This window comes from Halichoerus grypus, chromosome 3, assembly GCF_964656455.1.
Source record: "Halichoerus grypus chromosome 3, mHalGry1.hap1.1, whole genome shotgun sequence".
Classification (NCBI taxonomy): domain Eukaryota; kingdom Metazoa; phylum Chordata; class Mammalia; order Carnivora; family Phocidae; genus Halichoerus; species Halichoerus grypus.
In genome coordinates this window covers 127,047,988-127,120,076 of record NC_135714.1, presented here as the reverse complement: position 1 = coordinate 127,120,076, position 72,089 = coordinate 127,047,988, and positions in this window count along the sequence as shown.

Sequence of the window (72,089 nt, the reverse complement as noted above, 5' to 3'; positions counted from 1 at the left end):
GACCCACAAAAGTGATGCTTGATAAATGATTTTGGAATTTGCTCCATCTTTTGACTTTTCCTTTGAAAAAAAAATGGACAGTCTTTAGTCTATCTCATAGACTAATTTAAAATTTCATTGAAATGTCCTTTAAGTGTTAGTTAATTAAGATTCGCAATTAAAAGTTTGCATCGTTAAGTGCAAGTAAAACTGTACTGTGGGTGTTCTTATATGAACTTACCCCCAAAATGACAACTAAAATATTCATTTAAAAGCATTTATTTTAGAGAGCAACTTGCTTGAACACAAACCCAGGAGGTGGGGGGAAGAACTGACTTAGCATAGGCAGAGTGAGGAATACAGTTTTACTTAGAGAACATCACAAAACAGCCCAAAATTATGCACAAAAATTATTTTGAAGAAACTTCACATAAACTTTTTTTCAGTTTTGAGAGCAGATGAAAGACATTTGTGATACTAAAAGCAACAATAGCTGTCACCTGATCTGTGAACTCTGCCAATTCTAAGGATCCAGGTAAAACTAGTGTTGTGAGAACTGGTTCCTGGACAGCAGGAGAAATAAAGCTTTTGAAAAGCTATTAGAAAGTTAATACAAACAATGATCACCACAGACAGGCGAATAGACAGAAAATAAAGAGGGAAGGTACAGGCGGGAGGGGGGCATGAGGGGAAGGGGGGAAGAACAGTGACATTTGGTGATGAACCATATGTGCGTGGTTTGAAAGACATGACTGAATTGTTTTTGGTGCAGTATTATTCTGACATTTAGAATGAGGCAATTTTCCATTTCCATTAATGTACTGCCAAATAGAAGGGGAACTGTCGCGAATTAAAGACTAAAGAAAGCTGTTCCTCAGAGTTGTATTAAATCATTGCTGATGAACTCATTAAGAACAAATTAACGAGGTAAATTGTACTAGGATTAACCAGCAAGAAAACCCAAGTAAATTATACAACCCACTAGTTTCTAAATGGTCCGACATTAAGCACTGACAGCACATGCCATGAAAGTGAGAGGTCTTCTTTGGTTTCTACAAATCCCTCAGCATCCTCAGAAAAGGACTCAGATTCACTTCAGAGATGAGGGCAAATTTGTTGTAGTATCTCAGCAGACTTTATAACAACCAGAAGATGTTAAGGGAAATTACTTTCCCCTCACACACACCACATTTTTCATGAAGAAAAACAAGCTAAAATTTGCCTACTTTGTGTGAAGAACAAAGATAGTCCCTCTTCCTAACATCAGCATAGAGAATTAGTCTAACTGTACAGGTAAGTCTCCTAAGTTTACTTGAAATCAAGTAGACATGACACTAACCTTCTTCAGTAGAGTTGAGAGTGGAAAATCCTATCTGTGGTTTTCAGACCCCTCTAATGAGAAATTATCTTTAAGGAACTCCTGGTCCCAAGATTCCAGGATGCCAAATTCTCCAAGGTGATCAGTGCCTTATCTATCTGGTTACAGAGCAACTGAGACTTGCCATTTCTATATTATTCTTGGCACTGAAGCTTTAGGGTTGTAAACAAACTAGGGAAAACAAAACAAAACAAAAAGGAAGCAGCAGAACATGTATTGCAACATGCTTCTTAATTTGTCCAATGGTCATGTTCTATATTTTATCTTGAATTCATATATTAGAACTAAGCAAAAGTCTGGAAACCTTTTATAGGATCATGTTCTGCCCTCTCATATCGTGTTCTTTGTTGGTATGTTGAATAGTCTTCTTTTTATCATGGAAAATGGAGACTCAAGTCAGATCTCCATGATGGCCTGAGTCCAGCTCCTGGACCATCATCTCCTTTTCCCTTTTCCTGGTATTCCAAGGCTTAGCATGTTGCTTTGAACACAGGAGGCACATTATAAGTGTTCTTTTTTTCCATTTTAATGGAAGAATTAATAATAATGTTGTGTGCTTAAATTACAGCTCAAATTCAGAATTCTTCCCACATGTCAACAGTCATTTGAAACTCCTGAAAATACTGGTTCTAACTTGAAATAAAGGCAATAACAGAGTCATGTCTTAAATATTAATTAATCTGTTGTCTTTTCTCTGATTTTTTCATAATCATTAAAGCTCAGCCCAGCTTCTCAAAAATAATTCCTTCAGAGGACATTGCTATTTGGTTTTTCAATTTTCAATTGATTCAATTCATTTATAAAAACTCTTTTTAAAAGTGCAATTTCAATTGGGTTCATTTTAAACTACTTGGAATCATTCACATTTATATAGTATTTTAAATCTCATGATCTCAAAGCCCATTTAATGTTATTTATTTTTAATGTAGGGCAGGATGGAATTATTATTCCCATTTTACAGACACTGAAGTAAATATCTGTAAACATAAGGCCTTCAGTGTCTCACTCAGCCATGAGAAATTTGACACTCAGAAATCAAATCCATTATTCCTCTAAGAAATACCAACATTTTCACCCCTTTGCTTCTCAAACATTTATTTTTTTCATTATAATTTAGTCTCCCTCATGAAACTTCTAACTTCTGCTAACTAAACTTCAAATATCATTTGCTGTGCATATCAATTGCTCTACCTACTCCCACAATTAATTTCCAAGGTCTCTGGATATGACCAATTGCTATTTATCCAGGGCTAAACCAAGTTCTGCTGAAATCAACAGGAACCAGAGACAGGCATTTGATAAAAATTTGATGTCTGTATAGGTATCTAATACCAAAAGTTGTACCCTTTAAAATAACTAAAAAGACTATTGAATGCTGACAAGGACATACTGCCTAGTCATTTCCATATTGAAAGCTTGTAACTTGAAAAACAATTATATCTGGACATGTTACTCCAACCTTATTTGTAAACACTAAATTCAATATATCATAATCAAAATGTATGAAACCAAGATAAACCACATTTTCCTTTTAAATCAGACAATTCTGTTTGCTTTTGCTATGGTTATGATTACATCTTACTGACCTGATAATTATATGCCCAGAAAAAGTGACCTTAGCAAAGGAGAAGTTTCTAGAGAAAAAACACAAAAAGTCCCTTTTGTTTTTTCTTTGTCATTTTTCAAAAACAAATTTTTAATAATTTGTCCTATAGATGAACCAAAAAATGTTTTGGTGAAACCAAAAGCATTTGAATAAAAGAACCTAAGTCAACTTGTTTGAGAATGTTCTGCCCTAAGGGTACATTTTCCAGCTTCATTTCTTGGCTGCACAAGGTCAGGTCTATAGAATGTTGGTTCCTGAAATTAGGATGCTTCATTTGTAATCTAAGTCACTAAGGACCATAAATAGTCTCCTGACCTCATTGGGGCTGAGCTCCATGCTCTGTTAGTTGGCTAAGTAGAACATAGTGAAGATTCAGCTAACCCTGAATGTGTACATTTCCATGATTACTGTCCACATTCATGCTTACGAGGAGACACAGGCACATGGAAGGAGGATCTCTTTTTCGTCCCCTGACTTTATAAACACCATTTTCATCCATGAAATACTAAAATTAGAGCCTTTCTAATGATCCCTTTATTCTTTCCTCCCTGATTACATTTACTTTGCTTACTTTACCACAGTAACATTCACAATGTTAAGAAAACAAAGATATTAGAATTACTGTTATTAAAAATACATGTAGGGGCACCTGACTGGCTCAGTCAGAAGAGCACGTGACTTTTGATCTCGGGGTGATGAGTTTGAGCCCCATGTTGGGTGTAGCGATTACTTAAATAAATTAATTTAAAAAATATATATTTATATGGCCTCTAAATAGTATGAGAAGGACAGCTTCTTTTGCACATGGTTTTCTTCTTTGCTTATACTATGAATATAGAAGGACCTCACATCTAGTACTGGATTTGGAGTCTATGAATTTAAGAACAAAGAAATTTTTACTTTAATCTTTATGGTAGCCTAACAATGACACAAATCTTAATGGAGCATGTTCAGAGCAAATTTCCAAGGAGAAACTATGTCAATTCAATTTGCCCTTGACCACTTTTGTCTTCCCTAATCCCTTTAGGCCAAATGCCAAAGCCTGCTTTCCAACATAATTATTATATTTTCTATTGGTCTTTTGGCTTTGACATAATAAATATCACCCTCTACCTCTTCAAAATACTCTCCAATCTTCTCATTAGTTATAAGAATCCAAAAAGACCTTTTTATTATTATTCTACAGTTTTCTTTGGCAAGCTGTAGCTGTTTCCATTATACCTGATTATCATGTTTGATGGGATCTAAATCTGAACTTCTTTACAGAAATATAAATTTTCTCTAATTTCATGTCTGGGAATCTTGTTTTATATTCTCATAAGTTACTGTAACTTTAAGCTGATTTTGGCACACATTTCCCCTTCTACCACCCCTCTAAGTCCAAATATCCCCATTAAGAGGCATTCCCTATGCAGGATTGCATCTTGACAACTCACCACCTAAGACTGATGAATCTCCTTCCAGATATTTTATTCATGTCTCTTGATAACCACCATGAAATTCTTTTCCTCAAACTTTGCTCATCTTACATCATCAAGACAACTCCACAGCCAATTCTCTAGCTACAACCTTTATGTCTTCTAATCAGTACATACTATCTCCGCTAAAATGATCTTCTTTCGTACTTAACATTTAATTCCTTCCTCAAGTCCCTAGCATTAGCTTTTCAAAGCTTTCCCCAATTGGCAAAACCCATACAAGTTAGGTTACTTCTTCCTCCTTTGTATCTGCAACCCACTCTCATGAACTGTCTTCCCAAGTGCTGTTTGTGCATTTGTGTGTTTCTGTTTCTGCCACATCTGCCTTATAGACACAGAGATATAAAAGTAAAAATAGGAGAAAACTGACCTCACTAATTGTTTGCTATTGCTAAGTACAGTGAAAATGAACTTCCACTCTCTCTCTTTCAGTTCCTCTAAAATCCTTTAAAGGATTTGTCCTTTAAATAACATTCTCCCATTTCTCATTCTAGATCTTTTTAGGTGAGTAACACACTCAGTTAAGAACCCAAGCCCATTTCCTCAGCACACACTAGTGATGGACACAGGAAGCTCACCATGTATCTATAAATTGTCCTAAAGGAAGGTGGTTCAGAACAGTGAAAGCTATCATTGTTGGAGTCAGAGAAACTTGACTTTGAGTCTCAGTTTTGCTTCTTACTAAATACATGATATTGTGCAAGTGACTTAAACTTTCTGAGCTTCAATTACTCCATATATATATTGAAGATATTAATAAAGTTACCTTGTATGTTGACATTTGGCATGTAAAACACATTTAGCATAATGACTGCCATATAAGAAGTACAAACAAATATTACCTATCAATAAAATTTCGCATATCACATTTGACCATCTACTGTGGATATAAAGTCATACTATATTTTAGGGCAATATAAAATATTATGACCAAGAATGCTCCAAAAGGAGTATTTTGACTATATATTAAAAATCAGAATATTGTGGAGAATTTCATAGTTCAAAGAGGCTGAAAGATATTACATAGCTGTTTGAGGGCCCCACAGTTGGTTTGTTACAGAGTTCTGGAAAAGATCTCAAAGTGCCTGGTCAAGTGTTCTTTTGCTATAGAGAACTAGAGGTGATCAACCCTTCTTTGAAAATTATTCATAGTTTTCATTTTAGGAAATAATTTTTTTTTGAAATTGAAGTGATTCTGAATGCTTAACCTGGAAAACCAACCGAGTTTCTTTGAGAAGAAAAAATGGTCAAATTTTAAGGCAAAATGCTCATCAGCTGCCGATGCAACTTTAGCTACAACAAATATCTATGGTCTAGAAAAGGCTCCATTATACCTCCTCCACTCAGCACAGATCTCTGTCTTATAATAGAGTCATTTCTTCTCATTGAACTTTTCCTTTGTTGTTATTACTGAGCATTGTAATTAAACATTCTTCCTGAATCTGCTTGGCAGCTGCCACTGAGTTCTAAGGAACCATTCATAGCCCTGTGTATTATTATCCTAATCCTCTATTATAAAGAAAACTACTTTATGCCAAAAATCAGATACAAATACTGAAAGCCTTTACATTTTGTTTTATTACAATGAGTATTAATTGACATATTGGGGGTGGGGGTGGGTCTAATTCTTTAAGACACTAGGACCTCTGTTAGGATAAAATAAGCATGCAATTTTGAGTTCTACTTGAGTTATATTCAGCTTATGTGTTAACTTCAACATAGCTTGGGAAGAATTCACTGCACTGAATATTCATATGGCGTGCATGATACAGACACTGAACCCAATTTAGTAAATGAATACTTGTAATTTCACCAAATCCCCACCGAGAGATTATTATGCAGATTTATGAAGGAATATCACTGAAGCAATTCTTGGCTATGTCTTCAGTCACCAAGGACTCAAAGTATGTAAACCTCAAATAATTTCCCATGTATTTACTGCTACCAGTTTCATCTTCTGAACCTTTCTGACATTACCTCTCCCTTTCTGTTTCATCTCTAATTTTCCCTTCGATATTCTTGCCCTTGAGCAAAGAGCCAGCATCATAACACCTATAAGCACTGCCAAGTTCCTCCTGACAATATCCTGGCTGCCATAATGCCAGCAATCTGTTCCAATCCTGTCACTGCAAAATCTCATTAAAGGCAAAAGGATGCCCAGTCACTGGCATATAGGTACAGAGTAAGAGCAGGCTCATGTTTCCAGGAGTAGCTATGGTCTGTGCTGGGGCCTCCTGATGTCTACCAAGGAATCACATATTGACAAAGAGCTGGGTTCAGTGAGCAGAAGCTAGAGTCCATTGTGGAAATTGCAATGAGAGCCCTAATACACCTATTCCTTTAAGGGATGCTTAACAGATTATGGAGACCAGATTCTGAAACAGCACATTTTCCCAAAGTCAGGTACAAAGGGACATGCGATGTAGCCTGGCTGAATACAACCTGGGAGTACATGCCAGAGCTGGATTCTAAGTCAAGCCCCACAACTATCTCATTGTCACCCTGGAAAAGTCATTTAAACTCTCCTCATCTCACACTACATACATACCACTCATGCTACAAATTGGCAGGAGATCCAGAAATGTGTACTTCCAGGAGCACCATCTTATGAGATGACAAACACTAAGTCCATGCAACAGTTTGGATCTAAAAAATTATCATCATATCTCAGGGAATATGTGTTGGAAGTTTATAGAACACTCTAAGTAATTTGGGAGCAAATCTCTTTATTACGACTTGCAGAATCATCTAACATCCATCTCACTATCCTCACTTTTTTTTTGCAGCTCACTGAAATTATCTCTATTTTTATGGAATTAAAACTAAAAAGATATTGCCATAGCAATATATACCTCAACACTGGGTTATGGTTAAAAACTTAGGCTTTGGAGTGAAGAAGCTCATAGTTCTAATCCCAGGTCCTTCACTTTCTTAACTTCTCCGAGTCTAAATTATACTAGCTCCTACCTCTTTGGATAGAAGTGAAAATTAACAAGACATTACAGGGAAAGTTGTCCTCAGCACTGGGCCCGGAACTTAGTAAGACTTAACAAACTTCAGCTACTAGTCTTATTATTACAGAAAAAAAAATCTGACCGTTTTTGTGAAAATTGGACTAAGGTGTGAGACATTGTGTGAAATATTGCTGCATTAGCAAGAATCCCTGGGGGAAAGGGTTGAAAAGAGATTGAATAGAGCTGTGTTTTTTCTTGGTTTTATATGTATAACTATGTAACATAGGGTGAGTTATTTAACTTTTCAAAGCCTCAGTTTCTTTGTTGGTAAACAGAGATAATAAAAGCAAGTTTATGTGAAGAAGAATAAGTAGGGTAATGTATGTGAAAGAACCCCAGAACTATGGAACTAAAATCTTCATTTTAATAAGTTCTCTGGGTAACTCATGTGCATACTAAGGTTTAGAAACACAAATGCAGACCCTCTATATAAACTACAGTCTGTACAAGCAAAAGACAGGTGATGCAAAAGACAAGAAAGTCTTCAGTGTAGTGAGTTGTCAGCTCATTGGGGCATGACTATAGTTTTGTTTTGTTTTGTGTTTTCTCCCCTCAAGGGGCATGCTTTAACTAAGTTGGGGAGAAGTTCGTTTGGTGGGGCTCTGCTAGGGAATGAATGTTTGTGTCCCCCCACCAAATTCATCTATTGAAGCCAATTCCCCTGATGTGATGGTATTTGGAGTTGAGGTTTTGGGGGGTGATTAGGTCATGAAAAGAGAGACCTCATGAATGAGATAGGTGTCCTTGTAAAAGGAGCCTCAGCTTGTTCCTTCATCCCTTCTGCCATGTGAGGAGGCTGTGAGAAGGAGCCATCTATGAACCAGAATGTGGGCTCTAACCAGACACCTTGATCTTGGACTCCCCAGCCTCCAGAACTGTGAGAAATAATTGTCTGCTGTGTATAAGCCACCCAGTCTATAGTATTTTCCCATAGCAGCCTGAATAGGTTAGACCAGGCATCAAATGAATCACTGGAAATGATTAGGGGGTCTCTGCAAGAAGGAGAAGTTGACATTTTAGGTACCTAACTTTTTGATCAGCTTGTGGTTACCTGACACAAGAAAGAAGCTGGAGAGAGGAGAGGTGGCTGAGTAGACAGAGAGGCCACCCCAATAGGGTAACCTGCATACCCTACATCTTGAGGGGTCCAGATATCTAAGTTTCTGTATGTGAAGCAACCCTGCTGAAGACCTTACTAGTGCCCCACTCCAGAGTACTGCCCAGGGATCAAAAACTTTGGGACGTGGGAGCTGAGGGGTTGGAAGTAGCTCAACCAGATTCAGCCTCCTGCTTCCATATCAGAGAACTCCATCATGAAGCAGTCCCTACAGGGCCCTCAGAAGAATCTCCTGAACTCAAGTTTGAGATTTAAACTGGGCAAATGTTTAATAATTGAAAATAATCAGAAAGTTATGGAATTTTTCTTTAGATGTCATCCATGAAACTGCTGTGCAGCAAAGAACAGGTATCTAAAATAACAAGGCAGAAAAACAAATTTGTTCCATGTCAAGACCCAGTGAGTTGAGACTGCTCCATAAACTTACTGCTTAATAAAGTGCATGGTAGATAGTAAACAGCCAAAAAATGGTAGATAATTTATAAAAATAAATGTTTAAAAACTACAGAAATGTCATTTTCAACAACTTAGTATTGGGTAAATAACTATGGTACATCAGTATAATAGAATAATGCACCAATAAACATTATCATAAAAATAGAGATAATGAAGAGATGGACAGAAGCCAGAAAAAGACACACCAGCACATTATACTATTAAATAAATGGCCCAAAATTTATGTTGATTTACATGTGTGTACATATATCTGGGAGGATAGACCTCATGGTATAATAAATAGGTCATCACAGTGTTTGACTTTGTGCATGATTTTTTAAATAATATTTCATATCTGTACTTTGTAAATTTTCTTCAGTGAAATTATTTTGTAATTATTCTCTCAAATTAATCTCCAATCTCTTGTTATAATTTTATCTTCATCATATTTCTTAGAGCATCCTTCTTTGGACTCCATAGTTATTCATAATTTTGTCTACAGTTACAAAGTGTTCACATGCTTCAGGAAGAGACCAATAAGAAGCAGTATATCAGTAAGTGCAGGCCTGGATGATGATTTTGTATCCTATTGTTGTGAAAAATAATCTACTGATTTTGCCCTTTGTTTTAAAATGAGTCCATTAGGTATGTCATATCATTACTGTTTCTCAATATCTTTATGTACAAAAATGTTTTATGTATGTAAAACTTAATTTCTAGATTGTTATCCCTATACTAAAGTATGACATTGTTCAAGGAGAGGCCATGTTTCGATTCTCATTGTGTGCTCCACCACAGCTAGCCATGTCTCAGGCATATTAGAGGCTGAATTGGTGTGAACAGAAGATGTCAAAGCTTTGAAAATTCATATGACTCTGCACTAAAATATAAAGACTGGTATAAACATATTGAGAGTCAAGAATAAACAGGGGAGATTATTATAGAGTAAGGGTGCAAATGAGGTTGTTATTCACATACAAACCATTTTAATTTCTTCTTTTTAAATCACAGTTTGGTTCTAGGTCTATGGCCTTTATTTAAAAGCTACATCCTTTGGGGTGCCTGGGTGGCTCAGTCATTAAGTGTCTGCCTTCGGCTCAGGTCATGGTCCCAGGGTCCTGGGATTGAGCCCCGCATCAGGCTCCTTGATCCACAGGAAGCCTGCTTCTCCCTCTCCCACTCCCCTTGCTTGTGTTCCTTCTCTCGCTGTCTCTCTCTCTTTATCAAATAAATAAATAAAATCTTAAAAAAAAGTTATATCCATCAAAATCATTGAGTTACATTATTGTTTTCTGTTTCATGTGCAGGAAAACACATCCAGTATGAAGGGCTCAGGAACATAAGTTAAGGAAACCTGTATTTTCACAGGATTTCCATCACTACATTTTGTGTTTCCTTCCGAATCATAGATCCTGAATTTTCAATTACCTGAGTTTTGAATTACCCATAAAAAGGAAGGAGTAAAACTTGGCAATACAGCAATAGTTACAATAACCTTTAGATAGCAGCCTTTTAATCAGCCTCTGTCATACTGACATCCCTTCTGATACATCATGTCCAGGAGTGAGTATGCAAGAGAGTTAGCATGAATCAGAGACAACCCACAACATTCACTCTGCATGATGCCACTTGTGTCTCTAAGTCTGTGGGGGCATAGGAAATACACACTTCCTTTTTAAGTATTTTTATTTTTATTACTGTTCCTACCTTTTCCTACAGAAAACTGTAACTTCCACAACCTTGCTCCCTTTGTCACTGTCTCTACCCAGCATTCCATGATCAAACAGCAAGAGCAGAATAGACGTATTTGCATTCTACTTTCTACCGCCCTCCAGACTTGAGCATCTCTTTTTTCTCCAGTGATTTCAGAACATGCTCTTGATAATTTCTGTTCCTCCTATGTAGTTAGTGTGCTGTGTAAGGACGGGTGTACGTACAGTGGGTTGGTAGTGAAGGAGGGGACATGGAAAATACCCAGGAAACTGCTCCCAATTCCCTCAAAGTCAGCTTCAATGAAGCATTAAAAAGAAACAGAAAGTGCTCCACTTCCAAATGAGTGCAGCCTACTTGTTCCACACTGCACTTTCTGTCCAGCCCACCCCTCCACGGCCAATTACAGAGGCCCTGCTAACGACTCTCAGATTTTCAGAGCTCCTTTCCAAGAGATCTTGTAATGCTTACACACTTCGCTAAATACCACATGGATTCATGCCCTTAGTGTCACTTCACTAACCAAAAGAGAAACAATCATCCTAAAAAGAAGGTTTCTAACATGGTACAAAAGGGACTTATAGAACAAATACGAGAGAAAAGGAGTAGTTTATACATCTAGGGATACTGGACACACACAAAATTGTTGGAAATGTGCAAGGAACTAGTGAAAAAGCAAAGGAACAAACTTGTTACATTTCAAGAAAGGAAAGAGTAGGGAGAAAATTTTAAAAGAACAATAAAGCAGAATTTGTGAATGAAAAATGGACATTTATATAATAGTGTTGTTGACCTAAAGAATATTGGTACTAAGTATGGAAAACAGTAAATAGGGAAAAAGGGAAAAGAAAGAGGTGACTTTACAATTTGGGGACATTGATTTATGTATGCCTTTATTAATGACATTTTTCTTCACTTCTAAATTCAACCAGAATAAATTTTCAGAAGGAATTATCAGAGTAAGCCCAAATTGAAAGGCAGTCTACAAAATAATAGACTGGTAATTTTCAAAAGTATCAAGCCCATCAAGGTCAAAGCAGATGGAGAAACTTTTCCAGATTATAGACAACTGAAGAGACATGATTCTTGAATGCAAAGCATCATCTATTAGTTTCTTTTGTTATAAATGACAATATTGGGACAGCTGGAAAAATCTAATAAAGTCTATAGGTTAGGTTATATTTTTGTATTGATGTTAAATTCCTGAGTTTTATATTTGCATTATATTTGCATTATATAAGAAAATGTTCTGATTGTTAGGAAACACATAGTAAAGTATTTAGAAATTAAAGGGCACTAAATTAGCAACTTACTTGTAAAGTCCAGAAAAAATGTAGATAGCATATATATATTTCATATATATATATGTGAAAAATGTAGTAAAATGTTAAGAACTGAGTGAAATATATACTGGAATTCTGTATACTGTTTGGGTGACTTTTCTGTATGTCTGAAATTATATAAAAAGTTAAAAATAAAAATAGAGAAGAGAGCCCGAACATTTTACATCCCCTTTTTCAGGTTTCCAGCAGCTTCGGTTGGAAGCTTCAGGAAGGACAGAGAAACTCAAAGTTCTTGTCTTGCCTCCCACCCAGGATCTAAGCTGCACAACCACAGCTAGGGATGAAACTTGATTGACAATATGTGCCAGAGATGTGCAAAAATCCACTTTCCTCCAGTCGCCTCTCTGCTCCACAATAGGGGAAGAAGGGTCAGAAAAGACTTCTCCTATTCAGATGACACTCATCCTGGCTGCTAGTACACTTTTTCCCAAGCTAATCTCTCCCTCTGCAAAGAGGGAAAATTAGCCTCATTTTGTACCAGGCTATTTCCATTTTAAACATTCCCCAGTTAAAAATCTACAGGTTTCGCGGTGATGTACTCACTTAGTACTACTCTATATAAGTGAGGCAGCTGTGAGAAAGGAATAAAACACCAGGCTTTGTTTCAGAAATCCTAAACTCATGCCTTTTCCCCCAGCTCTCCATTAATGAGCTGTCTTGCTTTGGGCAAATCATTTGACCTTTTTAAACTTAGTTTTCACATCTACAAGATGGAAGCATCTATACTTACAGCTGCAAAGATAAAATATCAAAATGTACATGAAGCACTTTGTAAACTGTAATATACTGTATGTAATTAATTATTTATATGTTTATGCCAAAGAAAGAAAATTCAATTCTGACTTGTCTTCTCTTCTTGTCACTTTCTTTGTATAGTTAAGGGGAATGGTACTGCAAACCAGGTGTCCTAACTACTGGTTCTGAATAATTACTTTGGGGCTTTAGTTGGTCTTTTTATGTTAAGAGGAAAAGAAGTAACAATTTTTATAACATATAAGCAGGATGCTCTTTGGGGTCCAGTTTCCTCTCTTCTCTTCCCCTAAGAGTGGAGCAAGCCTTAGCACACAGCTGTTGCTCAGAAAATGTTATCCCTTAAGCTAACCATCACCTGAGTCGGTCATCAGGTAGGCACTCATGTGTTATGGCTCACAAGCCTGCGTGTGAGGGACCTCAAAATGGCCTCTGCTGTCTGAGACAACCAAGGTTAGTCCAAGTTCAAGTCCACCAATGACTGCAGCTGACTGAGAGAGATATCCTCAACCAGGAGGACCAGGAAGGCAATGGTGATCCATTGTTATGACACTGATAGCATTCTCAGGCCTTTCCTTTCTCAATTTATGTACTCGTTGAGCCCTTGGGAAAAATATTTTCTCCAATATAATTTTCTTACCTCTGCCCAAACATTTAAAAAAAAAAAAAAAAGCTGCAGTTTCCAGGCAAATAAATAAATAATATCAAGACAGAAAACCCGAGTGAGCTGGAATTGGCAGAATCCTGTGACCTCAAAGAGCCCCAGCTCTACTTGGTAGCTTGTAATGTCCCGTGCTTTTTCTGAGTGCATTTGCATTATCATAATGGTTGTTTGGTGAGAGTGGGGGCAGGGGCCAAATCTTCTAGGCAACTCAGTCTTTGGAGACCTGCCAGCCAGCCAGTCGGCCAGCAGGATCCAGGTCTTAAGACTCGGAGCTGTGCTGGGAATTTCAGTCCTATGCAAAGTCACCTAAGGTGAAGTCAGATGAATCAGCTCTTTTTTTGGCTGCATTTCTCAAAGTCTTTTCCATAGACACATGCCTCTGGCAATATTCTTCCTACCAAGGGTTTATGCAGGCACAACTGGAAGCCCTCCCCTTCATGATCGATGGTACGGGCATACACATTTTCCCATTCTGTTCAGGCTCCCTGGGCCCTGGGTTTCCAACCCAGCAAATCCTCCCAGCAGACTGTTTAAATGAACTGTCATCCCCGTCACACTGCTCAGACTGGAAACCTCTACCCACTTGACTGGAGAAGCATGGGTGTTCCAAGCTTTGGCACAAAGCCTTGTAAATGAGGCCAAGTTTCTATCTCTTTGACTTTATATATTCTATTTGGATATCCTCCTCTCTCCCCTACTGACCCCCCAAATGGAATGCTGCTGAAGAGACCATCTGCCACAAATGCCCATACCCAATGATCAAAATATTTTAGTTTCTTTCCCAGCTTGGTGTCAGTGACAAAATATGTGAGGCTTGCAAACTGGCCTTTTAGTATTTAAGCGTCTTTAAAAGCCAGGTGACATTGCCATCCTATTTGGCTCTGCTAGCCATATCCAGAAGACATCATGTTTTATGGTAAATTTTTCCTCATCAGACAAAAACCAAGTCTAAATATGAAAGGATTTGAGAAGAGGCACAGCTGTGGTCTTGTGCTTTGCCATATTATCTCAGAAAGATGAAAACTAAACAAATGACAAATAATGGCTCTGGCAAGCCCACAGAGCCTGGGAGGAATTTGGATGTCAGGGAGGGCCACCAGCTTTAGAAAGCCAGCACCTGTTCTCAGATGGCAGGCGAGTCACACACATACACACATAATGTTATGCTTAGAGACCCAACAGCAAATAGGCTACTCTCATTCCTGACAAACCCAGACACACATTGAAAACTTTCTGCCCTTCTCGGTGGTCAGTGAATGCCAAACGATGGTGTTAAGATGATCTCAAACTGGGCTCCAGTTTAATATTGCCCTTTTGTTTTAAATATCTTGTTCTGGAACAAGAACTGTCACTTGGAACTTTGACCCCAGGAACTGGTCATTCAGGGTAATGAGACAGCTTTGACAGACCCTAACTACAGTTTAGTAAATTCCACTTAGTAACATTTGAGACTTCTTCAGGATCTTCTTGTTTAACTACAGGACAGTGCCTCAGACAGAGGCCTCAAAGAGCATAATTTTTGACAATGAGAGAATCTATACAGCAACAACTCAAATTCCATTTACTATGTAACATCTGCACCAAACCCCAAGGGTTATGATGTTCAACATTCTCTTGTCTGTTCTATAGAGAGTTTTCTGATGTGTAGAGCATCATTTATGCTGTCTCTTATTCCTTTCCAACGACCATTTTTGAAGAAGTGGCAGTATAATTCTCTCACTACACAGCTTCCCCCCACCCCCCGCACCATTTGGGGACTGGCTTCACAAAGTCAGCCTTTCACATTAATCGATTACCTTATTATGGGAGTAAGTTAAGGAAGTTAAGCCCTGATTTCCTGGGAGTTGATGGTCAACTGGGAGCCAACCTTATTCTGACAGAAAGTTCTGTAAAAGTAATCCTTTCTGACAATATAATATGTATGTACTAAAGCCATGAGTCTCAGATTTCCTGGGTCACTTTTTATCTAGCATGGGAGAAATATTGAGGTGTTACATATGTCAGTCCATGCATCCTAATGCTTAGACCAGAAGATATGACTATCATATGGGTTGTTGTATGTGTGTGCCAAAATGTACTTTCCAAAAAAGTAAATATGAGGCTTGCCACACTTACAACAAACCCTTGGAATTCAGTTTCAACAGTGAGTTCCTACATTCCCCAAACAACCTCCAAAGGTCCAGGACTTATAACAAATTACTTTGTTGGGGTTCAGATTTGAGTCTTATGATGCAATGAAGTTGCTCGGGAGCAAATTACTTAACCAGTGAGGGAGCCTGGTGGTTGCTACACATCTCAGCTCCAAGAGCTTGATATTGGACAGTAGCTGAGAATAATGGCTAAAAGCATAGATTCTGGAGCCAGACTGTTCTAAAAGTCAATGCTACCACAAAGTAACTCTGTGAGCTTGGGTAAATCATTTAAACCCCTGTGTCTCAGTATCATCTTCTATGAAATGGGGAAAGGGTAGTATCTACCTAGCCAAGTTTTTGTGAGGACTAAATTAGTTGATATATAGATCTTAGCTGGGGTCCTCTAGAAAAGAGACCCAGAGACAAACATTATGGTGTGGATAGTTCATGTGGGAGTTACATACCTAAGGTGGTAATAGTGAGGGTAAAAGGGAAACATAACAAGACAGGATACCATGCAATCCAGTGCAATGCCCTACCATACCGGCTATTCCACAAATAGCTAAGAAGACAGAGCATACTGCTCAGCAGGTGCTCTTTCAACACAGGGGATGTTAATGGGATTTCTATGGAAGGGTTGCAAAGAGGAGGTGTACCTCACAGCAGTCCACAAATGAGATAAACGAGGGGGATTTACCTGCCTGACTCCTTTCGGCCTCTTGCATTCCACTGGTTCACTCTACAGGAAGATAATTTCCCTATTCTACCAAGAGCCTCATCTGGTCCCTTGGCAGGCACCTTGCAAACCACACCCCATGCCTCAGCCAGGTCTCAAATGGAGAGGTGCTTGGTGTTAGTTGAATGTTGAAAAAGAAAGATATGGTTGAGGGTTCTGAGAAGGCACGTGAGCTTCATACCTCTCATACAATATTCAAAGCACTTATGGGGCATCTGGGTGGCTCAGTTGGTTAAGCATCTGCCTTTGGCTCAGGTCATGGTCCCACGGTCTTGGGATCCAGCCCCCAGTAGGACTCCCTGCTCAGCAGGGACTTTTGTTTCTCCCTCTCCCTCTGCCCCAACCCTCCCCTCCCCCATTCTCTCTCTCTCAAATAAATAAATAAAATATAAAGAGAGCACACAAGCCAGAGGAGTAGCAGAAGGAGTAGCAGAGGGAGAGGAAGAAGCAGGCTCTCCGCTGAGCAGGGAGCCTGATGCAAGGCTTGATCCCAGGACCCTGGGATCATGACCCTGGGATCATGACCCAAGTGAAGGCAGATGCTTAACTGGCTGAGCCACCCAGGCACCCCAATAAATAAAATATTTTTAAAAAATATTCAAAGCACTTAAAACACAGCCTGCCACATAGCAAGCACTATACAAGGGCTTCCTATACTTTGTAAACATAGGAAGATTAGAGCAGGGTTTCATTGAGGAAACAAGCTCTGAATAAAAAGTCAACTGATTGTGCTAGTAATAAAAGAAAATAAAAGTTAAGATCTAGGAAAATGACTCATTCTTGGTGAGCAAAAAAGAAACTGTGGACGAACTAAAGAGAACATAGAAATCAGCAGCTCCTCAACTCTGTGAAAGGAGCAAGTCCATCATGTGCTTTATTTGGAAATAAGAACTGCCCATGACACCCTATTTGCACCTGCTCTTCCATGACAGCAATGTGTGGTGGTGGTACCCAGAGAAGTCTGCGTCTGGGTGCAAGGTTAAGGGGAAGGAAAATGACAAGATAGACAAAAGGAAGTAGGATGCTGACTGAAAATAAGAAAGAAATCCATATTTTTTCAAACAATCACATGAGAAAAGATTTGAAGATTAAAAAGTTGAAAGAAAAATTCTCCTCAAAATTCAATTTTTATTATAAAATTACTGGAACATATTTTAGACTGATAATGGAGAATTTTTATTTAGGAGTATAAAGGGGGAAATGGATGAAATATTCACACCTGGATCAATGTCAAGCTCTTACTGCCATGCCTGGCACATACTAATGTTATGGAAATATTTGCTACTGGTATTACTTTCAGTTCACTCTTTTTTTACTTGTAAAAAAATCTCTTCATAAACCCAAAACAACAAAATCACATATATTTAGATTCACAGGTTCTTAAGAAAACAAGCAGATTCTGTATGGTGATCAATCAACTAACATTCATATGTAGGGCAATTTGGCAATATCTATCAAAATAAGTGCGCTTTCTGTCATGACCTAGCAATTCTGCTGTTAGAAATTTATACAACTGAAGTGAATTTTTCAAATATGAATGAAATAACCAATATAGATATTTATTGCAACCTTTTTGTAATGAAGTGTTGAAAAGAATATCTAAGTATTCATTAATAGAAGATTGGCTAAACAAATTATAATACATCCACACAATGGAATGTTCTGCAGCTATAAAAAGAATAAGGAACTACTTTACATATTTGTAAGAAAAGAGTCCCAAGATATATTATAAAGTGAAAAACTCAAAGTACAGAACAGCATGTTAGAATGTGATCATTTGTGAATAAAAAGTGAATAAATACGTGTGTAAGTATACATACATGTACACACACGTATATGTATGAAATAACTCTGGAAGAATGCATAAGAAATCTAATATGCTTACAGGAAGGACTGGCTGACAAGGAGAAAAATGTGGAAGGGAGATTTTTCCCTGTATACTTTCTCTTACTTACTTCTGAATATCTTTGAACCATGCAAATGTATTACTGATTCAAAATAAATAAAACAAAATGAAATGAAATTAAAAGGAAGTGACTTACATTATTTATTTGTTAAAGAATTAAAATAGACTGTGCTTACAGCTGCCTCTCCTCACATGGGATTCTAAGTTTCTGGGGAGCTGTGAGTAGGGCCGAGGAAAGCCATGACTGCTGTGCTCATGAAGATCAAGGGCTGGATGAGGCATCCAAGACATGCTGGGAGTGGTGCCAGCAAAAGAGGAACACATATATTTTATAAGATGGATAACAACTTTATTGGCCCTGAAATAGTTTCAGATCAATGTTCAAGTTGGATGTAGGCCATCACTAAGTTTCATACCTGGTAAGACATTTGACTATGTTGTCTGAAGTGAAAATTGTTGACAATCCCAGTCATATCCATGGCGGAGGTCTATGTAACTCATGAAACATAATAATTAACTATTATATTGCAAAATAAAAATAATAATAGAGATGCCAAATCTTCCTTAAGTAACTTCTTCATTCTGAGGCTCTCTTCCATGAACAGCGTAAGAATCACAGTGGACATTCAAGTCCAATTCAGCCCCTGAGTGACAATTAGCCTCCTTCAGCAAGCTTTCCTCTTGTGCTAAGTCGAGCTTCTGGGAACGTTAAGTAAAAGCATACTCTTAAATAAGAGAATCAATCACAGAGCAATGGTATATTCTTCCCATTATGCAAACAGCAAAACCATGCTTCACCCCACCATTTGTTCAATGCTCAGTTAGAGTTGAATGGATAAGTTTTATTACATCTTGAATTAACTCAGGGCTGCTGGGCAGACTCCAAAAGCAGAGGGTCTCTCTTTATCCTGACACTGCCACATACTAATTGACTGACCCCACCAAGTCACTTGCTTCCCCTGACCTCAAGTGCTGCATCTATAAAGTGAGGGAATCACACTGCGTGAAGTCTCCTCCCATTTCTAAAATTCTAAGTGTTTTGAGATAATTGTGTTTATTTATTCTACCAGTATTTACTGAGGGCCTATGTGCAGAGCACTGTTGCTTTATAAAAGTCAACTCAAAGTGAGTCAGAATTCTAAAAGCAATTCAGTTAGTAGCAATTTTAAATGTAAATATTTGAATTTACCTTCTTTTTGAAAGTTCTTTTCAGAACTGAACACCATATAAATGATGAGATTAAATTATTAGTGAAAAAATATCAACTACTCTCTTGTACAGAGAAGCCAAACACATTTTTAGGATATATTTACTATTTATCATTATTATTTTCCTTTACTATTCATTTTAAATACCCTAAAAGATGTGCCTTCCCCTCATCTATAGGCAAACAGGCTCTCCCAGTCCTCTTTCTACTCTCTAGGCCTGAGAAGGCTATTGTTTTGCCTGTGCCTTGCTTTCTGATTTGTTAAGTAAGCCCCACAGGTGATGTAAGAGACCTGGTTCTAGAGTCATTCATCTGCTGGGGACACACTGCTAAATATGCAATACATGACAAGATGGGGCAGCAACATGGTTATCATAGTGAGAGTTATGGAGTGTTTTCCAGCTTGTATCAGTTTTTTACTTATATCATGTTCCAAGAGATCTTTTGTGGCTTTATTTACGGTATGACAATGTCAAGAGGAAAACAAACTGAAAAAAAAATACAGATAGTGTAAAAAAGGGACAACATTCCAATATACAAAGGACTACTACAAATTGATCGGACAAATTCTAATTTTTGAGATATTTTTATTCATTTGTTCAACCAGTATTTATTGAGGCCCTATGTTCACAGCTTTGATGCTTTATAAAAAGTATATGAACAATTAACAAAGTAGAAGAGGCAAATGGCCAATGATGTATGAAAAGATGTGCAACCTCAATAAAATCCAGAGAAATGCAAACAAAGTATAATGAGATAACATTTTTAATGTAACAAATTGGCAAAATAACTTAAAAAGTGATAAATTCCGTGCTGATAAAGGATGTGGGGGAAGAAGCACTCTTTTTCAATTTGGTGAGAATGTGAATTGGTATAAATCATTTTGGAAACTTTTCTAGTAATATGTATTGAAAGTAAAAAACAATAAAATATACTAGAAGTAAAAATATACATTCTTTGATCTACCAATGTCATTTTTTCTAAAGTAACATATATATGAACAAAAATAGAGTACATAAATACATATGAACAAGCGTGTCGATTAGGGCATAATTTTCTTTTCTTTTTTTTTTTTTAGTTTTTAATTTTATTATGTTATGTTAGTCACCATACAATACATCATTGGTTTTTGATGTAGTGATCCATGATCCATTGTTTTCGTATAACACCCAGTGCTCCATGCAGTACGTGCCCTCCTTAATACCCATCACCGGGCTAACCAATCCCCCCTCCCCCCTCCCCTCTAAAACCCTGTTTGCTTCTCAGGTCCATAGTCTCTCATGATTCATCTCTCCCTCCAGTTCCCCCCACCCATTTTTCCCTTCCTTCTCCTAATGTCCTCCATGTTATTCCTTATGTTCCACAAATAAGTGAAACCATATGATAATTGACTTTCTCTGCTTGACTTATTTCACTTAGCATAATCCCTCCAGTCCCATCCATGTTGATGTAAAAGTTGGGTATTCATCTTTTCTGATGGCTGAGTAATATTCCATTGTATATATGGACCACATCTTCTTTATCCATTCATCTGTTGAAGGGCATCTCGGCTCTTTCCACAGTTTGGCTATTGCGGACATTGCTGCTATGAACATTGGGGTGCATATGGCCCTTCTTTTCACTACATCTGTGTCTTTGGGGTAAATACCCAGTAGTGCAATTGCTGGGTCATAGGGTAGCTCTATTTTTAAATTTTTGAGGAACCTCCACACTGTTTTCCAAAGTGGCTGTACCAACTTGCATTCCCACCAACAGTGTAAGAGGGTTCCCCTTTCCCCACAACCTCTCTGACATTTGTTGTTTCTTTCCCTGTCCATTTTTGCCATTCTGACTGGTGTAAGGTGGTATCTCAGTGTGTTTTTGATTTGGATTTCCCTGATGGCTAATGATGATGAACATTTTTTCATGTGTCTGTTAGCCATTTGTATGTCTTCTTCAGAGAAGTGTCTGTTCATCTCTTCTGCCCACTTTTTGACTTGATTATTTGTTTTTTGGCTGTTGAGTTTGAGAAGTTCTTTATAGATTTTGGATACCAGCCCTTTCTCTGTAGTGTCATTTGCAAATATCTTCTCCCATTCTGTGGGTTGCCTCTTTGTTTTGTTGACTGTTTCCTTTGCCGTGCAGAAGCTTTTTATCTTGATGAAGTCCCAAAAGTTCATTTTTGCTTTTGTTTCACTAGCTTTTGGAGATGTATCTTGAAAGAAGTTGCTGTGGCCGATGTCAAAGAGGTTACTGCCTATGTTCTCCTCTAGGATTTTGATGGATTCCTGTCTCACATTGAGGTCTTTCACCCATTTTGAGTTTATCTTTGTGAGTGGTGTTAGAGAATGGTCGAGTTTCATTCTTCTGCATGTGGCTGTCCAATTTTCCCAGCACCATTTATTGAAGAGACTGTCTTTTTTCCATTGCATGTTTTTTCCTGCTTTGTCAAAGATTATTTGACCATAGAGTTGAGGGTCCATATCTGGGTTCTCTATTCTGTTCCATTGGTCTGTATGTCTGTTTTTGTGCCAGTACCATGCTGTCTTGGTGATCACAGCTTTGTAATATAGCTTGAAATCGGGCAACGTGATGACCCCAGCTTTGTTTTCCTTTTTCAACATCTCCTTGGCGATTCGGGGTCTTTTCTGATTCCATACAAATTTTAGGATTGTTTGTTCCAGCACTTTGAAAAATGTCATTGGAATTTTGATCGGGATGGCATTGAAGGTATAGATTGCTCTGGGTAGCATAGACATTTTAACAATGTTTATTCTTCTGATCCATGAGCATGGAATGTTTTTCCATCTTTTTGTGTCTTCTTCTATTTCTTTCATGAGTGTTTTGTAGTTCCTAGAGTATAGATCCTTTGCCTCTTTGGTTAGGTTTATTCCGAAGTATCTTATGGTTTTTGGTGCTATTGTAAATGGAATCATTTCTTTAATTTCTCTTTCTACAGTTGCGTTGTTAGTGTATAAGAAAGCAACTAATTTCTGTGCATTGATTTTGTATCCTGCCACATTACTGAATTGCTGGATGAGTTCTAGTAATTTGGGGGTGGAGTCTTTTGGGTTTTCCACATAAAGTATCATGTCGTCTGCGAAAAGAGAGAGTTTGACTTCTTCTTTGCCAATTTGAATACCTTTTATTTCTTTTTGTTGTCTGATTGCTGTTGCTAGGACTTCTAGTACTATGTTGAACAACAGTGGTGAGAGTGGGCACCCTTGACGTGTTCCTGATCTTAAGGGAAAGGCTCTCAGCTTTTCCCCATTGAGGATGATATTCGCTATGGGTTTTTCATAGATGGATTTTATGAGCTTGAGGAATGTTCCCTCTATCCCTATACTCTGGAGAGTTTTAATCAGGAAAGGATGTTGTATTTTGTCAAATGCTTTTTCTGCATCAATTGAGAGGACCATATGGTCCTTCTCCCTCCTCTCATTAATGTGCTCTATCACATTGATTGATTTGCGAATGTTGAACCACCCTTGCATCCCGGGGATAAATCCCACTTGGTCGTGGTGGATGATCCTTTTAATGTATTGTTGGATCCTATTAGCTAGGATTTTGTTGAGGATTTTGGAATCCATATTCATCAGGGATATCGGTCTGAAATTCTCCTTTTTGATGGGGTCTTTGCCTGGTTTGGGGATTAAGGTAATGCTGGCCTCATAGAATGAGTTTGGAAGTTTTCCTTCTGTTTCTATTTTTTGAAACAGCTTCAGGAGAATAGGTATTATTTCTTCTTTGAATGTTTGGTAGAATTCCCCAGGGAATCCATCAGGCCCTGGACTCTTGTTTTTGGGAGGTTTTTGATCACTGCTTCAATCTCGTTACTGGTTATTAGCCTATTCAGGTTGTCAATTTCTTCCTGTTTCAGTCTTGGCAGGTTATAGGTTTCCAGGAAGGCCTTCATTTCATCCAGATTGCTCAGTTTATTGGCATATAGTTGTTGATAATAATTTCTAATAATTGTTTCTATTTCCTTGGTGTTAGTCGTGATCTCTCCCCTTTCATTCATAATTTTATTAATTTGGGTCCTTTCTCTCTTCTTTTGGATAAGTCTGGCCAGTGGTTTATCAATCTTATTAATTCTTTCAAAGAACCAACTTCTAGTTTCATTGATCTGATCTACTGTGTTTCTGGTTTCTAATTCATTGATTTCTGCTCTAATTTTAATTATTTCTCTTCTAATGCGTGGCTTAGGCGTCGTTTGTTGCTTTTTCTCTAGTTCTTTAAGGTGTAGAGTTAGTTGGTGAATTCGGGATTTTTCTATTTTTTTGAGTGAGGCTTGGATGGCTATGTATTTCCCCCTTAGGACCGCCTTTGCAGTATCCCATAGGTTTTGGACCGATGTGTTTTCATTCTCATTGATTTCCATGAATTGTTTAAGTTCTTCTTGATTTCCTGGTTGACCCAAACATTCTTGAGCAGAGTGGTCTTTAGCTTCCAAGTGTTTGAATTTCTGCCAAATTTTTTCTTGTGATTGAGTTCCAGTTTTAGAGCATTGTGGTCTGAGAATATGCAGGGAATCATCTCAATCTTTTGGTATCGGTTGAGACCTGATTTGTGACCCAGTATATGGTCTATTCTGGAGAAAGTTCCATGTGCGCTCGAGAAGAATGAGTATTCTATTGTTTTAGGGTGGAATGTTCTGTAAACATCTATGAGGTCCATCTGGTCCAATGTATCATTCAAAGCTCTTGTTTCCTCATTGATTTTCTGCTTCGATGATCTGGCCATTGCTGAGAGTGGAGTATTAGGTCTCCTACAATTAACGTATTGTTATCAATATGACTCTTTATTTTGGTTAATGGTTGGCTTATGTATATGGCTGCTCCCATGTTGGGGACATAGATATTTACAATTGTTAGATCTTCTTGTTGGATAGACCCTTTAAGAATGATATAGTGGCCTTCTGTGTCTCTTATTACAGACTTTAGTTTAAAATCTAATTTGTCTGATGTAAGAATTGCTACCCCAGCTTTCTTTTGAGGTCCGCTGGCATGGAAGATAGATCTCCATCCCTTCACTTTCAGTCTGGATGTATCTTTAGGTTCAAAATGAGTCTCTTGTAGACAGCATATGGATGGGTCCTGTCTTTTTATCCAATCTGCAACCCTGTGCCATTTTATGGGAGTGTTTAGGCCATTCACGTTGAGAGTGATTATTGAAAGATATGAATTAATTGTCATCATGTTGCCTGTGAAGACATTGTTTTTATAGATTGTCCCTGTAAATTTCTGTTGTAGATCACTCTTGGGGTCTTTCTCCTTTTATAGAACCCCCCCTTAATATTTCTTGCAGGGCCGGCTTAGTGGTCACATATTCTTTCAACTTCTGCCGGTCATGGAAGCTCTGCATCTCTCCATCCATTCTAAATGAAAGCCTTGCCGGATAAAGTATTCTTGGCTGCATGTTCTTCTCATTTAGTACCTTGAATATGTCTTGCCAGGCCTTTCTGGCTTGCCAGGTCTCTGTGGATAGGTCTGACATTATTCTGATGTTCCTCCCTCTGTACGTAGGGAATCTCTTCCCCCTAACTGCCCTTAAGATGGTTTCCTTGGTTCTAAGATTTGCAAGTTTTACTATTACATGCCGGGGTGTTGGCCTGTTTTCCTTGATCTTAGGAGGGGTCCTCTCTGCCTCTAGGACTCGAATGTTTGTTTCATTCCCCAGATTAGGGAAGTTCTCAGCTACGATTTGCTCAAATACGTCTTCTAGCCCTCTCTCTCTCTCCACTCCCTCTGGGATTCCAATGATTCTGACATTGGAACGCCTCATGGTGTCACTTATTTCTCTGATTCTATTTTCATGGATTCTGAGTTGTTTTTCCCTGGCCTCCTCTTTTCCCTTTTTATCTATTATACTGTCTTTCAGATCACTTATTCTCTCTTCTGTCTCAGTTACCCTAGCTGTTAGATTATCTAGATTGGATTGGATCTCATTGATAGCATTTTTAAGTTCTGCCAATTCCCCTTTTATTTCTGCCCTTAGAGACTCTATGTTGCCATTAATTGATTTCTCCATTCTAGCCATTGTCTTCACAATTGCTAGCCTGAATTCCATCTCTGACATCTTGGTTATATCTGCATCCATTTGTAAATCTGCAGCATAAGTCATAATCTCTGAGTCTTTTCTATTTTGGGGGCTCCTCCTCCTAGTCATTCTGTTGATGGGTGGTTGAGGGAATGTATAGAGTCCAAATTATTGACCAGAACCCAAGCAAGATGCACCTGTTTTCTTGGGACCTTAGGGTTGCTGGCCTCTTGTTTTCCCAGCCTGTCTTCTGCGGGAGGGGCCTGCGGTGCTGTTACTCAGGCAACCCTGTTTGGGCGGAGTTGCCCTGCGCCCCTGTGGCGGGGGATGGGCTCAGTGAGAATCAGTCTCTCGGGCTTTTGTTCTCTGGCGCCTTTCCCTGGCAGCTTTCCGCGTCTCTTCCGCGAGTCAGAGCAGAAGAGACCATTTCCAACCCTCTGCCTCAGAGCAGAGAGACCTCAGTCTGTTCTTCAGTGAGCTCTCCAGACCACACTGTCTCCGTTTCTGTCCGTGCTGCTATAAACTGCAGCGTCCTGGGTTGTGCACCCCTCTGCAGTGCTCCCAGTCCTGCCTCCAGGTCGGGGCATGTCTCTGCCCTTTGTGCTTCTAAAACCGCCAGCCACTCCCAGTTCGCTGGCGCACGACTCCGCCGCTTGGGGTTTCCACCCTGGGGGTTGCAGTTCACCAGTGCGACCCCGGTGCACCCGGTTTCCATCTCGGAGGCTGCAGTTCACGTGCACGCGACCGTCGCTCGCGACCGTCGCTCCGGTTTCTGTCCGGGGGGCTGCGGTTCGCGTGCGCGCGACCCCGTCAGTCTGGTTTTCCACCCCGGGGGCTGCCCTAAAGTCCTTTCCCGATGCTACCGATCTGCGAGTCTGTGCCCTGTCCGCAGCGTGCGAGGCTGACACTCATCGGCGGTGTAGAATCCCCACGTCCAGGCACCCTCCCGCTGCCGTTTATCCTCCAATATCTGCCCGCAGAATCACGGCTCTCCGCTTCGTACCTCAAAACCAACCGCCTGTGATATTCTGTTTGTAGAGATCCAGATCTTCTTATATCTCAGGCTGGTTTCGTGGGTGCTCAGAGTGGTCTGGTGGATATCCAGCTCAATTCCGGGGACCAGTTGAAATAGGGTCCCCTACTTCTCCGCCATCTTTCCCCCCTCCTAGAGCATAATTTTCTAGTGGTAAAAAAAAATGTTTAAATAGGCTGAAAGAACACAATAGATTAAACAAATAGTGGAGTATTATCATGGATAAAATCCAGCTCTTAAAAGAATACATTATTGGCCAGGAAGACTGTCCATGATGATCTTTTAGGTGAGAAAAAGTAAATTGCAGAGTGATGAGTTTAATATAGTATGTTTCATAAAAGCAAAAGTCAGCCCAAAATGTTCATGTGTAAATACATTTTCCTGTACATATAGATGTGTAGCATGAGGAGAAGTATGTAAGGATGCACTCTGGTGATTAATATAACAACTTACAAGAAGTTGATGGATTGTGGCCATCAAGAACGGGGGTGTATTATGACCCAGCAATTGTACTACTGGGTATTTACCCCAAAGAAACAAATGTAGTGATCCAAAGGGGCACGTGCACCCCAATGTTTATAGCAGCATTGTCCACAATAGCCAAACTATGGAAAGAGCCTAGGTGTCCATCAACAGATGAATGGATAAAGAAGATGTGGCGTATATATACAATGGAATATTATGCAGCCATCAAAAAATTGAAATCTTGACATTTGCAATGACGTGGATGGAACTAGAGGGTATTATGCTAAGCGAAATAAGTCAATCAGAGAAAGACAATTATCATATGGTCTCACTGATATGAGGAATTTGAGAAACAAGAGAGAGGATCATAGGGGAAGGGAGGGAAAAATAAAACAAGATGAAACCAGAGAGGGAGACAAAACATAAGAGACTCTAATCTCAGAAAACAAACTGAGGTTTGTTGGAGTGGAGGGGAGTGGGAAGGATGGGATGGCTGGGTGGTGGACATTGGGGAGGGTATGTGCTATGGTGAGTGCTGTGAATTGTGTGGGACTGATAAATCACAGACCTGTACCCCTGAAACAAATAATACATTATATGTTAATAAAAAAAATTTAAAAAAAGAAAAGGGGTGTAGAGAGAGAGAGAGAGCGGAGGAGATTCTTAAATTATTTTTCTTTATGTATTTTTGGACTTTTTCATTGATTTCAGGAAACATGGATTGCTGTTAAATTTTTTAAGGAAAATTTGGTAAAAGAAAACAGACAAAAAAATTATACCAGAAGTCAGCAAAGGGGCAGCAAAGTAGGGAAAATCATGAATTTAGATTCAAAGAGTGTAGACAGAAGGGAAGCTCACACTGGTCGTCATGTGCATTGCCTTCCCACACAGGATCAGTGAACACTCAGGTACTGAGCATGAAAGGATTTTGAGCAGAGATCCTCATCCTTCCACATATGTATGTATATAGCACTTCTATAATATGCCAAAAGATCTCCAGAGTGCATCTGATTTAATAAAGGGTTGGATTCATTTCCTACTGAAAATTTCATATAAATTCAGATCTATTTCATTATCTCCTATCATCATTCCTTGCTCCATCTATAAACATACCCAATGGCATTACATTTGTAAAAGACATCACAATTACAAACTGCTTTCATCACAGCCTTATTCCTGTGGTGGGGAAGAAGATAGGTACTGTGCTTCCTGTTTTACAAATGAGACATAAGCCTTTTATTTAATGGCCTATAAATAATAATTGAGTTACAGTGAAATATTGCCATTCTTTCCCCTTTCTCCTTAAGGGCTGTGAAACACAGTTTTGCATTTCAAGCACCTAAGTATACTATGATTCTGACTACATGTGAAACATGGCAGGGTAAATTAATGGACTTATGGGGTGAAATTGAACAAATTCAGATTAAAATTAATCACAATTCTTTATTAACAGGTAACTGTAATTTTCCCCCAAATATTACACAGATAATTGCCTTAAATCTCTACTTCATTTTGTGCATGCAAACATGGCCTCAAACACTCCATAACAAAGATGGAAAACAATCTTTTAAAGTTAATGTATTATTTCTGTGCAATTCCCACCATGAACAGAGCATACTAATGCATTCATTCACCATCTGCGTCTGTTGGTACCATGGCCAGTTACCCCAGAGGACTAAGACACCCTGTTTTGTGACAGGCATTTGGACAATAACAAGGACTCCCAAATGAACAATGTGAGGTCTATATTATGTGCAGATGGAAAACAGATAAATAGACAAACACTGCAGGTTCAGCAGTTTGCTCAGAATCCTCAGTTCTGAAGGATTAAGATAGGCACATAGAAATATGTCAGAGCTGGTCCCCATTCTTTTAAAACACTAAAAGTGCAGCTTAGGGGATATTTTTATGTTAGCTTTTCATTTGTATCAACAAAGAAAACTGTCAGATCATTTAAGAAGTACCCTTTCTTGGGGAAAGCCCGCCTGCTTGTCCATTTTCAATGTCCTTCAAACGTTTTATTTTGTTTTCTCTGTGGGCAGCTTCAGGTGGGAAAACAAACAAAGTCATTGACAGAGGAGGGTATGAGGCATGAATGAGAGACTGGAAACCAAAATGGCTAGGCAGTTCTCTTTTGGCATTTAAGAAACAAGAGCGTGTCTACTTTAAAAACCAAATTACATTTAAATTTAAATAAGTCACTTTGGGGGACATTCATCACTTTTAAAAGAAACATGAGGATAATCATCACATTTATACAATACTTTTTTGTTTTGAAATAGTTAACTTCTCTGCTCTAAAAATCAAATGTTGCTTTACTTAGTCATTCATCATTCTCATTGGCTTCATAGAGAATTATGTACAGATAATTGAGACTAGGGAGCCCTAAACATTTTTCCGTAGGCTGCATTATCTTTTGCCCAGTATATGTGACTCATTATCATATTACTTGGTCTATAGCTCCAAGATCATTGTTATTTGGTTGCTGTTCTATGAATTTCACATAATATAAATTATTATTTTAATAAAATTTAAATATACATTTTACATAACTGCTAAAGAGACTCCTTGAGGTTTTTCAAATAACTGGATAAAATGCTATGAAGTTCATCTGCTGAATCCTCAATCTGGAGCAATGATCCCTTCTTTCTAAAACATATATTTATTCCAAATAACTTAGCTATTCATTTATTCATTATGCATTTATTGAGTACTTATTATGTACCAGGCACTGTACAACATACTGGGGAAAGATGATAAATGACTCATTCTTTACCCTGTAGTATCTTATAATCCAGAGGAGGCCAAAGGAATCACATAAGATAAATTACAACTCAGTGTGATAGGTAGCAAAATAGAGTTATATATAAAGTACTACGAAAGCACTGAGAAAATGTGACAAACTCAGGGAGTCTTGGAGGGCTTCATAAGAAAGGTAAAATTTTGCCTGGGTCTTCAAGGATGTATAGATGTTGATCAGGTAATGAATGAATGAATGGTTTGACAGAATGACAGAAAAGACAATCATCAGCAGCTGCTGTAATCTAGGCAGTCTTAAGATAGTGGGAACATCATTTGCAAATGCAGAATGCATGAAAAAACATGGCAAGTTTAAGGATGACAATATCTTCAGATTTCTTGGACAGAAGGTTTGTGCAGAAGAAGATGTAAGGAAATGAGGTGGAAAGTCAGGTTGAGACCAACATGCAAAATGTCTTAAATCTAATGTCGAAGTGTTTGTACTTCATCCTGGAAGAAATGGAAAGGCAAGATAGATTGCTAAGCAGGGATTATCAAACATTCTAATGTAGTTACTGAGCACCTAAGTATATACCAGGCCTGTTCTAGACTCAGCATTTACAACCATGAAGAAACAGAATGAAGAGGAGAAAGATTCAAAGAATCAACAGGACCCCACTGGGATGTATTGCATATTAGACTGAAGAAGAAAATGAAGGAGAAAGATTATGCTGAGTTTTCTCATCAAAGTTTGAGTTGTCATTAGGAAGGGAAGATAAAGAATCAAGTTTTTGTTGTATAATTTCATTATAATCATATGTTGCTTAACTTCTCTTAGATCAAAAGAGGATGTTGTATCTCTTTGTTCTTTAAAACAAGAAGTACTGAATAGGTTCAATTGCCTGAGATATTTCAGTATAACCAACAATATCATAGCACCCGGGAAACAGTTTCTTGGCATCTGAATGGTCATCCAATGATCTTAATGGATCATCTTGGGAGAAAATATTTGGAATATTTCTGTACCTTTTAAAAGTTATACTGTGACCTTTAGAGTTAGAGGCATTGACCATATTCTTCATCTTGTCTTAGCTTCACAAATCAAGGGAAGCACTGAAGTCTGTGACTTACTGTGAAAACATAGCATAATTTCAGTGAATGGTGACTTATTACGTTTGTTAACATCTCTATGAATGTGATGAACACATTTTAGGAATCAGTGTCCATCATTTGGCTAGATTACCTTAATCTGGGACAAGACTGTAATGCTTTCAGATGCATCCCACCCCGATAATGGAAGTTCTGGTCTTCTCTCAGTCTCCTTGGTGACTCCTGGTGCTCCCGACCACCTGTGTCATCTGGCATCAGTGCCTGTTGCTGCAGTTCTGGCTGCCGCATCAATGACAACTCCATCCTTGTGTGGGCGAGCTGTGGAGACAGATGGTTCCTCAGAACAGTCTAGGGACTGTCAGTCATGGAAGGGAGGGCTGAACATGAGGCTGGAGTGTGGAGTGTGGATCAAGAGCACTCCCTATATGGGTCCAATATCAGAAGTTAAATGGAGCAACTCTAAATCTATTCACTTTCAGGGAGTTCTTAGACCTACCTGAAAGACTGCTGAATTTTCTTTAAAAAATAATTAGACGTACAACCAGATATGAATTACCCTATTCATGGGACCTCTCTTCTAGCCCAATCTAGTTTAGATAGGCCATTGATCATGGAAGAAACATTGTTTCTAATGTAAAAGTCCACTCTGGTTTCAGGAACCAAGACTGACTGCATTTCTTTCCAAGTAGAAGAAATAGCCATTCCCTTGAGGTGAGACCAGAGTCTAGGAAGGAGACACAGAGTTGCAGAGGAAAGGGTCCCCTTGATGGCTAGTCCCAAGAGTTCTCAGAGCTGTTTTGTGGAATTGTGGAATCATAGAAACTACAGCTGACTCCCAGTAGTACAGTAGTAATCAATCCTTGAGCAGCATAAGTAGTTTGTAGTAGTGGAAGGAATAAAACTTTTATTTCTTTTACCTAGGAAAGGCTTTATTCAAATCTCCTTTTATTATGATCATATATTGCTGACTTTCTTGCTTTTTTGTATTGATTCTGGGGATAAGGGAAAGAGAAAGATTCAGGGAAATCTAAGGACATCTTCTTAAGTGGGATTATACAACTGCATCTAAGAAAATTTATTCTTGCTCTGGGTCTTCTTTGTGCAGCAGAATGGATGGATGGATAGATGGATGAATGGATGGATGATGGTTGGATGATGGATGAATGAACAAATGAATGAATGAATCTCATCCCTGGTCTTAGGGAGATGAAAAGCAGTTTCTTCAGAATATCTTCTTTGTTCAAGAAGGGTCTCTGGCACATGCTGTTGTCTAAAGGTTGATCTAGAGGAAGGCTTGTCAAAAATAAAGTGGTTTACCAGAGACAGAAACAAGTATCTTGGGTAGAACTCAATTGTCAAAATATCACAATGTTGTCCTGAGGCTGGGCTTCTATTTTATCCTCATGTGAATTTTATCAACCTTATTTTGACTTCTTTTAAAAATATTCTCCCCTCTCTCATACAGATACTATCCTTGGTGTGTGTATGTTTGCTTACACATCTGTGCATAAACACTTGCACACACATGCAAAAGAGAATGGGGAGCAGGAACACAGAAAAGAATATACTGGGTATTCACATTATCACATAGAATAATATGTACTCAGGCGTCTGCCAAGACCAGTGAAACAATAGCCAAATCCGTCTGAATGAAGTCTAAAGCTCTGCACCTTTACACCATATTACAGATAAAGGTAGACACAAGAAAGGTGGACCTAGAGGTGGTCATACAAGTTTACTACTTCCACCCACCTTGAGATATGCTGCTGATAAAATCCTGATAAAATCACTCAGCATTTAGGATATTTTCTTCCCAGAGAGATTAAGAGAGAGATCAGATGCCTATGGCACTGATCCCCAAAAACAAGACAAGGAAAAGAAAGAGGCAAATTTGGCACAGGGAAACTGGCAAGGAAGAGGTGAACGAGAGGAAGCCAGTACTTTATTGATCTCGGGACTCCCTGCAGCACTCTCCAAATCAATAGAACAAACTGAGGCGTCAGCAATTCCTTTTCTTGTGTTTATAAATGTACAGACCCTTGGGCAAGAGTTTTGAGGATATTATCAATCTAGATTCAACAGAAGAGACAAAATAAAATACAACACTCTCAAATGTTGGCAAAAGAACGACCAAGAAGTCTCCCTGAGATTTGGGGATAAACTTACCCAAGACCTCTGGTCCTGGCTGCTCTGCCCCACCCCTCTCCCACCTTGTAAATTACCTGGTAGGCAAGAACTTCAAGGATTCTGGGAAACCCCCAGGAGCCCCTGGGTTCTAACCCTGGAAGATCGTTAGACTTTAGTCATTTCAAGGTGACAGAGAACAGTACTGATGAATGCTTATTTGGTTTGGGCATCCCTTCTGAAAACTTTAGTTCAAATTTTGTACCAATTACATTAAAATATTATGTTACTAATTTTAGAAAATTACAGCCAGACGCCTCATTTTCTGTGCTTCTTTGAGGATCTGGTTTCCCAGCCTTTTAAGACTTTTTAAAAGGCAGAGAGCTGTATATCATTTGATCCTGAGATAACCTTTATAAGTCAATCTCTCATAGAAGCCTCTCCCTCACTGGAAGGCAGATGCATCATGGAGAATTTGGCAAGGTTCAATCGATAACTGAAGTAATGCAAGTAATGACACCAGTGTGAATACTGCTGGCTTAGATATTTCCTGTTTTTCAGAAGGAACAAGTACCCACTATTCCTGTCGTTTTGAAGGAAAGAAACAAGGACCATTATTTCTTTGGCTTAATATTAATATTAAATGGATGCCCACAGAATGTTGTCAATGAAAATCTGTGTTTAAAGTGATAATATATTCTAAATGCTTGGCCCAGAGTTTTCTTAAGAAACAGCTCTTAAAATAATGGAGTTTATGGCATTTCTGAATATCCTCGAATCTTGGGATTTGAGGGGTGGGGAGCCCAACACGTCACCTGATATGCCTTTAATGTGGTTACTGATGAATTAATAAATTCACAGAGATTCATTTCACATAGGCATCATTTTCATTAACTGGACAGGGCTCACAGACAGCTCACTGTTGAGTGAAGTTGGGAAGAGTTCGTATTATTGTCAATGCTGGGCCTGCAGGGGGCCAGCCTCAGTCACATGCCAATGTTATATTAATAGTTTTAAAGTCATAAGAGTAGGTTTTTTCCATGAGGAATTTTTACTTTCTTTGTGGACAGAAAATTCAACCTGCAAGATGGTCCAAAAAAAGGATTAAAAATGCAAAAAAGGAAGTCCCATAAAACTAGGTCATCATTTTAACTTGACACAAAGTTGTGTTTGTTTTTATTTTCTTTTTTTTCCTTTAGAAGATAACTTTTTGGAGATAAACAGCTAAAAATTTCCAAGTTGACATTAGGGGTTTTTTTGGGGATCTGTTTGTATTTCAAACATGGCTGACATGGAATACATAAATGAAAAATCTGCTTATTCTAAGAGGACAGGCAGGAGAGATGGTGGAGGGGCAAGGATGGATGATTGGCAAGGTGACCTAGAGCCTTGCTGGAGCCTTGCTACCCAAACTGTGGCTTGCAGATCAGCAGCATGAGCACCATCAGGGAGGTTGTTAGAAACACAGAAACTCAGGCTCTACACCAGACCTACTGAAACAGAATCTGCATTTTAACAAGATCTCCAAGTGTTTTGTCTGCACATTAAATTTGTGAGAATTTAATTCTATAGTTAGTGTTGTCTGCACAGAATAGCAAAAGTTTTTATGTGGTATATAAATTGGAGTCATTACTACCTGGAAAACATCTAATGGAAGAAAAGGGGGAGAACACATTCTTAGGTAAACTTATGACAACAGCAGGTAGTTTGCAGAATGCATTTTGAAAGAAAGCTTTCCTCTTGTTTTAACTTTGTTTAAATCTGTGCAGTAACTATTAGTAGCTGATAGGATTACAGGCACACAGTTAATGAAGACATTTACTTCTTTACTTTGTGTAAACATTTGACAACTAACATAAGAGAACCTGAGAATTTCTGGAAATTAGCATAAAAATCCAAGTCGGCTCAAGACTCCGGAGATGATCAGTAAATGACACAGAGGTAGAAAAAGAAAAGAAAAATAAAGAGCCAAGATGCACCATTGCAACTCCTTAGCCAAACTGGGTTCTCAAGTGTCACCGTTTTTTTTGCTGAGAAGGGACTATAAGTGACATCAGAGCCACACCACACTTAAGCTAAAATAAATTAATAGTTACTAGGCATCTACTATATGCTGGATCCAATGGTAGGCTCCAGAATAGTTTTTTTTCTTTTAAATCTTACAGCAACCCAAATGAAGAATGCATTCTCATTTCCATTTCACTAATGAGGAAACTGGCTTAGCAATGATAAAATAATTACTCAAGGTCACAAAGCTAATAATTGAAAGAACTGGGATTTAAAATTAGTTGAGTTTGACTCCGAAGCCCCTCCCAACCATGCCATGCTGCTAAGTATAGTTATTATATAAGTAAGTTAAATATTTAGTAGAATATACACAGTTATTACAATGCTCTGATTTATACTAAACCAAACATTTCTTTTGATTTTGTATAGTCTTGAATTAAAAGAAACTTTTTGTGTATTGTTAAAAATAGATATCTGCACTGGGTGGTCCCCAAGTGATTTCATTAAAAATACCAGCACCCACAGTCAGCAGAACAGATAAATGACATCCATTATAGCATTCTGCTTGGATCAGGTTTGCCTGAAGTTCAGTGTGCTACCCTTCATTTACAAAAGGATGATCTCCAACACAGTTTCACAGGATCATTATCATTCACCACAAATATTAACCCCCTTTAACATTGAATTGTCAAGGAGATTACTTGAAGAAATAAGAAGTGAACTCTAGAAACCACTGTCATGTGAAACCCACATGGAATATGTGTTGGCCCAAGAAATAGTTAATGAATGGTACTGAAAAGATTTGTGGTTGTGAATGTCTGTGTACATATACTGACCAAAAGCTTGAATGAATATCAAACCTTTGCCATAATAAATGCAAATAACCAGTGGTGGTAGTTCTGGGCTTTCTACTTTCACTTGAATCAGAACAGTTTAGCTTTTGTCTGTCTAATGTATTGGGATACCGTGTAAAAATCTTTAGCTGTTGTTCAAAGGGTTCTACTTCTTTAAAAAAAAAAAAAAAAACAAGATTTGAAAACTATTGTGGTATAGATCAACCTCCTCACTTCATGGTTGAGGAACCAAGATTCAGAACCCATGACACTTCATGCATGCCTGCTATATGCTAGGCACCATGTCAGAGGTTTCTAGGGATGTCTCATTTCTTTGTATGGTGAGAAAGTAAATGGGATAGAATTAACTTGCCTAGGTCACACAAATAGTCAAGACAGACTGAGGGTTGGAGGCTAGGATTATTAACCACCAGATTCTATGCTTTTCCCAGAATCCCTTATTGCTGGTGTAAAGGTAAGACAATTTTGTCTTCCCATCTTATTCCCAGGCTGGATCATTGAACTCTGTTTTCATATTCTGTTCTCTTTACATAGAGATTATAATACTAACCAGCAATGTACAGGATTTATTTTTTGCTGTTTTCCAATATTAAAAATAGATGATGCATAGAGTCACACACTTGCCTATTTTTTCCCCTTCTGGCCAAGAACACCAATTAATAGGATGGTTAGTTGCTCAAACTGGCATTTTGGACTCTGGAACATTTTTCTTTTACCCAAATATGTGGAGCTACACCATGGGATAGGAAATTCTTATTATTTCAGTAGACATCAACCCATAATAAAATGGGCAATAAAGTGTATTTTATCTCCTTGTTTTACATTTAAGCAGAAACAGTGATTCTCCTCCATATGGTTAAAATATTAAATGCTCACAAAGCTACTTTGCTCATTCACCTCATATATGGGAAATAAATCAAAATATCATGTGAATGAACTTCAAATATAGTCTTAAACTTGACCCATGAACTTGATGTTACAATGGATTAAGTTTCTTCACAGTATACTTTTTCATGATTTTTTTCCCCCTTTCCTTGATTGCAAGAGAATCAAGGAAAGTAGATGTGGTAGAGAGAGAAAGTTCTAGTTGGCCACCACTTAAGTGTCACTGAATCAATAAATTCTGAGATACAAGCTAATAAGAGAGTGTGATCCACTCAATGTTATAGAGTAAATAGTGGCCAAATTAATTAGAATCCAGCACATTCCTGGCACATTTTCCTTCCATATGTGGTGACTTGTAGTAGGGGTAGGATGTTGAGAGAGAAATAGAAAGAGGAGGAAAGAGAGTTTGATAGTAGGTAAAACATGAACTTTACATTTAGGGTTTCTTTTATTTCAAGGTTCAGAAGACTGAGTAATTTCGACACCCCCAAAATATCTAAGTGGTTGGCTAAGTTCAAACTGCTCAGTCTACATTATTTCACCAGGGTTAGAATTATACTTGTGAGCTAACAGTCTTTATATTCTGCTCAGGGGAAAAAGAAAAAATAAATACGAGGGGAAAGATAATGGCAATTAATCAGTGAGATTTAGAAAAGTAAGCAATGACTAGCTCTTCTTTTCCTGAAAAATGACCCATGCTCAACAGCCAAAACTTTAATTTGACCCTTTATGATGACAACAATAAAGCATGTTTTAATTCATAGAAGCCTCCAGTGGCAGCAGTAATTGCTATTTCAAAGAAAAAAATGGAGAATTTCAAAGAGAAAAATCTTTTTCCTTATTTTTTTTCTTGTTCACATTTTTAGTAGGAGGAAACCTATAAAAAGTTAAAAAGGTAGGTATATCTAGTTAATGTAACATACACCAAAACTGTAAGTTCATTTGGAATTTTATAAATTTGCCAACATTTGTCAGTGGACTCTATTGTCCCAAGTGTCTGGTGTTCTCTGAATGAAACGTAGATTTTTTTTTTAAGATTTTATTTATTTATTTGATGGAGAAAGATAAAATAAAAGAGGAAACACAAGCAGGGGGAGTGGGAGAGGGAGAAGCAGGCTTCTCACGGAGCAGGGAGCCCAATGCGGGGCTCAATCCCAGGACCCTGGGATCATGACCTGAGCCCAAGGCAGACCTTTAATGACTAAGCCACCCAGGCGTCCCTGAAACGTAGATTCTTGGAAGACTTTCATTTAACCCTTAGCCATCAGGGAACTAGAGAATCATGAGAGGCTCCAGTCGGAAGGAGACTCTAACATCATCTAATCCAATTTCTTTATTATCAGAGGTAACCGAAACCCAGAGAAGTTAAGTAACTTGCTTGAAGCCAAACAGTATCAGTTTTTAAAGTCCTCCTCCAATTCTTTTTTTTTTCTTTAATTTTTATTTATTTATTTTTTTAGGAGATTTTTTTTATTATGTTATGTTAATCACCATACATTACATCATTAGTTTTTGATGTAGTGTTCCACGATTCATTGTTTGTGTATAACACCCAGTGCTCCATGCAGAACGTGCCTTCTTTAATACCGATCACCAGGCTAACCCATCCCCCCACCCCCTCCCCTCTAGAACCCTCAGTTTGTTTCTCAGAGTCCATAGTCTCTCATGGTTCCTCTCCCCCTCCGATTCCCCCCCCTTCATTTTCCCCTTCCTACTATCTTCTTTTTTTTTTTTTTGTCTTCTGTCTTAGTCTATATTCCATGAGTAATTTCTAAAAGGTTAGAGTTGGAAGAAATACTAAAGGTTATTTATTTTACCATTTTCTGTGTCCCAAAGAGGAGCTATCGAGCATTTGCTTGAATACCTTCAGTGAAAATAAGTTCACTATCAAAAGATTCCAGGGCAGTTTTTCCTAAAACATTAAACAATTCTAAGAAATGTTTAAACTTTTCTCTAAATATAAAGGCATTATAAAAAATAATCAGTTAACTCATTGCCAAATTAATTTTTGGTTCTTTGATTAAAGTAAGAACAAGAGTGGTAAACATTATGATTAATATTACAATATTGGAGAATCCAATGAAACAGGTCAAGTTTTGTAATTCATTAAAAGAACCCTTATCAGGCAACAAGAGTTCATTTACTTTCCTCAAAGACGACTTGAGCATGAGGGGAAAAAGTACTATGTTAATAGGATTATTTAATTTCCCAAATTTTTCTTATTCTTATTCAATATCACCAGTTTCTGTTTCTCTCCTAATTGAACTATGGAAGGAGCAACTGCCTTGGCAATAGATCAATATCTAATTTTTGAAAGTTAATTTTTAAAAGAAACTTGGGTTCTTTTAAGGAGAAAAAGCATAATGATACATAATGAAAAATACTGTAACTATCCTGGCAAATTTTCTATTTAAAATTTCAACAGAATCCATCAATTATAGTAAATGACCAATAAAAATGTTCAATCAAAAACTCATTTTAAGATACATTGTTAATGAACTGTATATAATGATGCTTAATCAAAACTCGACAATCGCATGGGAGAAAAGTTCCACAGGACCTCAGGAGCACTATTGTTCTGAACAAAAGATAATAATAAAACTGTATAATTAATAGCCTATGGTCATGTGGCACTCTCCGAGGGAAACTCAATTTCATAGCAAACTCTGTTGTTTTTCAAAACACAGGAATTGTGTTCCATAATAGCACTAATGCCATAAGCAAGAAGGCATCATTTTTCAGGCTGTTTTTATTTGACATGGAGTTTTTCATAGTTGTTCACACTAAAGTATAACTAAGATGTAAAACCAGTGAATGAAGCTGCTGACCACAAAGGTGTCTATTTTACATCTTTTATAATCTAGAAATGACACACTACTTTAACAAATATTCCAATAGCATATCTGTATCAAATAAATCTATACGAACATTTATCTTTTTCTGGGGTAGTGTAATAGTGATAGGTAACATAAGATACTTTGAGTCCCTGAGATACAGAGCCCTCAAAGTGCAAATGAAAATAGTCATGGAAAAGTTTAGAATAAGAAACATTGTAGATTGTGAAAATCACTCTGTTAAATCAAACATTTACCTGATCTGCTGTGTTAATTAGTATGTAAATTTACAGTTATCAACCCTCAGGCCTCAGTGTGTCTATTATAAATAATAATACTTTGTATTTAATATACATATAGCCCATATATGGAGCCCAAAATATAATTCTATAGCAATTTTATTGACAGGAAAATAAAATAATAAGATATCCCTGGTAAGAACACATTGGGAAGCATGAGGTCCATTTATGAAGGTTATCAGTCAAAAATTAGTGTTGCAGTATTTTACTGCTATAAATTTGGGCTAAGGTCATTGGCTCAAATGCTGATGTATAGTTTATTTTTCATAAATATGTATAGTAAGTATAAGAGGCCTATTTCTAAGTATGCAAACTAAAAGGTATTACTGTCCCCTTTTAGTTGCATTCAAATCAGAATTAAAGACATGGTGAAGACAACGTATATTTTCAAGCCAATCAGTTTAATCACAATTCCATAGATGGCCCCTTGGCCTATCTGGCAGGAAAATTATAGCTGAAAAAGGGAAAAATCTTTTCAAAATCTTATATTTTCCCTTTAATCTTCATAAGCAATATGGTTGTTATCAATCTCAAAATGGTTAGTCATGAAAACATTCATACTGGATATAAGCAAGCACTTATTCAGAAAGACTACATTGGAAGTAGAAAACCATGGATCAAAGTAATTCCAGTGACTTTCTATTGTCAAAAACAAAACAAAATAAAAAACAATAAAGTTAGAAAATGTGATTTCTTCCAGGGAGATCCTGATATTAGATATAACATCCTGATTTCATATATACATATATATATATATTATACAATATGCTATATGCTTTAAATTTACATATAATATATATTTTAAATTTTAGGTATAAATATTATATATAATTATAAACATAAAAGTATTACATATATGTATATATAAATATTATAAATATAAATATATATAATGATATAACATATATATATATAAAACAAAGAAAGCCTAAGGCTTAAACATAAGCGAATAGTGTCCAGACAGTTTGGTAGTAGCTATTCTACAGTGAGAACTAGAGAATGGGAGGAGGTAACAAGGCAAGGACCCAGAACGACAAGCTGAAGCAACAGACTTATTGCTGAGTGTCACCTTTTAATGAGCTGCTTATTACTTCTGAGCAGTGCCACTCAGGGAAGGCTGTTTCTAATCTATCTATAAGAAAATAGATGAGGATCCCTACAAGGGCCCTATATCTCCTGCAGATGCCTTCTAAAAGTAGAATAGATTCAATTTTTTATAGATCTTTTCTATTGGACTGGAGGGTAAATCAGCCAGGATCCAAGCAGGAGACAGAAACAACACTAGTAATTTAATATATAGAAATATTAAATAGGCAAAAGAGAAATAATACTAAAAGGAGTAAAGAGAATTCTAGAGTTTACTGAAATAGCAGATGAAGGGAATAACTACTACCTCTAGGAATGAAGGAAAATATTCAAGGAAGAACTGAACTTGGAAGTCACTAACCCCTCCATCAAAGCTGAGATTTAGACCATTGGATAACACTGAAGTTCACTAACGTGCCACAGGCGGGGATTGGCAAGCAGGAAACAACCTGCTGGAGTGTCTGCAAACTCACTGGGAAGATGCTGGCTGGAGTGCCAGTAAGACTTGCTGGAAAATGTGCATCAGTTGGTCTCCCACTTGAAGGTAGCTGTGGCCACTTCACTACAAAAGAAAGAAGGAAAGAACAAAACAAGGAGTACATACAGACTTCCTCTAGCATACTCTCCTGAAAAGCTTAACATAGAGCTAGTTGGCAAAGGAGAAATTTTTATAAGATCCAGATTCAGTATCAAAAAGCAGTACAAAGGAGAGTGGGTTTGGATTGAGAAGTCAACATATTGATAACTGGCAGATGAGGATAATGGATCTGGGCAACAAAATTCCAAGTCTGATCTTCTGAATCATAATTTCCCTAATCTTCAAGTGACTGAACATATCTCCATTAGAGACAGGCATCCAGAATGACCCAATTTCATGGAATAAAAAGACTAGGCAATGAGCCTGGGAAAACAATGTAAGGAACAAAAAATACAGCATGAATCTTGAAACAATAGGGAGATTCATTGTTATCCATGACTTTGGTGATAGAGAAATGACTCTGGAAAAAGACAAGCCACAGCAGAATGAAGATACTAAGTCTCTGGGAGAGATAGAATCAAGAGTTGGATGAACCTGGGAGAGTGTTTGTGCCCAAGGTAACTGTCTCGCTTCACCTTGTTAGATCTATAATTATATGGCTGCCAGTTTACACACTGTCTCCCAGCAACTGACACTTGTGTGTATGGACCCCACTCATTGCCTTAACCACTAAATAACCACCTATGAATTGAAATACAGAGAGTGTAAGTATATGGAAATGTGTGGAAGTTATGCCCAGTTCTAAATTTCAGTAACATTAATACAGATGACCAAACAACAATTTTAAAAGGAAATTGGACATTAGGTGTCAAAATAAGTCAGATATATTAGCACCACTGGTATAATATTCAAGTGTTAATTCATTGGGAAGGGGTGTTAAGCAATGATATTGGGCTCTAACTCCTAAAGACTACTGAAAATGAGAAGAGTCATTGGTAAAAGATTGACAGACGTTCCTAACACCAGTTCATAGATTCTGAATCTCACAGATTATCAAGTGTGATATCAATTGATGAAGTGTGATAGCCTTAACTACAGAACCAGCCTTGGTGTAATTTCAAATCCCACAAGCAAGGAAACATCAGAGTGGACAGACATGAACTGTCAGTATTTATCTGAACTATTCTTCCAGGCTTGAAGACCTGAATTTCCCCTCCCCTTCCTAGCCCAGGCTCATCTTCTGAAATATTATTCTAGAGCCTCTGGAGCATTATTATAGCCTGAATAACTCAGAATTGAGGAAAAGAACTGCTGGAAGGAAGGAGGAATGCTACGGCACTTGAATCAACAAATATCTGTGAGCAGCTTAATGAATTTCCCCAAAGATGAAAATTTATCCAGGAAAGATTAGAAGGAGCTGTGAGAGAAAGACGGATCTGATAAGAGGAGAAAAGGCAACAAATGGAGGCATTCTCTAAGCGGATCTCCAAAATCTTTAAGGTGCATATAAGTGGATCTTGTCACAACGCAGATCGTGTTTAAGTACATCTAGGACACAGCCAGAAAGTCTGCATTTCTAACAAGTTCCCACCTGATGTTGATGCTGCTAGTTTGCAGAACACATTTCAAAGAATAAGTCTCTAGAGGGCAGTTGTTCTCAACCAGAGGCGATACAGAGTCCCAGGATGTGGCGGGAGGATATTTGGCCATGTCTGGAGACACTTTTGTTTTCGTAGCCAGGGCGGTACTACTAATATCTAGTGGGTGGAGGCCAAGGATTCTGCTAAGCATCTTACAATGCACAGGGCAGCCCCCACAACAAACCACAACAAAAGATTATCTGGCCCATAATGTCAATAGTGCTGATGTTGGGAAACCTTGCTAGACAGAACTCTTTCTGAAGAGTTAAACTACTGAGTGTTTTCCCTTAGAAAATGGATGAGGTTGTGATAAATGTCATATTTAAAAGACAATTGCACATAGTCCTCCTGAGTCATTGCCATGGTTTCCCAGCCGTGTTACTACATGTATATATTCCATATAACTTTTTTTGCTGATATATAAGAGGTTAGCAGAAAAAAAGGCAGTCAAGGAGGCAAGGACATTTCCCAGGTAGAAACATCAGCTCAGAGAAACTGATAAAAGACTGATAAAGATATCAATGAGCAGTGGAGAAAGAAGAGCTTTACAAAGAAGATGGTAGTCTATGAGTTGCCAGCTGAATGAGATGTAGCCCCAGCATAAAGGAAAAGTGTTAAGGCCAACCAAGCAATTCAAAGACAATCTAGGACTTCTGGTTCCAAACCTCCCATTCCTCCCAGTAGGTAATACTTCACTCATATAAGAAATACCCCTTTTCCCAGATATGTATGATTTGGAATGTTAATATGAAGCAGTAGTGAGCTGGATTATTATTAGTCAATGATTTGTTAAGGCCAGTGCCCATGGTCCATGGTGTAGCGGGTTAAATATTTTAAGTATGTACACACACATGTGTGTGGATATTCGATAGTTTGATAAGAATGGTGAGAGGCTGCCTGGAAGCAGCCTAGGAAATGAAGAGGGGTATTCAACAGTACCTGAGCTTTCTGGTGTATAGAAGGCACCAGATAATGAGAGTCATTTATGTCAAACAGACTTTAATCTTAGGGTTCCACGTAGGGACAGGCATAATTTAAGATGGGCCAACGGCATATCAAGACAGAAATTGGCAAACTTTACAGGATAGGCTGAGTGGGGTGAAAAGTCTGTAAAAAGACCATTCCTGGGACGCCTGGGTGGCTCAGTCGTTAAGCGTCTGCCTTCAGCTCAGGTCATGGTCCCAGGGTCCTGGAATCGAGCCCCACATCCGGCTCCCTGCTCAGCGGGAAGCCTGCTTCTCCCTCTCCCACTCCCCCTGCTTGTGTTCCCTCTCTCTCTGTGTGTCTCTCTCTGTCAAATAAATAAATAAATAAAAATCTTAAAAAAAAAAAAAGACCATTCCTATAAAGGAAATTCCCTTCAGGTTTCCTCAAGACAGGGTTTCTCACTCTACAAATGGTCCAGTTAGTAAATTAAGAACACCTCAACCATTTCCTTCAGAAAGAGGCCATGTGGTATTATGTGCAACTGCTTTGCCTTTATATCAGGATTTTTTTTTAACCTTTTTATCTTTTTTATGAGCCAAGATGTCCATTGACAGATGAATGGATAAAGAAGATGTGGTATATACATATGCAATGGAATATTATGCAACCATCAAAAGGAATGAAATCTTGCCATTTGCAACGACGTGGATGGAACTGGAGGGTATTATGCTGAGCGAAATAAGTCAATCAGAGAAAGACATGTATCATATGACCTCACTAATATGAGGAATGCTTTGCCTTTAATACCAAACTACATTATCAATAAGTAGACAGCCTTTGGTCTCCTCCAAGACAAACAGGAATGAATTGTTTTCTAATCTCATCTTGGAGAACCAGACAGGAGGCTCAATAAATGTGAAATATTTCACATTAAAATATGAAAATATGCTTCACTCCACTGAGTATATAAATTGGAAAAGAAATTTTAAATAAGCAGGTAAGTTATAATTAATATGGAGTGGGATTTTGCATGAAGAAAGAGCCAACAGCTCCTAAACTTGATGGCTATAATGGTTACTTTATCAAAGCTGGGTTCCATAAATGAAGGCATGGGCCAAAGATAGGATAGCTTCAACCCTTCAAAAGTGGCAACTGGGCAGACAAAAACTACTCTGGGAAATGAATCACTGCCTGTCCTGTCTGTACTCTCTGACACCAGTTCCAGAATTTTCTCCATTTATATGTTCATATTTACTTCGTACTCAGTTGTCTTAGATATGTCTATTTGACGTTAGCTGTCTCTTGTTCCTGATTTTCAGGTAACCTATGTCTTGCCACATTTCCTCGACCTCTATCAAATATGGAGCTCGAATCCCTCCTACTTACTCCAACCCACCCCCCACAGCACTGAGGAGAAGCAGGTTCTGAAAGCAAGTGGCTATTTGAGAACTCAAAAGGAAGCAAACAATACTTCCCTTATTCCTTTCTTAAGTCACAAGAGGTGTGTGTTTTGTCTACCCTCCTTATACTTAATCCAATTCAGAGTATTTACACAGATGAGAGGGAAAACAACATATATGAAATAAAGTATTAGGATCCTGCCCCCAAACTTCTGCAATTGCCAATCTATCTGCCTGAAATACCTCTACTTGACTCCACTTCCTTAGGGATAATGGCTCAGCCTTTAGACTCATATAGACCCAGTGTCAAGGATTAGATATGGTATGTTAGACAAGTAGCTCATCTTTCTAAGCCTCATCTATAACATGAGATTAATAGTCCCTACTTCATAGAGTTGTTAAGAAGATAACAATGAGTATAAAATGCTCAGCATCATTCAGAGAACTGAGGAGGCACTACAGAAATGAATGAATGAGAGAATGGGCCAAGTAAGTTGGCTACACTTGATAGCATTTGCCACTGAGTCTTTAATTATAACATTACCAATAAAAATGATGGCTACCTACATGTCAAGCACTGTTGTAAATCCTTTCATCCCCACAAAAATGCCAAGAGGTAAGAATTACCAGTATCTTTCTACAGATGAGAAAATAGAAGCACAGAGCAGTTAATGACTTGCCCAAGGTCAAATAATTAGTAGACGGTGTTGATAATAACTAACATTTATTTAGTACCTGTAATGCGCTGTACCCTGTGCTAAGCGTTGGGAATGCCTCTACCCTCCTTGGGCTTACAGTCAGCCTGTTGGATAGAGCACAGATGTTCCGCTGTTGTCTCTTTATGTCCTCTAATTCAGAGGACATTCTGAATTTGAATTCTATTCAAACAGTAAACCACAACCAATGTAATACAGAGAAGAAAGGAAAGAAGGAAGGGAGGGAGGGAGGAGAAGAGCATGGAAGAAATTGAATAGAAAAATTAAGGAGCATTGCACATAGCTAGGGTAATTGTTATTTCATGAAATCTTTGTTTCAATGTGCGTGTGTGTGTGTATAATGCATCCCAGTGTAAAATGTGTTAAGTGTAGGTCACAGTCAAAAAATATTAAAGGCACTGCCTTAACAAATTGCACACTGTCCACCTCATCCTCCCTGAGGAACCTGTGGCAATACCCTTCACAGAAATGGTGCTCGGTTTATCCAACAAGTGTCCTTTTGTGCTCACAATACACATTTCATGGGGGAAAAATTGTGACATCTTCCCATATCTTGACTCAGTTCCAACAATCAAGTAGTTGTCTAAAGGTTATATTGCTGACCAAATTAAAAGACATCCTGCTCCCCTCTAGAAGCTGACCCTGGAAAGTGGATATTCATACAGACCAACGAGGAACTTTTTGGAGGCTGCTGGATTGCTGGCCTGGTTTCCACGTCCCAAGGCTGCGGGGCTCACTCTTGATTTATTCTGTGCATGAACATGCATATGTCTCCAATAGATTATGTGTTCCATATCAAAAGATGCAGGGAGAAAAAAGAAAAAACTCCATATATTTTAAAGTGCTGTAGCTTTCACAGGAGGCACATTTGTCACAGACATAGGTTTTATCCATAACTCATTGTGAGGCCAGGACGTTTTTGTTGTCACTGCTGCCACTGTTACATTGTGTGGCACATTCTCCCAAATGGTCCCCTTTTCTCTTTTCTGGCATGAGTGTTCAGAAAGAGAAAGTAAGGCTGTCTCTCTTTCCTCCTAATTGTTTTCTTTCTTTCTTTCTTTTTTTTTTTGTAGACCTATTTAGATCCATGTCGGGGCTAGTTTTTTCAGTCCTGCTCTTTTCCTCCTGAGGTTTTTACAGTGTATTATTTACTCTCAGTAACCAAGAGTGATGATTATTTTCAATTCCAAGACTCATCACTCCTGCTCCTCCATTTTTTAACCATTACTTTTTATTTTTTCTGTACCCTGCAGCATCTTATGAAATACAAAATATAATGAAACATTCAAACATTTGACATTCTCCTTATGGGTTTTCAGGGAAGCAACAGCGTGCACACGCTTCAGCTTTCATTTCATTAGTTACCTCGGCACTCGACAACGTTCTCAGAATAGAAAGCAGATACACCTGCACTTGCCGGTTGGCAGGGGCAAGCTATTTTCATCATTGTCATCATCGCCATCATCATCATCATCATCATCATTCTACTTCCACTTCCACGGAGTATTGTACCAAAGCCAAATGGGCTGTACTAAAGCCATCCATTCTGAACCCTGCCTCCTTCACTGCTGGAACTGTCCCAGTCCTAGGTCAGCCTCAGAGGGAGGTGGAGAGACAGAACTCAGAAAGCCACCGAGGTTTCAGGTGGATGTTGGCCCCGGGGTAGAGGAGGGGAGTGAGCCCATAGGAGTTTGTAATGTAACGTGTTCATGTTCTCTGTCCAATTCCCTGCTACAACTCGTAAAATTTCCCCAGAAATAAATAATTTCATAGCAAAACTTGTGTTCATGCCCATACTCAGTAAATTTGAAAATAGCTAGTGCAAAAATTAAAATTAAAAGCTCCTCAGTTTGTGTCCTTGCAATGACACCATAAACTGGTGCTTGGGGACATTTGTCCACTGTCTGAGAGCTAAGCCTTGCACTTCTCAGACCATGAATGTGCAGGAAGTCACACTGGTCCTCTGTAGAGATAAGATCATTTCTCAGAGATGGGGTGGTATATAGGAAAGAAGAAATATCAGGAGCCAAGGAACTCCCATATTAAGGAGGATCATTTTTTATCACTGAATTGTTATTTTACTTTGAGGACCTTCAGTTCTCCTGCATGTAAAGGAAGAATGAACTTTTTGCTAAAATGCTAGGATCTCATCTATAGTCCCATAGGTCCCGGGCCTCACCCTTGGCTTTCAGCCACAACGCAAATGTTGGCAGAGCCTAAGCTGGTATGCTTACTACTGCCCTTGTCCCGCAGCTTTCCCATATTTTCTCGGAAAAGAAAAACCTTACTTTATTTGCTGCATTCCTGGCCAGTCTGTGGGTAGCAGGGATTTCCCAGTAGCCCCCAACTATGCTACAACATTTAATGTGGCACTTCTGGGTGACCTTCAAGCATTTTCTCTTTTAGGATGGCTTGAGGTTACCATGAAGGACTCTGCAGATGGTGATTTTCCTTCAGGACCAGACAGTCATGTCATTTAAGGCAGGATAGGGTCTTAACACTCACCCTTGTCCTTCGTGCATTTGAATCTCCCCTCATAAGGATCCTTTGTTACCTGAAACATTTCACAATTTAACATCTCAAGCAAATCTCTTCATCATTACTTTTTTCCTGGCCAGAGTTGACTGGTAGGTAACACAGAGCCTTTCTTCAGAATTTTTCAACCAACCATCTTAAGATTCAGAAACAGCAGGCTTCTTTTCCAATCAGGTTGCATTTAAATCAATCAGAGAAACTGAGGCCAGAGCTAAAGAGAGGATGGAGCAAGTGTGAGAGAGTTACAGCAATGGGGATTGGGGGTGAGGCAGGTGGTGGGGGAGAGAGATAGAGAGAGAGAAGTGTGCTCTGCTTGAGTTTCAGTGTTCAACACTAACACTGATCATATGCAATACCTGAGCATTCTTTCAGTAAATTCCTCATTTACCTAAGAAGGTATTATTTGGGTCGGTTACTTGCAACTAAAGGAATCCTGAACAAAACATAGACAGAAGAGATTCTAAAGTCATCTAGCCCACAAAAAAAAAAAAAAGAAAAGCCACTCAGTGCATCTAATTTCCTCTGCCAAGTATTACAGTGAATGTCACTTATGACAGGGTACTAGCTACTTTCTAAGGCAACATTTTCAATCAATTCTAGCCATTATTATTATTAAATTGTTATACTAAATCGAAGTCTTTCCCATGGCACTTTCCTCTTGTTAGCCTATGACCTACCCCTTAGACTAGACAAATTTACCTTCAAATGGCAGTTCTTTAAATATTCTAAGACAGTTAAAATAATATCTCTTACTCAAAATGTTAACTGTTGTTTTTTCAAAAGCCCCAAATATCCAATTTCTTCCTCTCTTTCTCAGATGATGCCTTTTTAAAATCCTTTCACCTTCCTGATATCATTTTTCTGACTATTCAATGGTGTGGAGCCTAGAACTAGACACACTACTCCAACTAGGGTGTGAGCAGTACAGAAAACCGCAGGACTCTCTCTTCCAGATTCCAGGACTACACGTTAGCCTAAGCCTGCACTCACTTTTTGACAATCACAACTGAACTTATTGTTGACTGAAGTTGCTGTTTTTTTATTCATGCCAAAGATACGTTCCCATCTCCTCAGCCCTATGCTTATGAAGTTGGTTTTTAGATCCAAGTGTGAGATGATGCATCATCCCTACAAAATTTCATATAAAATTTAGTGAATCAAAAATTGAGGATGATGATGAAAACATTGTGGAGATGGATGATGGTAATGGTTGTATAATAATGTGAATGTGCATGACACCACTGAATCGTACACTAAAAAATGGCCAAAAGGATAATTCTATTTATATTATAAATATTTTACCATAATAAAAAATTGAGGAAATTTAAATATGGACTGGATATTATGATCTTAGGGAATTACTGTTAATTTTCTTAGATGTGATCAGTAGAAGCAGAGTAATATAGAAGAATGTATTTTTAAGAAGTAGAGAGCAGTCAAATTTTATGAGGTCTGCAACCTGCTTTCTAGTGATTAAAAAAGTAGATATTTTGATAGGTAAAGAAAACTAATAAAATATTAACAGCTATTTAAACTAAGTACTCAATATGTGAGTAAAAGATTTTATTTATTTACTTGAGAGAGAAAGAGTGCATGAGAGAGAGAGAACGAGAGAGAGAGCCCAAGTGGAGGGGAGAGGCAGAGGGAGAAGCAGACACCCCACTGAGCAGGAAGCCCAGATGTGGGGCTCAATCCCAGGACCCTGGGATCATGGCCTGAACTGAAGGCAGACACTTAACCCATTGAGCCACCAAGGCGCCCCAATATGTGAGTATTCATATAGTATTTGTTCAACTGTTTTTATGTGTGGAATTTTTCTTATTAAAAATTTGGAGAAAATTCAACACAAAATTTTAGTTTGTTAAAATCATTTTGAATTATGAATCTGTTATTCTTATTAACCTCCAGGTGTTTGTGTCATTACAAACTAAATAAATATTACTGATATATCTTCATTCTGGCCATAAACAAAATTGCTGAGGAAGATGTGATTGAGGACTTAACACTGGGGTAGCCAGGAGACATCTTGCTCCAAGCCCACATCAATCAATCCAACAGTGCCTTTACGTATGGTTGTTCAACTAGTTATGTATCCATTTAATTATCCCAGCTCCATGGCATATTTCTGCATCATTCTACAAGAATATGGACATGACTCACACCACTGGCTCCTTTTCTGAAGTTCATATTAATTATGTCTCTGCGAGTGGTGCATCATGATAGAATGACAAATGGATAAGCATTGGAGGCCAACCACTTTTGTTTAAATCCTCGAAGGGCCACTCAGCAGCTATGTGACCTTGGATAAGCTTAAGAATCTACCTTAATTTTAATTTCTTCATCTCTAAATCAGAACAAGATAGAGTTGGTTGCAATGATTAATTAGATTTTTTGTTGTTGGTCTAATACCACACCCCAGGACACAAAGCAGGGACTGTGGCTGGGGAAGGTACACAGCATGTGTAAGTTCATTTTCCTTCAGCCCTCGTGAAAAGATGCTCAAGAGAAGACACGTGTGCTTTATCAGCTCTGCTTTGGCAGAGAACAGGGCCTCAAGACTAGGGAGAAATAAGACCAGTGATCTTTGATGAGGAAATGAAGAGGAAGACCAGACCACAGGCATGTGATGCCCTCAGGGGACGGAAGGCACCCTGGCCATAGGATGCAGCCTGAGAGTCTGGGAGTCTGGGATGATCAGAAGTTACAACAGGAGGAAGGAGAGATGGGAAGAGCCTCCAAAGAAGACTGCACTCATTTTGTAATCAACTCTAAATCTGCTGAAAGCTATCCTTTGCATAAATGCGTTTTAAAAGATAAAAAAATCTTGTGTCATTTCCTGATAAAATCCATCAGAGACCTCCTTCTTGCCCAACTGCCTGCAAGATAGAGTACAGCCTAGAAAGTATTCTGGGATTTGATGCTCACTAACCTTTTAGCCTCACCACTTTCAGTCCGATATCTCAGATACTAGAAACTCACTTGCAATTGCCTGAATGGCAGTGGGCTTTTGCACCTTCTTTTGCATGAGAAGCCTCCTCCTTCACCCCATCTTTGGCTTACAGCTAACTCTTATCGCCCTCCTTGGGAAACTATCTTTAACCATCTCTATCCCAGGCTTCAGCAGAAAATCCTTATATTTATTATTCTCTACTATAACTTTCTATGTAACTCAAATATTTGTTACTCCAAAGTTTCCAAGTCCTCAATCCCCCTTTTCCTTTAATACCTAATTAAGATGGCTCAGCTGGAAAGCCGCAGGCAGTCTCCCTTTATTTGCTTACATTTCTGAGGGGCGTATGTTCTTGCCACCCTTCATTCTGATTTCCTGCTCCCATTTACCATCCTACCTCTGAGAGCTACCTCTTTTCTTTGGGGCATTTCACCCCCAACAAAAGATATGTACTTTTCTTCTGTATTCCTCCAACTTAACCAGCAATAGAAGGCTGTTATATGTAACAGACTTTTCTGAATAATGTCATAAATAAAGGGGGATAATTGCAGCCCAGGGCAAGAAATAACTCCACATCCCATGTTCCTTGAAATTTCTCCAATCATAGGAAATTTTCACTGGCTGTCTCTCCCAAGAGCCCAACCAGCTGCCTGCTGTCATGTTGGGCCCGTCCACTCTTCTTTCTACTTTGTCCCAAGTCCAGGCAACCAGTATGAAAACCACAACTTTCTGGTATTTTATTATCTGGATCACTTTTTCTCTTCTCTCCAAATCTCTCCCATTACACTACCTTGAGATCATGTGTTTTATAATCAAAATCAGCCCATCCTAGCATTTTCCTAAACATAGATTTTTTTCCCCCCTAGAAGAAATTCTGCTGGTTCACACTTCTACCAGTGCTAGTAAATGTGTCATTTCCATCATAAAACTAGAAGATCCCTAGGGCTGGAAATCTTTGGATCACTGGCACCCACCAGAGTGATGAATGAGTGATAGATTCTTAGTAAATGTTTGATAAACCTAGGAAGGAAGCAAGAAAGAAAGCAGAGAAATACATTTCTAATTGTAGAATATCAAATTGTAGGACCTTTTCTTGTACCTCTGAAATTATATGGTGTCACTTCCTACTTAAAAGTCCTCCAGTGAACCCTTTGGGATACATGATCTTCCAGCCCACCCTTTCTGTCTTCTTACTCCATACCGTCTTTTTTTTTTTTGAGAGAGGGGAGTGGCAAAGAGACTGGAAGAGAGAGAATCTCAATCAGGCTCCACACTCAGTGCAGAGCCCGACTTGGGGCTCCATTCATGACCCTGTGATCATGACCTGAGCTGAAACCAAGAGTCGGATGCTCAACCGACTGAGCCACCCAGGCGGCCCAATCCTCAGATGTTTCTGAAGGTAATTGCTCTTTCCTAATATTCTCAGAGAGTTGATGCATTTCCCACATTACCTGGTGCACTCTTCTTTAGTACTCTTCCTTAGGACTTCTTAGGCTCTGCCCTGGTAAAAACTCAGATTGTCTTTTCCATGGCCTGTTTTAAAGATATCCTGTTCAGATTCCCTGTTCAATATCAAAGTCCAAACTAGACTGGCCTCATTGGGAGTTCCTGCTAACTCTATAGACCTAGTACTCAATTTAGGTCACACTATAAAGGTTCCTATTTCCTTTGTCTGGTGGCCTATGGTTATATTTCCAGTCTGTGTACTTCCCAAGCTTGATCCACATTACCTGATCTCTGTCTTGGCTTACTTTCCCTCCATCCTTCATCCTTCCCTCTGCCCCACAATTTCTAATGCCCAGGTGGAGATCTGGTACCCTCTTATTTTAGGAAGAAAATTTATACTTGTTGCCATTGCCAAGGTTTCTTCTCTGATTAGTTATATTTCTTCAAAGGGTTTAAAAAAGGCAAGTAGATTGCTGTCATCCCAGGCAGCATTCCCAAGAACTGATACTTTCCTATCATTTGCTGCATCCCATTTTAGTCTTCCCTTTAACCTCAAAGAGGTAAACTCCTCTCATAGTCCAGCAGGGTACCATCTGACTTCAGAAGTCTCCTTCCCTCCACTTGCGCCCATCACTTTAACAATGGAGAACACTATTTCACTTTGGAGTCATTGATTACACTTTGGATTAGAATTAATCTATTTAATCACTCCTCCTTTCTCCTCCATTCCCCTTAGATTCCTTTATTTCACTGTGGAGCTTCACTGCTTCTATGAGTACATGTGCAAACAGCCTTCTTCCTATTTGCATTCCTCTCCCACCCACAGCCAAACCTTCTTCCAAGCTGCACTCTAAACTCAGCACTTCCCCCCTTGTCTAAACTCATCTACTGCTTTCCTCTCCTTATTTAAACAGCTCATAAAAGCCTATTTTTTTCCATAAAGCCCTTTCTAAAGCAATTAATATTATGTATTTATAGTTTTTTCCCCAATGTCTTCCAAAAAAGAATTATGGCATATATAGTCATCTGGGAAAAAATTCTTCTTCTTATATACAACAGAGATTGTATCACACTACCTACTATACTTATCTCTCTGACTTAAGCAACATAAAAAATTCAGCTAATTATATTTTTAATACCAATTTTTTATTACCAGTAACACTATAATCCCATACTAAACATTTTAGAAGACACTGTGGAAATAATAAATACCACTTATTATGAATATTTATAATGTATTAAACACTTATACTAAGCACTGTATAAAGTATTTAATTTTCACAATAACCCTTCAAATTTGGGGAAACGAATTAAACTACTTAATTATATATCTCTTAATCCAAAAAAGTGAGAAGTATTCATATTAAAATACGAGTGGACGGTAGTCCTGGATTAGACATCAGGAGGACATGAGTTCACCTGTTTTGTTCACCATTACTTTTAGCATCTAGTATAATTATGGGCACATGATAAACACTCATTTTGCATCTGGTGGATGAATGAATAAATGAATGGAAAAAGTTGCTTGAAATTACATAAAAGGTAGACATTAAAATTTGTATTTAATTTAGCCCTTTCAGACATCAAAGCCAATGTTTTTATTTTATTATTTTTTTCTGAAGAAAATGAAGTCCTGGTTATTTCCATTATCACATTCACTACTGCCTTTCTCTTATGTTACTTTACTGTTACTTAATATCTTTAATTTTACAGATTCCAAGTTGACTTTAGTAGTGACCTGAAAAAGTCACACCTACAAGATAGGTGAACCCCCAAAAGGTGGCAGTAGAGTGTCAGTCACATGACCCAAGCTCTAAGGCTTTATACTCCTGGCTAATTTGATTGACATAGAGATAAGTAAATTTTATCTCCTTCTTGCACCAAAGAGAATATATTATAAAAATAATTACACTTAGTATTCATTATTATGCTAGAAAATATTTTAGATACATTTTTGAAAGGAAAAAATCTAAGAGGTAGTTCAAAGCTTCCTTGCTAGTTCTACCTCTTCAGAGAGTCGAAATCACTCACCAGCAATTAGTTCTCCGACTTCAAGCCTGTTCCAACAAAGTTTCCCTGAGCAGTTTGTTTGCTAGACTTGGTCTCCTCTTTTGCCAAATTACCTTTCCTATAGTTTCACGCTAATGAAAGAGATACCCTCAGTTTACCTTTTCAGCTTCCTTTCTCTCAGAGTTTGGTTTGTTTGTTTTGCGCATCGCAAAATCAAAAGGTGGAAGGAATAGCTGCATGGTAGCATGATGTTGTTGAGAGACCGGTTTTACCCAATCAAAATAAAGTATTTATATTTACTCATGTTAACTTTTTCTATCCCCACCTGTCAAATTCTCTTTCCCCAATCCACAGTGAAAGCATGCATGGGCAAGCATCTTTATTAAGTGCCAAGAGAGAGAGTTCAATACTGGAAGGGATAGTGGAGTATCAAATCAAGGGAGTAAGCTTATTTATTAAACAAAGTTCAAGATCTGTACAGAAATGAAAACAGGAAAATCAGCATCTACAAAGACCCAGAAGGAAGGTCATTGCAGCTTTAGGAAGATGAAAGTGGTCAGTATGTCTGAATGAATATAAGATATCCAGGAGCACCTACTTGCTCACAAGCCCATGATTTCCATGCCTAGGGTATCTTGCTGCCTAGTCAGCAGTGTTTTGTTGACTGGTGACCCTCCCACTGAACAGAGCTGGTTAAACCAGGGGCGGCACTATCTCAATAACAGCCAACTTTCCTCCCGGCTAATGACATATGACCTATTGCTGGGCATAGAAAAATAAAATGGACCAATATGTTTCCTTTCTCAAAATCTTGGACTAAGAAAATGAGCATGATCTGAGTGAGATTTAAACGTGAGATGCATATGATGGGACATATATATGGTAAAATTATGAAGGAATAAAAGTTAGTAAGAATGAAAGGTCAATTAGGAGAGAAAACTGTAATAGATATGCAGAAGAGATATGCAGCATAGCACATTCCTCTAAGACCTTATTTAATATACAATTTTATTTTAAAAAACACATCCCCCAGCTTTACCCTCATAAACATTGATGGCGAAGCTGTATGGTTCACCTGGCCATGGTCCACTTCACCACCCTTGTTTCTCCTAATATTATTATAGCAATGCTCTCAGATTGTCTTTGCATTGGAATGGAATACATTCTCATTCCATTGACCAAATGAGCTCATTTTACAGATTATAAAATTGACGCACTGAGAGGATAAGTGACTGGCCCAGGTAATGTTTGGTGACCCTTCAATTAGAACTTACCTTTTTTTACTCCTTTAGCATTATTTGCTTCAATGTGCCACAAACGAATCCCAGAACTATACATTAACAGCAGTCAGACCCTACATCTGCACTGGCCAGAGATTTTTCACAACCATTCCCTGCATCTCATCCAGATTGTCAGTTATATACTATAAATTATTGATATACCTAGAAGTATAAAACAACTAATTTAATATTTAGCTTAATGACTTTCTAGTGTGTGCTACTATTCTGATGCTGCCATTCTATCGAGCTTAGTGTAAATGACATTATTAAATTGTACTGGCAGCATAAAATTACATTCTTTAAATCATGTGCTTCAGAGTATTTTATTTTAATAAAGTTTCTGCAGTAGAAATATCTTCCACGACTCACTTATTCTTTCTCATAAAACAACAGCAAAAAAATTTGCTCTAGTCCCTTAAATGAGGGCCAAGTGAAAAAATTAATCATAATTGCAATAGCAGTCACAAAGTTGCTTTAGAGTGTTTTTTAGTATTTAATTGACTATCCTTTGTTACAAGTAACAAGTCCTAAAGGTGTAGTAGGTAGGAAGAATCTAAGTAAGCACATATCCTGGTAAGTTTCCAAAATGGCAAAGGGTTGGTTAAAATAATTTGTCAAATTTTGTTAATTGCTTTGTTTCATCTCCAGTTGTTGCCATGGAAATACATACATAGTTAAAACACACACACATGCGTATACACACACACTCACAACTCAGTATTTTCTGGGCTAATACTGGGCTTATATTCAATACAAGTGAAATATTCCTCAGTAGTCCTACTGTTGTTGCTATCAGAAATCTGTAAAAAGTGAAGTACAACATGTAGCTGGTAAACCATAGTGAATCTTTTAAAATACAGCCTAGTCCACAAAACCCAGATTTTTAAAATAAGCATGTGTGAATATATAATGTGAGATTCCAAACAATGTTTTATTCAAATAACCTAAACCGGGACAAGTCTTGGAGACTAGGTGGGATTTAGGTTACAGCATCTGGGTTTTCCAGGTGCATCCTTGCTGACCTTGAAGGTAACAGATAGGTGTAAAAGACACCCAGGCCCCTCCCCTGCCGGCATTATGAGTTCTTTGTGATCACGCAGGAGATGTTAGCATGCCATGGCTGCAGGACAACGGGGGAACCAAAACCTCATCCCTTGGATATTACTGCATTACAGCTTTGACTAGCACTCTGCCGTCAGGGAGACAAGAGAGAACAAAATACGTTTTTAAACTTCCACAACTGCATTAGCATTAAGAATCCCAGAGGAAGAAAGTTCTCACTGAAGAACCACAGTTGTCCCTGTCACTTGTCCTTGCGGACTTTGAAGGAAGCAGCTGGTAAACTGGCGTCTCCTGTGAGCACTTTCAGTTCTCAGGAACCTGGGTAATAGAGCAATTCGAGTTATTACTGCTTGAGGAAATCCTGGCTATTGCACCCCGGCCGGCCAGGCCAAAGATCGTCTTCCTGATATGGCTCGAGAACCAGCAATATTTTAATCCACGATTGCCCAGAACCATTTACCTGCCACTTACTTGGGGGTCAGTAATGATTTTAAGCTGGAGACTTAATTTCATCTTCCTTAACACGAAAGCCTCCTGGCTATGGGAGTGTCAGCAGGGGAGGACAGAGGATGGTTGGTTCCAAAGGACCGGACGAGTTTATGAAATAAAGACACTATTGACAACACTGTCGGTCAATCTCTCTATCTCTTTCATCAATTCTCTTAGAATCTAAGGCTTCTAAGAATTTTTAATTTCTAAAGAATTTACTGCACATTAAACCCACATTACCAAACTGTCCCCCAGAAAGATTATCCCAGGGTGACTCCCACCAGCAGGATCTGAGATAGCCCACCTCCCAGCAATCTTTCCAGCTTTGTAACCAAGCTTTCTCCATCTTTGCCAATTTCATAAAGGAATCTATTCCTCTCTTTTGTTTTATTAGGGCCCATGTTGCCATTGGTTTAAATGATCGTATTTGTAAATCTAAACTTTTCAAGTGTTTATATTAATGGGTTTCACAATAGTAAACCAATCTTACATTCTTAGAATAAAATCTACAAGATGATGATGAATGATTCTGTGAATACCCTGCCAGTGTCAGTTTGATCTTCGTTATTTAAGATTTCAACACCTATGTTAATTAGGGAGATTGGTCTCGGACAGTCTGTCCAGTAGCTGAGAATGTTAGCACACACCAGGGCCCGGAACACTTGGGGGCCAAGCATTGTAAACCATTTTTAGGCGTATTAGGCAATGAAGAAAAAATAAGAATAGGGGTTTCTTATAGTTAAATAAATTACAAAGGCTTACCATACATTTTTGTATATTTGAGATCCTAAGATGCCCTGTACTAAGGAAATCTGTTAAGATTTGTTTTAGCCATGGTTTATTAAATTTATTTTGCTAAATACATGGAATGCTTTCTGTATAGAACATTAACTTCTGACAGGACATGCAAGTATTTCACTTGACATTTTGAAAAGGGTATAGTTTTCTTTTGTTCTGTATTTGGCATAAGTTTTATGCCAGTTTTACAAAATTAAACCATCTTTTCCTGTTCTCTAAAATGGCTTAAATGGAAAACATATAATTTATTTCTTGAAAGTTTGAAAGAACGCTCCTATGAAATTAACTAGTCCTGGTGATTTTTGTTGATGATTGTTTTATTTATTTTTTTCTATTTCTTTCAGGGTCATTGATACATTTTGGGTTTTAGATTCTTCACAGGCACTTTTGGAAATTCTTTTTTCAAAATAGTATCTACATACTTAATATTTTCAAAATAATAGAAAATTTTTATATACATTATTAATATTTTTAAAAACTTTTGTCAGAGGGTGCTTGGGTGGCTCAGTCGGTTAAGCGTCTGCCTTAGGCGGAGGTCATGATCCCGGGGTCCTGGGATCGAGTCCCACATTGAGCTCCCTGCTCAGCGGGGAGTCTGCTTCTTCCCTGGCTTGTGCTCTCTCTCTCTCTCCCACTCACTCTGTCTCTCAAATAAATAAATAAAATCTTAAAAAAAAAGTAATAAAATAAATAAAAAAATGAAAATCTTTGTCACTTCTCACTATATTCACTTTTATTTACAATATTTTATTTCATTTTCTCTCCTTTTTTCTTCACCAGATTTTCCAAAGTGCTTTTCTTCCCGTTCTACTGAGATGCAGTTGACATGCATCATGTATAAGTTTAAGGCGTACAACACAATGGTTTGACTTACTATAGTGTGAAATGATTACTGCAGTAAGTTTAGTTAGCATTGATTATCTCATATAAACAAAATAAAAAGAGAAAGCATAAAAAGAAAAAAAAATTTTCCTGTGATAAGAACTCTGAGGATCTATTCTCATGACAACTGTCCTATATACCATACAGCAGTGTTAGCTGTAGTCACCATACTGCACATTACATCCCTAGTACTTACTTACCTCGTGATTGGAAACTTTTAACCACCTTCCTCCAATTCTTCCTTTCCTTATCCCCTGCCTCCAGCAACCACAAATCTGGTCATCCCCCCCCCATCCTTTTTTAGATTCCAAATACAAGTGAGATCATATAGTATTTGTCTTTCTCTGTCTGAGGTATTTCACTTAGCATAATGCCCTCAAGATCCATCCATGTTGTCACAAATGTCAGGATTTCCTCATATTATATAATACACAAACACACACATACACACACACACACGCTATATATATATATATATCACAACTTCTTTATTCATTCATCCCTTGATGGGCACTTAGGTTGTTTCCATGTCTTGGCTACTGTAAATAATGTTGCTATGAATATGGGGGTGTAGAGATCTTTTCAACTTAGTGTTTCATTTCCTTCAAAGTATTTCTTAAATATTTCCTTTTCTATGATTTTATTATTTAATTATCACTACTTTATTTAAGCTTATCTATTGTTATTCTTTTTTTTAATTCTGCAAAGTTTATTTATAGTCTCTCCTTATCAATTAATTAGTATAAAAGTTCAGGCTCTGGATTTACTTTTGAGTAAGATTTTGTCAATCTTTTATAAATTTGGCATATAATATTCTCTTATTTGTTATTTTTTAAATGATTTATTAATGCAGTATTGATCTCTTTCATGATTCAAGAATTATTTAGAATAATGTTCTGTAAATTTTATTTTGTTTATTTAATTTATGTGATTACTTTCTAATTTTATTGTATGTATCCAAAGAATGCAACCGTCAGCATTTCTATGCTGAGATCTGGCATAATCATAGTTCTAAATGTTCAGTAAATGCTTAAAAAGAAGTATTTTCTGTACAAGATATAAAGTTTCATATAGTCAAAATAATATCTTCTCTTTAAAACTTTTATATAGGTATTATTGATCTCTTTTATCTTCTAAATAATTAAAGAAGTAAAAGTTCTTCAAATACAATTGCAATGACTTTAATGTATCCTTATTTTCTAGACTTCTAAAATATATTCAAAAGCTGTGTTATTTGATATATAAAACTCAGAGCTCTTCTAATTTTGTTGGATAAAAGAGTTTGTTAATATGAAAATACCCTTTTGTCTTCTTTAAATTTTTTAAAGATTTTATTTTGGGAGAGAGAGAGTGCACACGCACACACACGAGTAGGGGGAGAGGGGCAGAGGGAGAGGGAGAAGCAGATCCCCCCCAGAACAGGGACCCTGATGTGGGGCTCGGTCCCAGGACCCTGAGATCATGACCTGAGCCAAAGGCAGACACTTAATGGACTAAGCCACTCAGGCACCCCCCCTTTTTGTCTTTAATGTATTGCCTGAATTTTACTCCATTTGAAATTTAATATTGCCTTTCATAATTTGTATTTGATAGTCTTTACATTTTAGATTGACAATTCTCAAATGTGGTCTAATAGACCCCTGGGAATCCCTGAGACCCTTTCAGAAGCTTATGAGGTCAATATTTTCAGAATATTTCTAAGATACTATTTGCCTTCTTCACTCACATTCTCTCAGGAGTGTACAGTGGAACATTCCAGTCTACATGATGTATGGCTCTGATACTAACATACATCACATTCTGATAGGTAAAAGTATGTGTGCTTGTGTATTTTTATGTTTTAAAAATTTCTCAGTTTTATGAAACTTCTACAAGAAAACATGGGAAAAAGTCCTTGTGACCTTGGGTTAGGCAAAGATTTCCTAGATAGAATACAGAAGCATGAACCATGAATAAAATATTGATAAATTGGAGTTCATCAAAATTTAAAATTTCAGCTCTTTGAAAGATATTTAAAGAAAAAGGAAAAGAGAAGCCACAATGTAGAAGAAAATATTTGCAAAACATACCAGATAAAAGACCAGTATCTAGAAGATATAAAAATACCTCTTAATATTCAGTAATAAGAAAACAAACAACCCAATGGGCAGAAGAATTGAACAGACATGTTACCAAAGAAGAGACACAGATAGGGGCGCCTGGGTGGCTCAGTCGTTAAGCGTCTGCCTTCAGCTCAGGTCATGATCCCAGGGTCCTGGGATCGAGCCCTGCATCGGGCTCCCTCCTCTGCGGGAAGCCTGCTTCTCCCTCTCCCACTCCCCCTGTTTGTGTTCCCTCTCTCACTGCGTCTCTCTCTGTCAAATAAATAAATAAAATCTTTAATAAAAAAAGAAGAGACACAGACAGCAAATAAGCACTGAAAATATGCTGCACATCATTAGCCATTAGGGAAAAGCAAATTAAAACTACAATAAGATAATATTACACACCTATTAGAATAGCTAAAATAGTTTTTTAATTGACAATATCAAGTCCTGATGAGAATTTTGGTTTTTTTTTTTGTTTTTTCTTGTAGCTCCAGAACTTTTTTAAAAATTTAATTTAATTTTATTATGTTAGTCACCATACAGTACACCATTAATTTTTGATGTAGTGTTCCATGATTCATTGTTTGTGTATAACACCCAGTGCTCTATGCAGAACTTGCCCTCCCTAATACCCATCACCGGGCTAACCCATCCCTCCAAACCCTCTCCTCTAAAACCCTTAGTTTCTCAGAGAATGTTGAATAAATAGGACTCTCGAACGTTGCTAGTGGAAATGCAAAATTATTCAACCATTTTGGAATTGTTTTTATTAAGTTATTGTTTCTTATACTGTTTCTTATAAAGTGACACATACTCTTACCATACAGTACAACAATCCCACTCCTGGGTCTTCACCCAGAGAAAGAGAGACATAGAGACGATATATCCACACAAAACCCCATACACAAAGGTTCGTAGCATCTTTATTTATAAGAGCCAAAAACTGGAAATCCTCACACATCCACTGACTGGTGAATGGATTAAAAAAAAAAAAAATCACGGTGCAGCTATACAATGGAATAGTACTCAACAATAAAAAGGATCAAACTACTGATACATGTAAAAACATGGATGAATCTTAAAAACATTATGCCAAGTGAAAGAACCCAGACTCCATAGGCTACATAAGGAATGATTCCATATATCTTATATTTGCAAAAAGTAAAATTATAAGGCTGGAAAATAGATCATTCCAGGACTGGGAGTGGAGAGAAGCATTTGACCTCAAAAGGCCATGGAAATAGGGCGCCTGGGTGGCTCAGTTGGTTAAGCGACTGCCTTCGGCTCAGGTCATGATCCTGGAGTCCCGGGATCGAGTCCCACATCGGGCTCCCTGCTCGGCGGGGAGTCTGCTTCTCCCTCTGACCCTGCCCCCCTCATGCTCTCTCTCTCTCATTCTCTCTCTCAAATAAATAAAATCTTTAAAAAAAAAAAAAAAAAAAAAAGGCCATGGAAATATCCTGTATCTTGATTGTGATGGTGGTTATACAACTGTATAGATTTGTCAAAATTCATAGAATTGTGTATTGAAAGGGTGAATTTTACATGCATATGACAATCAACCTGACTAAAAAAAAAAAATTTCAGTGTTAATTTGTAATATAAGTTATAACGATAGATATAATCCACATAAATAAAAGTTCTTTGGATCCTCAATAATATTTTTTTGGATCCCCGATGATTTTTATGAGAGTAAAGAGATCCTGAGATCAAAATGCTTGAGAACCATTATTATAAGGTCATGATAAATAATATAATTTTTATTTCTCTTTTCATTTTGTTTATTGTATTTTGTTAAAGCAGCATGCTATTAGATTTTTTAAACTAGTCTGAGTATCTTCAACTTTTATTAAAATTAGAACATGGGGCGCCTGGGTGGCTCAGTCATTAAGCGTCTGCCTTCGGCTCTGGTCATGATCCCAGGGTTCTGGGATCGAGCCCCGCGTCGGGCTCCCTGCTCAGCGGGAAGCCTGCTTCTCTCTCTCCCACTCCCCCTGCATGTGTTCCCTCTCTCGCTGTGTCTCTCTCTGTCAAATAAATAAATAAAATCTTAAAAAAATAAAATAAAATAAAATTAGAACATGTAATTACTGTTAAAAGTATTTTTTTGGCTACTCTGGGTCTTCTTATTTTACCTTTTTCAAACATTACCTTTTGCTATGTGCAATTTTAACTTTCTCCAGTCATTTAAAAGAATACTTCGTGCCTATTCGAATTAACCTTTAAGTTTTTCAAACACACACATACAGCTTTTATCTAAATATCAGGGTGAAAAATGAAAATAATGCCTTTTATCTTTTCTATACACCTTATGAAATCAGAAATTAATCAATTTACCCATCCTATCTTACTCTAATCTGTAGTTTTGAGACATGGGCTATTATCATAATTCAAATTATTTTATTTTATATATATATGTTGTTTTTTAAGAATCATGCGTTCTGTTTTCAAATATATTAAGAATAATCATAAATATATAAATAAATTTTTAAGCCTAACATTTCTTTCTTATTTATTCACTTTATTCCCTCCATTATCAAATGTTGAAGCACTTTTTTTTTCTGATTTCTATGTCAAGTATCTTCTATCAACCCATCATGTTCCTTCTCCATCCCGGTCTCTGTCCTGAAGGATTGGCCTGAATAATTTACACCCCTAGGATGCCTGCCCTGTGGTTTTCTGTTGGATTTGGCCTATGGGCCAAGAGCTTGGAAAAGAAAGGAGAGAGATTAGTGTATAATTTCCCTTCGTGAGGTTGCTTCAAGTTGGTTTGTTCCTTAACGGAAAGCCACTGCCTCTTTATATAACATACTTACATTTGGGATTTGATGACCTCTCCACCATCTTTTCCCCTCGGGCCTAAGAGTAGGACAGTCTGCTGTTACTAGCTCTGGATTCTTACCTTCAATTCTCCTACATCTCACCCACTCCCTTGCAATTAGTCTCTCTGCAAATAAACTATGGCAGATAATTCTGAGTCTCCATCTAAGTTCTGTAGGGACACTGCTGTCACTGATTAATCATAAGTTTGGCCAAGATATAGCGTGGCATAGCATCTCTTTTCAGAATTGATGAGCTTTTCCAATACATATTTACCAGGTTTGGGGGACTTTTTTGTTTGTTTTTTTCAGTCCAGACATTATAGTTCAATTTGCCTTTGTTTATTGTATCCATCCCAATTGCTTGGCATTTTTCTTAAATTCACATGTAATTGTTAGGTTGGATCCTTGCTCTCTATCTTTTCTAACTACCATCTTCTTTCTCACCACTATCATTTCTTTGTCCCATGCCTCTGTGCGCTGGGGAGCGTTTGGTACATTCACACTTGACATCACCCATTTGGTCTCTGGAATACAAATTCTTCCCTTTACCAGCATATTTTTATTCTGTTATTACATTATTAGCTATTGGTTTTTTTTTTTTAAATCAATCCCACCCCTAATGTTTATTTTCTTTTTTTTTTTATTTTATTATGTTACATTAATCACCATACATTACATCATTAGTTTTTGATGTAGTGTTCCATGATTCGTTGTTTGCGTATAACACCCAGTGCTCCATTCAGTACATGCCCTCTTTAATACCCATCACCAGGCTAACCCATCCCCCACCTCCCTCCCCTCTAGAACCCTCAGTTTGTTTCTCGGAGTCCATAGTCTCTCATGGTTCGTCTCCCCCTCCGATCTCCCCCCCTTCATTTTTCCCTTCCTACTATCTTCTTCTTTTTTTTAACATATAATGTATTATTTGTTTCAGAGGTACAGGTCTGTGATTCAACAGTCTTACACAATTCACAGCGCTCACCATAGCACATACCCTCCCCAATGTCTATCACCCAGCCACCCCATCCCTCCCACCCCCAACCACTCCAGCAACCCTCGGTTTGTTTATTTTCATAGTACTACTTTTCTAGACGGCTTTGGCTCCTGTTTCATAAGAATTTTATCTTCTTGTAAACTGCGTGTTTACCCAGTAAAATGAAAGCATTGAGACAGGGTGTTTTTATTAAATTTATATTAAATTTTCTTCTGTTCCCTGCAATACATCACTTTCTATACCCTGTTTTTTTTTTTTTTTTTTTTTTAAAGATTTTATTTATTTATTTGACAGAGAGAGACACAGCGAGAGAGGGAACACAAGCAGGGGGAGTGGGAGAGGGAGAAGTAGGCTCCCCACGGAGCAGGGAGCCCGATGCGGGACTCGATCCCAGGACCCTGGGATCATGACCTGAGCCGAAGGCAGTCGCTTAACCGACTGAGCCACCCAGGCGCCCCTATACCCTGTTTTTTTAATGATAAATCTTCAAGATGGTATTTTACTTCCATATACTATCATACTTGAAAAAATTTTTTTTGCCCTTTTGAGTCTGTCACTATCCAAATTTCCCCAGCTTCCTATCCATTTTTGGATGAGTAGACTCCTAGGCTCACACATCCATCTGAAGAACAAGATTATGTATACAACTTCTAGCTCCATTCCTATATCCTCCAAGCCATTGTGCAGTATAAGTGTGCTCATCTTCTCCCTGATTCTGTACCACTTAGAGTAATCGGAATACATGGAATAATCTAATTTGCAGTTTGCCCTCCTAACAGGGCTTTTCCTGATCTTCATTAATTTACAGCTTTTTGCCTCTGTGACATAATGAGCCCCTCCCATTTTCTTTTTACACCTCCCTATTTTCTGCTCTTTTTTCAGTTTGCTTTTTAGTTCTAAAATGTGTATAAAAAGAGCTACTGGTGGTGAGAGGAAGAGAGATGGTGCCTCAGCAAACTTCTAAGAAAATACCTGTGTAGCTGACAGCTGCCCATTTTAATGTCTGGAACAGAGCCCAGGGACTCAGAGCCAAAAGCTTGACATTCATAAGACTGAAATAATTACATCTTCCTAGGGACCCTTAGAGAGCTCTCTTAGAAAAAGCAAACAGTGTATAGACTACTGGCCAGAGTAGAAATTCTAAGGGCTTCATAATTTATAGAAATTGTTCACAAATTATGACCATAGATTGACATTTACTTCTACTTTTTAGTATTGTTGTGTGATTTTCCACTTTTCTATATGTAGGCTAAGAGAAAGTGCATCAAGAAGTCATACACAGAAGCCTGGAAAATACTTTGACACAAATTGATGCATTCTCAGAATGTAAGATAAACTTTTGAAAAAGTGAGGCTTAATTGGAAATTCAGAGCATTCTTTCTCTGAGGTTGCTTTTGATGACATTGAGTTAAGATATACAAGGACCACATTTAAAGGTCTATTCATTTCTTTTTAGATATCTTGGCTATTATCAACCATTACATTTATTCCTCAGGTTCAGGAAAGAATTCAGGTTTTGTGGGTTTGAGACTGATGTACTACGGAAATTCTCTTTAAGAAAAAGAGTAAAAATCACGAATATGAAATTAAGTACAAAATTATTACTTATTTTAATGGGGAATGACAATATAACATTTAAAAGTTTAAAAAGTCTGACAAATAACATAAACATCCCAAAACTCAGAAGAACAGTATTTTTATTAATTGAGCAACATAGTTACATGTCTTTTTTTTTTTTCCTACACACTTTTGGCTGCATATTTTTTAATCACTACTTTATAGGACAACAATTTTATAATATAATTTTTATTGAGTATGGAAAAATAATTCAGTATTTCCTCTAACATTATCGACTGATCAAAATTTGTTTTACTTAATGATGTTTTAGAAAGTTTGATTCAGCTTCACAAGTTATTACTGATATTATCATGTACACTTTTATATTGTTGTCAAACTTGGGAAACATTCTAACAAGTTTTTTTATATAAACTATAAGATATGGAAAAAATTTCCATAGCTCAGTCCCCTGGCTCCACACACTTCAAACTTTGCTTCTCCTCCACTACGATTTTACGTGCCCACCACTGGAGGACACAACCATATCCTGATACATATGCTCCTCTGTGTCGTGGCCCTGGGTGGGTCAACACAAATGATGGCCACTGCATTTCTGATAGACATTCCTATACTAGGACAGCTAGTAGTAACATAAATATTCATGGAAGTGACAGAGAATTACATAAATATATTCCACTAACTTAATTTCCCATTAATAGCCAGATCCTAGGTTCAGAACTTTACAAGTTTAGCATTCTGCTTATGTCTATAAGATATAGAGCCTGTCTGAATGAGACTGTATAACAGTTCAGGCTATTCTGGAAACAAGTTCTTTATTTTTTTTATTTTTTTATTTTTTTAGAGTTCCATGTGTATAGTTACTTTTCTTTGTAACTCCACATTTTCCCTTAGTATCTGTTCTTTGCTGATGGGTTTGCTGAAACTAATGAATAGTGGGAATGGATTGACTAAGTTCTATGACAGGCTTTTCCAACATACTTTGTAAAATGCTAGTGTCCTTATTATTTCACATAAATAGCATGTGATATTGTGGCTTTCTCTCATACCTGGCTTTTCTGTTTGGTTTTTATATACTGGCTCCATTCTCCTTGTTAGGTCAGTGTTTGGCAAGTTTTGACAATGGAAAGACATTTTAAACTCCCTTTGGAAGGAAAAGTCAGCTCTTATTTGAAGTCCATTGCATAACTCCATGACCTACTTCTTCACTTCCTCCTGACACCACTGAACATTATCCTAGAGGCAGCAGTTGACCTGTATTTCTATTAAATTATTTTCTGCCATCTAAAATGTAGACTCTGTACGCACATACAAAAAATAATGTGCACAAAACTAAAAGAAAATACAGTATATTTAGTGAAGTTCAGCATGAATGAGATAATGTATGGAGGAGCAGACTGTCAAACAGGGATGGAAGCACATGAGGATCATCCATATCATGGGATGGAGACAACATGGAAGTGACTCCTACTTATTCAATGTGCATTTCAGAGTAGGAAAATTCTTCCATTGGCCCAACAATGAACATGGGTGGCTTTAAGTAAAGATGCAATTTTGCCTTGGTCTTTAAAGAAAGTCCAGTAAATACTGAACAGTTTGGATTCAGGCTTCCCCAGATCACAAACCTTCTATTCTTTTATTTCTGATCTAGGATTTGACTACTGGCTTTGACATTGTGTTGATACCTTTAGATTTCAGTATTTTCTGGATAAAATCTTAGGGGAAACAAAAAGCATAGACTTCATAGTCAAGCAGATCTACATTCAGCTTCCAACTCTTACACTTACTCACTGTGAGATTGGGAAAAGTACTTTACCTGAACTTTGAATTGTTCACCTGTAAATTAGGAATAGTTAAATCTTTCTTAGAAATCTGTAAAGATGGGGGCATCTTGATGGCTCAGTCAGTTAAGCATCTGCCTTCAGCTCAGGTCATGATCCCAGAATCCCGGATCGATACCCAAGTCAGGCTCCCTGCTCCGCAGGGCGTCTGCTTCTCCCTCTCTGTCCTCTTGTCTTTCCTCCCTCCCTTCCCCCGCTCCTTCTCTCTCTCTCTCTCTCTCTCTCTCTCTCGCTCACTCACTTTCTCTCAAATAAATAAATAAAATCTTTAAAAAAAGAAAAATCTGGGGGCGCCTGGGTGGCTCAGCTGGTTAAGCATCTGCCTTCGGCTCAGGTCATGATCCCAGGGTCCTGGGATCGAGCCCCACATTGGGCTCCCTGCTCGGCGGGAAACCTGCTTCTCCCTCTCCCTCTGCCCCTGCTTGTGTTCCCTCTCTCACTGTGTCTCTCTCTGTCAAATAAATAAATAAAATCTTTAAAAAAAGAAAAATCTGTAAAGATGAAATACAATATTGTACCTAAGGTCCTGGGACAGTACCTAATACATAGTTTTTTTCATTTCATAATTTTGTCATCTGATCCTAGTCAAAGCTATAAATCCATTATATATATGAAATCAATAGTAAATGTTTTTAAAATTATGCTGTATCTAGCACAAAAGTAAAGAAACAAATCCATAAAACCCCTTCCCAATTCTAAAATTGTTTCAATGGTGCCTTTCAAACAAAAAAGTGACCTAGAGATTGGGAACCATCAAAATGAGGATAAGGTACAGGCATGCAAATAAGATGATTTATGGTATATGGAGGTCATTGGAGGCCAACAAAGCTTCCAATTCCCTGGAATTTCTTTCAAAGATCTGAAATCAGTCAAGCCATGATGGAATCCTCTACCCTACAAAGCAAATCTACTTTTCTATACTTGCTTCCACTGTTCTCTGAAACTCAAATTTCTAATTTCTTATGTCTTCTTCCATATCCCTATCCCCAAACTTTTACTCATATGCTGTGTTTTATTCTCGATCACTCCCTCTCCTCACCTCTGCCTTTCTAGATCAAACTATTCTCTGGAGTTCTAATTCAATTTTATTTCTTTCATGAAGCCTCAAGAGCTGCCTGAAAAGAAATGGATAGAAGGGACTCTGAATGCTCATTTGAATCAGAGCAAATATACCTTTTCTTATTTTTATTTATTTTTTATTTATTTATTTATTTTAAAGATTTATTTATTTATTTATTTGACAGAGAGAGACACAGCAAGAGAGGGAACACAAGCAGGGGGAGTGGGAGAGGAAGAAGCAGGCTTCCCGCCGAGCAGGGAGCCCGATGCGGGGCTCGATCCCAGGACCTGGAATCATGACCTGAGCTGAAGGCAGATGCTTAACAACTGAGCCACCCAGGCGCCCCACCTTTTCTTATTTTTATATTTGATTCCCAATCTCACAATATTTCTCTGACTTAAAAAATTGGAAGTCTACTAATTTTGGTCAGATTATTTCCATATGTTTGTTTAACTTTTCTCAGCTACAGGGTTGACTTCTAACTAAAAGGTATATTCTTAGTAGGCAGGGATCATTCATAATTTACACCTTTAAGCAATGTCTGCAGTACCAGATCATGTTTTACACATAGTGAGCACTCAATAAATTTTAATCAAGATATATTTAAGAGTTTTTCCTTGTTATGGGTTGAACTGTGTCTCCAAAAAATTCATATGTTGAAGCCTCAGTATCTCATAATGTAATTTTATTTGGAAAAAGGTTTTTGCAGAGGTAAATAGTTAAGATGAGGTCATACTGGAGTAAGATGAGCCCTTAATCCAAGATGGCCAGTATCTTTATAAAAAGGGGAAATTCAAATACAGACATGCACACAGAAAAAATGCCACGTGAAAATGAAGAGAGATTGGGGTGATGCAGCCGAAGCCAAAGAAACACCAAAAATTGCCAGCAAACCTCAGAAGCTAAGAAAGAGACCTGGAACAGATTCTCCCTCACATCCTTCAGAGGGAACAAACCCTGTGGACAATTTGTCCTCAGAATTCTAGCCTTTAGAATGGTGAGACAATAAAGTTCTGTTGTTTAAGCCATCTGGTGTGGTACTTTGTTATGGCAGCCCAAACAAACTAGCATGGTCCCTCATGACAGAAATACATAAAGGACAAGATAAATGTGATTCTCGCCTTCTTGTGAAACTCTGGATTTGACTCTGAGGAAACTACAGAAACTTGCAGCTTCTGCTCAGCAGATCCCAGGTCTTGCTATAAAGGAATGCAGTCCAGAGCAGACCAGCATGTTACACTGTTTGAGCAAAGGCAGTGTTCACTGTGATTTTAGGGAAGCGACAGAAATGAGAGTGCTGTTAGGACTCTGTGCTGGGTCTCTCAGGTAGCACAGTGCAAACAGCAGGAAGCAGAGGTCTGGCCTCTGTTGGGATCACCATGGAAACACAGCCATGGCCAATGCAGAGGGGTTAAGACCCTCTTTGGTCTCCTTCTGCAAGGCAAAACACTGCCAGATTAAATCCACATTGGCCACAGGGTGCATTGAACAAGGTTTGGTGGTGGTAAACCTGGAGAGGCTCACTGCACAATCCATACCAATATAATCATGCCTCTGAAATTGTTCCTTTCCTTAGTTTTCTCTTTAAAAAATGTCCAGGGTCTCTAAGTATAGATTTAGAAGACGATAGCGATTGCTCTGGGCCTTGAAAAAACACAATAAGCAACCCCACAGAGAAATATGTGAAGGTTTATTTGTCATGAAAACATAAGACTGGAATAAAGTCTAACAGAGCCTGAGATCCATCTCTCTATCACTAAGCCTTTTCTTAAAGATAAGAAGCTACCTTATAAAAAAAAGGTAAGAAGGCAATTTTCTATCTCTCTTCTCTGCTACCTGTTACTTGGAATTGGAAGGGGGAGGAGAGGAAAGTTGTAAAGACTGAATAAATACATTGATAATACTAAAAACCCACATCCATATTTACTCTACATATTATAAAGTGATCTTTGTACCTGTTATTTTATTTTCCCCCTCAGCGACCCTACGAGGCAGCATTATTATCTTCCTTTTACAATTTAAGAAACTTTTATTCCTTTTTTTCTAAAAATGAAACTCAGAACTGGCTCAAGTCCATACATCCAGTAATTACCAGCTGAAACCTCACACTCAGAGCTTTTAGCTTCAATTCGGATATTATTTCCACCAAGGCACCCTGGAGAGAAGAATCAGCAATGGGGGAGGAAGA